The following is a 52,418-nucleotide window of genomic DNA, read 5'->3' as shown; positions in this document are numbered from 1 at the left end:
CCTCCTGAATATTGAATATCCCTGGATGTTCAGCTCCCAACCTTGGTCACCCTGGAGCCATGTCTCCGTAATCCCAACTATATCATATTCATTAATAACTATCTGCACATTCAACTCATCCACCTTATTACGAATGCTCCTTGCATTGAAACTCAAAGCCTTCAGGCTTGTTTTTACAACACTCTTACCCCTTATACAATTATGTTGAAAAGTGGCCCTTTTTGATTTTTGCCCTGGATTTGTCTGCCTGCCACTTTTACTTTTCACCTTGCTACCTATTGCTTCTACCCTCATTTTACACCCCTCTGTCTCTCTGCTCATGCTCCCAACCCCCTGCCACATGAGTTTAAATCCTCCTACTGGTGGGAGAGTCTAAGACCAGAGGTCATAGCCTCAGAATTAAAGGGTGCTCTTTTGGAAAGGAGGTGAGGAGGAACTTCTATAGTCACAGGATGTTGACTCATTGCCTCAGTATGTGGAGCTCATTGCCACAGAGGGCTGTGGAGGCCAAAGTGGATATCTCTAAGGAACAGCTAGACAAATTCTTGATAAGAATGGATGTGAAGGATCATGGGGAGAGGTCAGCAAAGTGGGTTTAGGAGCCATAGGTCAGCCAAGATTGAATAACAGAGTAGAATCAACAGGCCGAATGGCCTTATTTTACTCCTATATCATGGGGAAAAGGCGGGCACAGGTATTGATTGTGGACGATCAGCCATGATCACAATGAATGGCGGTGCTGGTTCGAAGGCACGAATGGCCTCCTCCTGCACCTATTTTCTATGTTTCTATAACTTGTGAACAATATAGTAACATGTAGATACTAAGGAATGGCGATGTTGATTTAATTTAAATGACACAAATTTCTGGAGTAACTCAGCACGACGGGCAGCATCTATGAAGGATATGGACAGATGATTTTTTTGGTCAGGGCTCTTCTTCAGACAGGGCCGGGATATGATAGATGGATACATGTGAGGGGGAACAGTCCTTTTTCGAACATACAGTGGTACCATCCCCCAGCTCGTTCTTTGCTACATCGCGACTGCATCGACGCTGACCCTGCACTCTTGAAAATCTTGCTGATTTAATTAACTTTACCACTAACTTTCACCCTGCACTCATATTCAAGTGGACTATTCTCCAACACACCTCTCCACTTTCTTCATCTCTCTGTCGCCATCACAGGGGACAGATTATTGACAGGCATTTATTACAAACCCACCAACTCCCAATGTATTGGTTCTGAATGTTTCTGGTGGCACCTCCTCCCACCCTTCATGTTGCAAATATTCTATTCCCTCATCTCAATGTCTCCATCTCTTCCACAATTCCCAGCAAGATATTTCCCAATTTAGGCCATCCAAGATATCCTCTTTCTTTAGTAAAAATGATTGCCCCCCGCTGTCACAGATGGATCCCTCACTCATGTCTCCATTGTGTCCCATGATTCTGTTCTAATGCAAGAAGAAACAAGGATAAAGTTCCCCTAGTTCTTACTTTTCACACCGCGGACTTTTGCATTCAACAAATCATTCTCTGAAATTTCTGCCAATTTCAAGCGATCCCACCACCATTCACATCTTCCATCCCTTCCCCTTGTCACCTTGGACATAAACCACTCCGTCTGCAACTCCTTTGCTCACTCCTTCCTTCCCACCCCCATCCCACATACTTTCCCCAGCATCTGCAGGATACGTAACACCTGCCCCTTATCTCCTCCCTCACATCCATCCATGCACATGGGCAGTCCATGCAGGTGAGACCAAGGTACACGTGCACCTACTCTAACCTCATCTACAGCATTTGGTGTTTTCCATGTGTCCTCCTTTACCCAAGATTCTGATTAGGCATGCTGGACCTCTCGGTTGCAGGTAACTTCAATTCGTCTTCCCATTCGCAGACTGAGCTTCCACTCCTGGGCCACCTCCATTGCCAGTGAGGCCACACTTAAACTGTAGGATCAGGCCTCGTATTCTGCTTGGGTAGATTACAGCCTAATGGTATGAACATTGAATTCTCCAATACTACAGTTAACTACAGTAACTGGCAAACCAAATGCCTACCTCCCCTTTCTGCCACTGTCTCGTCTCCTTCTACCTATTTTAATTCCTCTGGCTTTACGTTATGTCCTTTGTCTTTATCTCCTTATCTTGCACTTCCAGAAATGTCGCCTATCCATGTTCTCTGGAGATGCTGCCTGACCTGTTGAGTTACTCCAGCACTTGGTGTTTTTCTGCCTATGTTGTATGTTCACTTCAGGCACAAACATTCTTCATTCTTGTTCAGAATTTGAATGAAATCAAAGAATCAGAGGCAATTCACTTCACTATGAATGCACTTGCTTTTTCTGTGCACCTGAGATTACAGAGGAAGGAGTACGTATAGTGGAGGAGGTGCCTAAAATCTAGAGAATTTCCATTCAGCAGAAAGATCGGCATAAACAAATATAATGCTAAAAATATGTCCAATACCAAAAGCACTTTAGAATCACATCTCAATTAAAAGTATTTTTAATTTATAAAAAAATATTATCCATTGCTTATCTCTCAAAAACAATAAATTAACAAAGATATAGAACTATTCACATATGTTTAAAAAATATATATCACAGAAAATATTAATAAATTATTGTCTATATATATTCTGACCAGTGAGACAACAAGCTGATAATCATTACTTTGGGTGGGGTGGGAGCTGCTTTATGTCCTCATCGTCCACCCTGGGTAGTTCTACGGAACTGGCAAAATTTGCACCAAAGCGTCAACTACGGTAGTCTGAAGCACCAATTGCCACTTTTGATTGTTGTCGTTGACATACAAAAGAAAGATTACTTTGGGTGAAGGATGGTAGAGCAAACCCACCACGTTGAGGGCTTAGTGTAGGCGGGTGCACTTCCAATGCACAATCTCATTGCAGCAGTGATACATGGAGGACAATTTTTTATAAAAAGGGGCAAAAAGTTAAGTTCAAACCGTTTCCACAAAAACAAACTGGACGGACCTTGTAACAGCTCATATAGCTCAGATCATTCAATATGAAATGCCACCAGTTCACTTCAGAGTAGGAAGTGAAATAGTATCGACCATAACAGAGACATGCTGCAGCAAGGCATTGAGAATGGTCAGCTGACCACAGAGCACCTTATCCAGTCATGGAACTCTGCATTGCAGCAGCTGCCAGTCATTGAAAGAGAATTGTTCACCTGATTCACATTTCTTCACAGGATAATGATACAAAATAAATATCAATAAATTAAAATAACACTTAAATACAGAGAATACGCCAAATGTTCTTTGTTCTCCATCTCTCACAAGATGAAATTCACATCAGTATCAGAAAATAATGTATAGTAAAGTCTGCAAATGCTGAAACTCCATATTCTGACAACAGCAGAAGGTGTTCTTTAAATTAATAGACATCAATTTTAGTCTTTAAAAATCTTCAGTGTTCCTTGCTGATTGTTGCCATGATGAGAAGGAGCTGTTGTAAATGTGCCCTGGTCTCAGCGTAAGTTATTTCCCAGGCACAGTCACTGAATCCCTAAAATGGGAAAAAGTCAAGTAAATTTATCAGATAATGAAGAGGTTGGAATTGTCTGCAAATTTTGTTGGTAATTACAAAGTGTCATGTGTGGCAGCTCACCTTCTGTTTCAGAAACTTTGTCAGATACTTAAAATATTTAAGAATTGTGGCATTTTTCCTTGCCCTGGACCCTGTCCTTGCTTTCATGACACAGACTTCCAGCTCTCTCAGCTGCCGATCCAAGAGAAGTGTGAAGTGTTCCACTGTGGCCTGGACCCACGTTACTGAGCTCAGGTTCATGCTGTAGATCCTGCGGAGGTGATGCAGTGTTTGATGGACAATCGCGATCCTGTCCTGGGCCTGTGCAAAACACACATGGTGACATTAGACAGATCCTGGATCCAGTAGGTTTTAAAGCTAGAATAGAATGCTTATGAGTCTTAGTAGGGCAAGGTATCAGGTAATCAGGTATAGTTTCAAACAATCAATGCGTAAGTACTAGAGGGTATGGCTTTAATGTGAGAGGGACAGTTTAATGGAGATCTGTGAGGCAGTTTTTAATACAACTATTGGATCGGCACATGGATACACAGGGATTGGGGGGGATACGAGGTATTGGCAGGTAGATAAGTGATGGTCTTGGCATCAGGTTTGGCACAGACACGATGCGGTGAAGGGCCTGTTCTTGTGCTGTACGTTCTATGTTCAACTGGAGGTCTGCTAACCTTTCACAAATGAAAGAAGGTTAGAGCCAAGCGAAATTGCATATATATGTTTGAACAGTGCATGTGCATTTATCAAAAGGACACAATATGCTTGAGTAACTCACTGGGTCAGGCAGCATCTCTGGAGAAAATGGATAGGTAACATTTTATGTCAAGACACTTTGTCAGACAGATTGTAGGGGTTGGGGAGAAGAAATCTAAAAAGGGCAGAGGCTGGGCCAAAGCATGTCATGTAATAGATTAGCATAGGCGAATGGGGGTTTTGATAGGCCGATAGATGGAACAAAGGCCAGAGGTAAGAGAGAAAGGGGTGGAGTTTGGAAGATTTAACAATTAGTTTGGTCTCAGGTGCAGGACTGAGTATCATGGACTGTGGTAGAATGTCAAGTCAAGTCAAGTCAATTTTATTTGTATAGCACATTTAAAAACAACCCACGTTGACCAAAGTGCTGTACATCTGATTAGGTTCCAATGGAAAAAAAAAAGAAACATACAGTAGCACGCAAACAGTTCACAGCGCCTCCTCAATGAGCCTCAAACGCTAGGGAGTAGAAATAGGTTTTGAGCCTGGACTTAAAGGAGTCGATGGAGGGGGCAGTACTGATGGGGAGAGGGATGCTGTTCCACAGTCTAGGAGCTGCAACCGCAAAAGCGCGGTCACCCCTGAGCTTAAGCCTAGACCGCGGGATACTGAGTAGCCCCAAGTCGGCCGACCTGAGGGACCTGGAGTTAGAGAGGGGGGTTAGAAGATTTTTGATGTAGGGGGGAGGAGTGTCCATTTAGGGCTTTATATGTGAATAGGAGGACCTTGAAGTTGATTCTGTACCGTACAGGGAGCCAGTGGAGAGAGGCCAGAATCGGGGTGATGTGGTCCCTTTTACGGTTACCCGTCAGGAGTCTCGCTGCGGCGTTTTGGACCAGTTGCAGGCGGGACAAGGAAGATTGGCTGATCCCAGTGTATAGGGAGTTGCAGTAGTCTAGGCGGGAGGAAATGAAAGCGTGAATGATTTTTTCTGTGTCGTCGAATTGGAGGAAAGGTTTGATTTTAGCTATGGTTCGAAGTTGGAAGAAGCTGGCTTTTACCACATTGTTGACTTGCTTATCAAATTTTAATGCAGAGTCAAATATCATGCCGAGGTTTTTGACATGCGGTTTGACTAGGCAGGATAGACTTCCAAGACTGCCTGTTATCAATTTGATGGAGTTGGGGGGGCCGAATAGGATGACCTCAGACTTGCTCTCATTAAATTGGAGGAAGTTCTGTGCCATCCAACATTTTATGTCCTCAAGGCAGTGTGAGAAGCTGTTTAAATTTGACTGGTTGTTGGGTTTCAGGGGGAGGTAAAGCTGAGTGTCATCGGCATAGCAGTGGAAAGAAATGCCGTGCCTTTGAATGATTTGGCCAAGGGGGAGCATGTATAGAGAGAAGAGAATGGGGCCTAGGATGGAGCCTTGTGGAACTCCGCAGGAGAGGCTAGCTGGAGCAGAGGAATAACTGCCTATGTTGATGGCGAAACTCCTATCTTTGAGGTACGAAGCAAACCAGCTCAGGGCAGTGCCATCAATGCCAACCGCGTACCGGAGACGGTCAATAAGGATGGTGTGGTCCACTGTATCGAACGCTGCGCTGATGTCGAGAAGGAGCAGGATTGCACAGTCGCCGGTGTCGATGGCGAGAAGCAGGTCGTTGTGTACCTTCAACAAGGCAGACTCTGTGCTGTGGTGGGCTCTGAAACCTGACTGGAAACTTTCAAGGATGGTATTTTGGTGCAGGTAGGGCACTAATTGGTTTAGAATTGCCTTTTCAAGGACTTTTGACAGGAATGGCAGTTTGGAAATGGGTCTGTAGTTGCTAGGCAAGGTGGGGTCTAGGTTAGGTTTTTTCAGTAGGGGCTGGACCACCGCGTGCTTGAAACTGGTTGGAACAGTGCCAGTGGCCAGAGAACTGTTGATAATAGAGAGGATGCTGGGACCGGCTATTGCAATGACATCCTTCAGAAGGGCAGTGGGGGCAGGATCAAGGGGGCAGGTTGCAGGTTTCATAGCGGAGACAAGCTTTGCAAGGGAGGATAGAGTGACGGGTTGGAAGCAGTTCAATTTAGATGAACAGACTAGTGAGACAGCTAGGTCACGGGTGGGAGGGGAAATGTTCATTCTAATATTCTCAACTTTGTTGGTGAAAAATTTAGCGAATTCTTCGCACTTTGCAGGGGACCCAACTAAGCTGGTACTGGGGGCGGGACATATGACAGAGGTAATTGTTCTAAATAGGACCTTGGAGTTATGAGAGTTTTTGGAAATAAGGTCGGAGAAGTATTGTGCTCTAGCAGACTTTACTGCTTCCTGGTATTTGAGAAGATTGTTTCTCAGAATTTCGAAGGAAATTTGAAGCTTGTCACATTTCCACCTCCTTTCTGATTTTCTGCACTCCCTTCTTAGGGCTTTGGTGGAGTCATTGAGCCACGGCCGACCTTTGGGCTTAGGCTTTTTCATTTTAAGGGGAGCGATAGAATCCAGGATGGAAGAGCAAGTGATATTAAATAAAGAGGCGAGATCCTCAGTGCTGAGATGGGGGGAGAGGCCTCAATAGTGCAGATGTTGGGGGCAGCTGTGAGAGCCTCGGAGAATTTACTGGCAGTCAATGAATTTATGTCGCGGGAGTAGCGAACAGGGAGATGAGATTTTGCGGGATATAAAGACAGAGATGCGTCAAAAATGATAGCGCTGTGGTCCGATAGACAGGCTTCAGTAGTTTCAATGTTGTTGATTGGGAATCCGGACGATAACACTAGGTCGAGAGTATGGCCTAACTTGTGAGTGGGTCCCGTGGTGTGAAGAGTCAGATTGAAGGACTCAACCAGGTGCATAAATTCACTCACAAGAGGCTTAGTGGGACAGCAAACATAAATATTAAAGTCACCAAGAATCATGATCCGGTCAAATTTGGGCAAAATGCTAGAAATCAGATCAGCAAATTGGGTGATGAAGTCCTTATGCATTTTTGGTGGGCGATACACAAGAACAATTAAGAGGGGATAGGCTAGGCCTACTTTAATTAGTTGCACCTCGAAACTGGAGAAATTATCAGCGTTCAGGAGGCGGCAGTTGAAATGTTTCTTAAACACAGTGGCTAAGCCCCCACCGCGTCCGGAGAGCCTAGGCGAGGTGAAGAAGTTACAGTTATCAGGACAGAGTTCCACGAGTGGAGCAAGCTCACCAGGGTTAAGCCAGGATTCTGTGAGCTTATGTGAGAATGTGAATCAGTTTATATGACTGGTATGAATGGTGAAGGACCTTCGTTACAGAGAGGCGATGTGGCTGTTCTAATCAAGCCAGAGAATGTCAAGCTGTGGTGATAAAGAGATGTGCATTGTCATTAAAAGGATGGTGAAGAGGAAACAGTTATCTAAACGCATGCAGGCCCAGGAATAGACATATAGGTGGTAGGCATAAATAAAGATATTGAGCTTGGGAGAAGAAGTATTGCAATTTGTCTAAAAGTTCATTATATCTGTAAAGTTCAGTCTGAAGAAGGGTTTCGACCCGAAACGTCACACATTCCTGCTCTCCCGAGATGCTGCCTGACCTGCTGAGTTACTCCAGCATTTTGTGAATAAATCATCATATCTACACCTTGGGATAGCTGTTCGGCATTCGCCATTACATTTTTTTTTTAAATCAGCACAGGCATTTTCCACACCAAACTTGAATGGAGGCAAATCATCTGGTCAAACAATCAAAGTGCAACAAGGTGACTCAAATAGACCCATCATCCCTCCCTGCTCTCATCTCACATGAAGGATTTATTCATATGAACATCAGATCCTTCAATTCTTTGGAGGTTCAATATTTAGACCACTTGGAATCAAGAAAGGAAGTGGTCTAGATACCTCCTAAATGCTGTTAGAATTTCCGCCTCAAGGACCCTCTCAGTCAGTGAGCCCAACATCCAACTACACACTGGATGGAAAATATTTTTTCCCTCTATCCCATCCAAGCATTTAGTTCTCACCATAAAGCAAGACCTCTGGTTAGTGGTACCTCTATTATGGGGAAATGTTTACTGTAGTCCACCCTATCCACACGGATCATAATGTTGTACACTTCTATTGGGTCCCCTGTGCCCTCTCCTCCATGAACCCAATGGACTTGCTGGGTTATGTAAAGATTTAACCAAATCAGAGTGAACCTCACAATTGCTCATTGCACTCAATCATTTGGAGGGTAGAGTGGTGTCAAGATTTCATCGCCTATGCTGGACACAGCTTGTGAGATGATTTAAGAGGAGGGGATAGTGAAGATAGTTGTGAAAAAATTGCAGCAGGTTCTTGATCGATTGGCCAGTTGGGCTGAGGAATGATTGATCGAATACATAGAAATGTGACGTGTTGCATTTTGGGATGGCTAATATGGGCAGGACCTACACAGTGAAAGGCACGGCTCTGGGGAGTGTTGTAGAGCAGACAGATCTAGGAGTGCAGGTGCATGGTTCCTCGAAGGTCAAGTCGCAGGAAGAGAAGGTGTTCACAAAGGCTTTTGGCACATTGGCCTTCATCAGTCAGAATATTAAGTATAGAAGTTGGAAGGTCATGTTGCAGTTGTATAAGAGGGTGGTGAAACTGCATTTAGAATATTGTGTTCAGTTCTGAGCCCTATTTTGTAGGAAAGATGTTGTCAAGCTAGAAAGGGCACAGAGAAGATTTACGAGAATGTTGGCAGGACTAGACGGTCTGAACCAAAGGGAGAGATTGAGTAGGCTGGGACTCTATTCCCTGGAGTGCAGGAGGATGAGAGGTGATCTTATAGAGGTGTATAAAATAATGAGCGGAATAGATCGGGTGAATGCACAGAGTCTCTTGCCCAGAGTAGGTGAATTGAGGACCAGAGGACGTAGGTTTAAAATGAAGTGGAAAAGATTTACTGTGAATCTAAGGGGTAAACTTTTCACACTAACGGAGGTGGGTGTATGTAACAAGCTGCCAGAGGAGGTAGTTGAGGCTGGGACTAACCCAACGTTTAAGAAACAGTTAGACATGTACATGGTTAGGACAGGTCTGGATCATTTGGATAGGATAGCTGGGACATGTTGGCCAGTGTGGACAAGTTGGGCCGAAGGGCCTGTTTCCACACTGTATTGCTATGACTCTGTGAGAGGATTTCCAGGAGATTAACTGAAATAAACTCAATAGATGGACGAATGAACTAGATAAGGTGAAACCGGGAGAGAGGGTTGGGAGAGTGCACAACAGGGACCACAGGCGGTTGAACAAGGCCGCAGAACAGATGACATGATCAGAAGTTGTTGAATACAGACGTCACATTCTCTGGCAAAGGATCAGATGGGATTCGTTAACACTTTTAACCGAAGCAACTAGAATGAACCACATTGAAGTAAAATGCCGAGTTTACTCACATGAACCCCCATGGAAAGTTTCACCAGCTCAGTCCCACACTGTCGGGAGAGGTGGCCACCCTGAGACACAAGATGTCAACGTTACTCGGGTTAGGTTTATATTGGCACGTGTACCGAGCTACAGTCATTAACTTTGTTTTCTATGCTATCCATTCTAATCAGAAATACTGTAAATAAATGCAATCAAGTCAAACATGTCGAGTAGGTGGAGCGAAGGGGAAGATCCTGAGTGTACAATATAAACAACCCCAGACAGAGAAATACTGGAGAACAGACTCCGTGTAATCACTGACATTTTAACAACAAACAGCCCGGAGAGTGTCGGATCGGTCACTGGGAGCGGGAACAACTCACCATTTCATTCAGTTTGCCCAGAGTATCCGTGTTGAGAACTTGCAGTAACTGCAGCCTCTCACAGCCCAGGCTCAGGGTCCCGGACAACAACACCCACACAATGCAAACTCTGCAGAAACTGTTCAAAGCCATCTTCAACCCACACTAAGTAAAGCACCGATCCGAGACCAGAATCAGCTGCGTAAACGGTCCCTGATCGCTGACTGAAACTCTGGATATGGAAATGCAGCGGCTTGTGATCCTGGAGCGGCCGCCTGTGCTGCCGAGACCGATGTCTGTGGATTCTGTGAGCTGTCTCTGCCATGCTGCCCGCTTTAATATCTTACAATCCGAAAATAGGTGATGTTTGAAAAGTGAAATGATTGCCCTGGAAATTTGGAAGGTGTCGGGAGAGAGCGGTCTCCGTTCTGAAGTAAGGAATGTGAAAGTGGGAGAGTCCCGCAGCAGCGACGGGGAAATCCGCGATGGGAGAGAACAAGCGGCGCTGCGGCTCAGAGCTTCGCAGGTTCACATCAGGGGGTCGCAGGTGTTGTGGGGGAGGCTCAGTCTGGGCAGGGGATGGGGTGGGGAGGGGGACGTGACTGTGTCTGTGCATTGCTGGGGGCTGCATTTTATCCGGGTTATAGTAACACTGCGCCTTTCAGCGCTCACCCTCGGAGCCACGGACAGAGATTGTGTTAAAGCCACCCCTCCACTCACCCAACTGCGGTGAAGCCACATCTCACGGGGACAGTGCGGAGAGCCGGCTCACGACCGCTTGGTTGGTGGCGACTCTCTCAGCGCCGATACACCTGACCCACACTCTGCTCTCCGAGGGAAGGTGCTTTGGCCTCTCTGTTTTTTACATCAGACCGAGTGTGAAGTCGGTGCCGTTCCCTTTCCTCTTTTCTCGCCGCCGCGGGAAGTCTCCGGATCGGTCTGCCCGGGGGAAGAGGCTGCGCCGCGACTTCAGCCAAAGCGAAAGTGTCCCGGGGAAAAAGACGGGCTCGTCACATCCGAGAGTGGGCGTGTGTGTGAACCGCTCGGGTCCCGCTGAGAGGCTGAAGGGAAACGGGATCAACTGGTATTGGGTTATTATTGCACTGAAATATTGTGAAAGCCTTTGTTTTACCCAAAGATACTACTAAGAGACTCCACTCCACTCGCAACATGGACAGGATCCCCCTCGTTCTCACCTTCCACCCCACCAGCCAGCGGATCCAACATATCATCCACCAACATTTCCGTCACCTACAACAGGACCCCACCACTGGCCATATCTTCCCATCCCCTCCCCTCTCTGCATTCCGCAGAGACCGTTCCCTCCGCAACTCCCTGGTCCACTCCTCCCTTCCTACCCAAACCACCCTAACCCCGGGCACTTTCCCTTGCAACCGCACGAGATGCAACACCTGTCCCTTTACCTCCCCCCTCAACTCCATCAAAGGACCCAAACATTCTTTCCAGGTGAGACAGAGGTTCACCTGCACCTCCTCCAACCTCATCTATTGCATCCGCTGCTCTAGATGTCAACTCATCTATATCGGCGAAACCAAGCGCAGGCTCGGCGATCGCTTCGCTGAACACCTGCGCTCGGTCCGCATTAACGCCACTGATCTCCCGGTGGCCCAGCACTTCAACTCCCCCTCCCATTCCCAGTCTGACCTCTCTGTCATGGGCCTCCTCCAGTGCCATAGTGAGGCCCGCCGGAAATTGGAGGAGCAGCACCTCATATTTCGCCTGGGCAGTTGGCGGCCCGGTGGTATGAACGTCGACTTCTCCAACTTCAGATAGCTCCTCTGTCCCTCCCTTCCCCTCCTCCTTCCCAGATCTCCCTCTATCTTCCTGTCTCCACCTATATCCTTCCTTTGTCCCACCCCCGACATCAGTCTGAAGAAGGGTCTCGACCCGAAACGTCACCCATTCCTTCTCTCCCGAGATGCTGCCTGACCTGCTGAGTTACTCCAGCATTTTGTGAATAAATCGATTTGTACCAGCATCTGCAGTTATTTTCTTATACTAAGAGACTAGTATCTTTGGTTTTACCGTCAATCGGTTAAATCTAACCTTGCAGGAGCACAACTCGTTTAGTTCAGTTCAAAAGTATGTTCTCGACCCGAAACGACCCATTCCTTCTCTCCAGAGATGCTGCCCGACCCGCTGAGTTACTGCTGCATTTTGTGTCTACCTTAGTTTAGTTCAGACACAGAGCATCGAAACAGGCCAGTCGGCCACCGAATCCACGATGACAAACCATCACTCGTTCAAGGTACTTTTCTGTTCTCCCACTTTCTCATCCATTCCCTGCACACTCGGGACAATTTACAGAGGCGCTTCTTCAGGTTGGCTGCCCGTGAATAGTGGAGTTCCGCAAGGGTCGGTGCTGGGGCCGCTTGTTTTCACGTTGTATAATAATAATTTGGATAGGGGATTGAAGTCCTTGAGGCCAAGTTTGCAGATGATGCGAAGGAAGGTGGAGGGGCAGGAAGTGTCAGGCAGCATCTCAGGAGAGAAGGAATGGGTGACGTTTCGGGTCGAGACCCTTCTTCAGACAGATGTCAGGGGGGCGGGACAAAGGAAGGATATAGGTGGAGACAGGAAGATAGAGGGAGATCTGGGAAGGAGGAGGGGAAGAGAGGGACAGAGGAACTATCTAAAGTTGGAGAAGTCGATGTTCATATCTCTGGGCTGCAAGCTGCCCAGGCGAAATATGAGGTGCTGTTCCTCCAATTTCCGGTGGGCCTCACTATGGCACTGGAGGAGGCCCATGACAGAAAGGTCAGACTGGGAATGGGAGGGGGAGTTGAAGTGCTTGGCCACCGTGAGACCAGTTTGGCCAATGCGGACTGAGCGCAGGTGTTGAGCGAAGCGATCGCCGAGCCTGCGCTTGGTTTCGCCGATGTAAATAAGTTGACATCTAGAGGAGCGGATGCAATAGATGAGGTTGGAGGAGGTGCAGGTGAACCTCTGTCTCACCTGGAAAGACTGTTTGGGTCCTTGGATGGAGTTGAGGGGGGAGGTAAAGGGACAGGTGTTGCATCTCGCGCGGTTGCAGGGGAAGGTGCCCGGGAATGGGGTGGTTTGGGTAGGAAGGGACGAGTGGACCAGGGAGTTACAGAGGGAACGGTCTCTGCGGAACGCAGAGAGGGGAGGGGATGGGAAGATATGGCCAGTGGTGGGGTCCCATTGTCGGTGACGGAATTATTGGCGGATGATTTGTTGAATCCGCTGGCTGGTGGGGTGGAAGGTGAGAATGAGGGGGATTCTGTCCTTGTTGCGAATGGGGGGAGGGGGAGCAAGAACGGAGCTGCGGGATGTAGAAGAGACCCTAGTGAGAGCCTCATCTATAATGGAAGAGGGGAAGCCCCGTTTCCTGAAGAATGAGGACATCTCTGATGCCCTAGTGTGAAACACCTCACCCCGGGCGCAGATGGAGGAATTGGGAGTAGGGGATATACTTTTTGCAGGGGACCGGGTGGGAAGAAGTGTAGTCCAGATAGCTGTGCGAGGCTGTGGGTTTATAGTAAATGTCCGTCACTAGTCTATCTCCTGCGATGGAGGTGGTGAGGTCCAGAAACGTGAGGGAGATGTCGGAGATAGTCCAGGTATATTTAAGGGCAGGATGGAAATTGGAAGTGAAGTGTATGAAGTCAGTGAGTTCTGCATGGTTACAAGAGGTAGCACCAATGCAGTCGTCGATGTAGCGGAGATAGAGTTTGGGGATGGGGCCGGTGTACCCCCGGAACAGGGATTGTTCGATGTACCCGACAAAGAGGCAGGCGTAGCTAGGGCCCATAAGACAATAGACAATAGACAATAGGTGCAGGAGGAGGCCATTCGGCCCTTTGAGCCAGCACCGCCATTCAATGTGATCATGGCTGATCATTCTCAATCAGTACCCTGTTCCTGCCTTCTCCCCATACCCCCTGACTCTGATATCCTTAAGAGCTCTATCCAGCTCTCTCTTGAATGCATTCAGAGAATTGGCCTCCACTGCCTTCTGAGGCAGAGAATTCCACAGATTCACAACTCTCTGACTGAAAAAGTTTTTCCTCATCTCAGTTCTATATGGCCTACCCCTTATTCTTAAATTGTGGCCCCTTGTTCTGGACTCCCCCAACATTGGGAACATGTTTCCTGCCTCTAACGTGGCCAACCCCTTAATAATCTTATACGTTTCGATAAGCTCTCATCCTTCTAAATTCCAGTGTATACAAGCCTAAGTAAACAAATATAAGAGTGGCCATAGCTACGCCTCTGGTTTGGAGGAAGTGGGAGGAGTCAAAGGAGAAAAGCTATCTGGACTACACTTCTTCCCACCCGGTCCCCTGCAAAAAGTCTATCCCCTACTCCCAATTCCTCCGTCTATGCCGCATCTGCGCCCTGGATGAGGTCAAGTCAAGTCAAGTCAATTTTATTTGTATAGCACATTTAAAAACAACCCGCATTGACCAAAGTGCTGCACATCTGATTAGGAAAAAAGAAAGAAACATACAGTGGCGTTTCACACCAGGGCGTCAGAGATGTCCTAATTCTTCAGGAAACGGGGCTTCCCCTCTTCCATTATAGATGAGGCTCTCACTAGCGTCTCTTCTACATCCCGCCGCTCTGCTCTTGCTCCCCCTCCCCACACTCGCAACACCTGCGATTCGCTCAACACCTGCGCTCGGTCCGCATTGGCCAAACTGGTCTACCGGTGGCCGAGCACTTCAACTCCCCCTCCCATTCCCAGTCTGACCTTTCTGTCATGAGCCTCCTCCAGTGCCATAGTGAAGCCCACCGAAAATTGGAGGAACAGCACCTCATATTTCGCCTGGGCAGCTTGCAGGCCAGTGGTATGAATATCGACTTCTCCAACTTTAGATAGTTCCTCTGTCCCTCTCTCCCCTCCTCCTTCCCAGATCTCCCCATATCTTCCTGTCTCCACCTATATCCTTCCTTTGTCCCACCCCCTGACATCAGTCTGAAGAAAGGTCTCAACCTGAAATGTCACCCATTCCTTCTCTCCTGTTCCTTCTCTCAGTTCCTTCTCTCAGTTACTCCAGCATATTGTGAATAAATACCTTCGATTTGTACCAGCATCTGCAGTTATTGTCTTATACATCTTAGAATATATCGGAGGTGCAAAGTGACTTGGGAGTGCAGGTCTCCCAAAATGTTAATTTGCATGTCGGTAGTAAGGAAGGCAAGTTCAATGGCATTCATATCAAGAGAACTGGAATACAAGAACAGAGATGTAATGCTATAAGGCGCTGTTAAGGCTGCCTTTGGAGTACTGTGAGCAAATACAGGCCCCATATCTGAGGAAGGATGTGCTGGGTCTGGAGAAGGTCTATAGGAGGTTTACAAGAATGATTTCAGGAATGAGTGGGTTAGTATATGATGAGCATTTGACAGCACTGGGACTCTACTCGCTGGAATTTAGAAGGTTAAGGAGGGACTTCATTGAAACTTGCAGAATAATGAAAGGCATAAATTGAGTGGATGTGAAAAGGATGTTTCCACTGGTGGGAGAGTTTAAGACCAGAGGTCATAGCCTCAGAATTAAAGGGCGCTCTTTTGGAAAGGAGGTGAGGAGGAACTTCTATAGTCACAGGATAGTTAGTATGTGGAGCTCATTGCCACAGAGGGCTGTGGAGGCCAAAGTGGATATATCGAAGGAACAGCTAGACAAATTCTTGATAAAAATGGATGTGAAGGATCACTGGGAGAGGTCAGCAAAGTGGGTTTAGGAGCCATAGGTCAGCCAAAATTGAATGGCAGAGTAGAGTCAACAGGCCGAATGGCCTTATTTTACTCCTATATCATTGGGAAAAGGCAGGCACGGGTTATTGATTGTGGACGATCAGCCATTATCACAATGAATGGCGTTGCTGGCTCGAAGGCCCGAATGGCCTCCTCCTGCTCCTTATTTTCTATGTTTCTATGTTTCTATAACTTGTGAACTTGTGAACAATATAGTAACAGGTAGATACTAGGGGATGGCGATGTTGATTTAATTAAAATTACACAAATTCCTGGAGTAACTCAGCACGACGGGCAGCATCTATGGAGGATATGGACAGGTGATTTTTTTGGTCAGGGCCATTCTTCAGATGGAATGTTGAATGGAGAAGAAAATTGGAAAAGAGATAGGGCCGGGATATGATAGATGGATACATGTGAGGGGGAACAGTCCTTTTTCGAACATACAGTGGTACCATCCCCCAGCTCTTTCTTTGCTACATCACGACTGCATCGAGGCTGCCCCTGCACTCTTGAAAAATTTGCTGATTTAATTAACTTTACCACTAACTTTCACCCTGCACTCATATTCATGTGGACTATCTCCAACACACCTTTCCACTTTCTTCATCTCTCATATCTCTGTCGCCATCATGTTGGAAATATTCTATTCCCTCATCTCAATGTCTCCACCTCTTCCACATTTCCCACCGTTATTTTCCAAATTAAGCCATCCAAGATATCCTCCTTCTTTAGTAAAAATGTTTGCCCCTGCTGTCACAGATGGATCCCTCACTCATGTCTCCATTGTGTCCCATGATTCTGTTCTATTCCAAGAAGGAACAAGGATAAAGTTCCCCTAGTTCTTACTATTCACACCACGGGCTTTTGCATTCAACAAATCATTCTCTGAAATTTCGGCCAATTTCAAGCGATCCCACCACCATTCACAACTTCCATCCCTTCCCCTTGTCACCTTGGACATAAACCACTCCGTCTGCAACTCCATTGCTCACTCCTTCCTTCCCACCCCCATCCCACATACTTTCCCAGCAACTGCAGGATATGTAACACCTGCCCCTTATCTCCTCCCTCACATCCATCCATGCACATGGGCAGTCCATGCAGGTGAGACCAAGGTAGACGTGCACCTGCTCTAACCTCATCTACAACATTTGGTGTTTTCTATGTGTCCTCCTGTACCCAAGATTCTGATTAGGCCTGCTAGATCTCTCGGTTGCAGGTAACTTTAATTCCTCTTCCCATTCGCAGACTGAGCTTCCTCTCCTGGGCCTCCTCCATTGCCAGTGAGACCACACTTAAACTGTAGGATCAGGCCTCGTATTCTGCTTGGGTAGATGGCAGCCTAATGGTATGAACATTGAATTCTCCAATACTACAGTTAACTACAGTAACTGGCAAACCAAATGCCTACCTCCCCTTTCTGCCACTGTCTCGTCTCCTTCTACCTATTTTAATTCCTCCGGCTTTACGTTAAGTCCTTTGTCTTTATCTCCTTATCTTGCACTTCCGGAAATGTTGCCTATCCATGTTCTCTGGATATGCTGCCTGACCTGTTGAGTTACTCCAGCACTTGGTGTTTTTCTGCCTATGTTGTATGTTCACTTCAGGCACAAACATTCTTCATTCTTGTTCAGAATTTGAATGAAATCAAAGAATCAGAGGCAATTCACTTCACTATGAATGCACTTGCTTTTTCTGTGCACCTGAGATTACAGAGGAAGGAGTACGTATAGTGGAGGAGGTGCCTAAAATCTAGAGAATTTCCATTCAGCAGAAAGATCGGCATAAACAAATATAATGCTAAAAATATGTCCAATACCAAAAGCACTTTAGAATCACATCTCAATTAAAAGTTTTTTTAATTGATAAAAAAATATTATCCATTGCTTATCTCTCAAAAACAATAAATTAACAAAGATATTGAACTATTCACATATGTTTAAAATATATATATTACAGAATATATTAATAAATTATTGTCTATATATATTCTGACCAGTGAGACAACAAGCTGATAATCATTACTTTGGGTGGGGTGGGAGCTGCTTTATGTCCTCATCGTCCACCCTGGGTAGTTCTACGGAACTGGCAAAATTTGCACCAAAGCGTCAACTACGGTAGTCTGAAGCACCAAATGCCACTTTTGATTGTTGTCGTTGACATACAAAAGAAAGATTACTTTGGGTGAAGGATGAAGTTAAGCATAATGGTAGAGCAAACCCACCACGTGAGAGGGCTTAGTGTAGGCGGGTGCACTTCCAATGCACAATCTCTTTGCAGCAGTGATACATGGAGGACAATTTTTTATAAAAAGGGGCAAAAAGCTAAAGTTCAAACCGTTTCCACAAAAGCAAACTGGACGGACCTTGTAACAGCTCATATAGCTGATATCATTCAATATGAATTGCCACCAGTTCACTTCAGAGTAGGAAGTGAAATAGTATCGACCATAACAGAGACATGCGACAGCAAGGCATTGAGAATGGTCAGCTGACCACAGAGCACATTATCCAGTCATGGAACTCTGCATTGCAGCAGCTGCCAGTCTTTGAAAGAGAATTGTTCACCTGATTCACATTCCTTCACAGGATAATGATACAAAAATAAATATCAATAAATTAAAATAACACTTAAATACAGAGAATACGCCAAATGTTCTTTGTTCTCCATCTCTCGCAAGATGAAATTCACATCAGTATCAGAAAATAATGTATAGTAAAGTCTGCAAATGCTGAAACTCCATATTCTGACAACAGCAGAAGGTGTTCTTTAAATTAATAGACATCAATTTTAGTCTTTAAAAATCTTCAGTGTTCCCTGCTGATTGTTGCCATGATGAGAAGGAGCTGTTGTAAATATGCCCTGGTCTCAGCGTAAGTTATTTCCCAGGCACAGTCACTGAATCCCTGAAAAGGGCAAAAGTCAAGTAAATTTATTTGATAATGAAGAGGTTGGAATTGTCTGCAAATTCTGTTGGTAATTACAAAATGTCATGTGTGGCAGCTCACCTTCTGTTTCAGAAACTTTGTCAGATCCTTGAAATATTTAAGAATTGTGGCATTTTTCCTTGCCCTGGACCCTGTCCTTGCTTTCATGACACAGACTTCCAGCTCTCTCAGCTGCTGATCCAAGAGAAGTGTGAAGTGTTCCACTGTGGCCTGGACCCACGTTACTCAGCTCAAGTTCATGCTGTAGATCCTGCGGAGGTGATGCAGTGTTTGATGGACAATCACGATCCTGTCCTGGGCCTGTGCAAAACACACATGGTGACAATAGACAGATCCTGGATCCAGTAGGTTTTAAAGCTAGAATAGAACGTTTATGAGTCTTAGTAGGACAAGGTATCTGGTAATCAGGTATAGTTTCAAACAATCAATGCGTAAGTACTAGAGGGCATGGCTTTAATGTGAGAGGGACAGTTTAAAGGAGATCTGCGAGGCAGTTATTAATACAACTATTGGATCGGCACATGGATATACAGGGATTGGGGGGGATACTTGGTATTGCGCAGAAGGGCCTGTTCTTGTGCTGTACGTTCTATGTTCAACTGGAGGTCTGCTAACCTTTCACAAATGAAAGAAGGTTAGAGCCAAACGAAATTGCATATATATTTTTGAACAGTGCATGTGCATTTATCAAAAGGACACAATATGCTTGAGTAACTCAGTGGGTCAGGCAGCATCTCTGGAGAAAATGGATAGGTAACATTTTATGTCAAGACACTTTGTCAGACTGATTGTCGAGGTTGGGGAGAAGAAAGCTAAAAAGGGCAGAGGCTGGGCCAAAGCATGTCATGTAATAGATTAGCATATGCGAGTGGGGGTTTTGATAGGCCGATGGATGGAACAAAGGCCAGAGGTAAGAGAGGAAGGGGTGGAGTTTGGAAGATTTAACAATTAGTTTGGCCTCAGGCGCAGGACTGAGTATCATGGACTGTGGTAGAATGTGAATCGGTTTATATGACTGGTATGAATGGTGAAGGACCTTCATTACAGAGAGGCGAGAGAAGATGTGGCTGTTCTCCTCAAGCCGGAGAATGTCAAGCTGCGGTGATAAAGAGATGTGCATTGTCATTAAAAGGATGGTGAAGAGGAAACAGTTATCTAAACACATGCAGGTCCAGGAACAGGCATATAGGTGGTAGCCATAAATAAAGATATTGAGCGTGGGAGGAGAAGTCTTGCAATTTGTCTAAAGGTTCATTATATCTACACCTTGGGATAGCTGTTCGGCATTCGCCATTACTTTAAAAAAAAATTAGCACAGGCATTTTCCTCACCAAACTTGAATGGAGGCAAATCATCTGGTCAAACAATCAAAGTGCAACGCGGTCACTCAAATAGACCTATCATCCCTCCCTGCTCTCATCTCACATGAAGGATTTATTCATATGTACATCAGATCCTTCAATTCTTTGGAGGTTCAATATTTAGACCACTTGGATTCAAGAAAGGAAGTGGTCTAGATACCTCCTAAATGCTGTTAGAATTTCTGCCTCAAGGACCCTCTCAGTCAGTGAGCCCAACATCCAACTACACACTGGATGGAAAATATTTTTTCCCTCTATCCCATCCAAGCATTTAGTTCTCACAATAAAGCAAGACCTCTGGTTAGTGGTACCTCTATTATGGGGAAATGTTTACTATAGTCCACCCTATCCACACGGATCATAATGTTGTACACTTCTAATGTGTCCCCTGTGTCCTCTCCTCCATGAACCCAATGGACTTGCTGGGTTATGTAAGCATTTAACCAAACCAGAGGTGAACCTCACAATTGCTCATTGCACTCAATCATTTGGAGGGTAGAGTGGTATCAAGGTTTCATCGCCTATGCTGGATACAGCTTGTGAGATGATTTAAGAGGAGGGGATAGTGAAGATGGTTGTGAAAAAATTGCAGCAGGTTCTTGATCGATTGGCCAGGTGGGCTGAGGAATGATTGATCGAATACATAGAAATGTGAGCTGTTGCATTTTGGGAAGTCTAATAATGGGCAGGACCTACACAGTGAAAGGCAGGGCTCTGGGGAGTGTTGTAGAGCAGTCAGATCTAGGAGTGCAGGTGCATGGTTCCTCGAAGGTCAAGTCGCAGGAAGAGAAAGTGTTCACAAAGGCTTTTGGCACATTGGCCTTCATCAGTCAGAATATTAAGTATAGAAGTTGGGAGGTCATGTTGCAGTTGTATAAGAGGGTGGTGAAACTGCATTTAGAATATTGTGTTCAGTTCTGGGCCCCATTTTACAGGAAAGATGTTGTCAAGCTAGAAAGGGGACAGAGAAGATTTACGAGAATTTTGCCAGGACTAGACGGTCTGAACCATAGGGAGAGATTGAGTAGGCTGAGACTCTATTCCCTGGAGTGCAAGAGGATGAGAAGTGATCTTATAGAGGTGTATAAAATAATGAGCGGAATAGATCGGGTGAAAGCACAGATTCTCTTGCCCAGAGTAGGTGAATTGAGGACCAGAGGACATAGGTTTAAAATGAAGTGGAAAAGATTTAATGTGAATCTAAGGTGTAAACCTTTCACACAAAGGGTGGTGGGTATATGTAACAAGCTGCCAGAGGAGGTAGTTGAGACTGGGACTAACCCAACGTTTAAGAAACAGTTAGACATGTACATGGTTAGGACAGGTTTGGATCATTTGGATAGGATAGCTGGGACATGTTGTCCAGTGTGGACAAGTTGGGCCGAAGGGCCTTTTTCCACACTGTATTGCTATGACTCTGTGAGAGGATTTCCAGGAGATTAACTGAAATAAACTCAATAGATGGACGAATCAAGTAGATAAGGTGAAACCGGGAGAGAGGGTTGGGAGAGTGCACAACAGGGACCACAGGCGGTTGAACAAGGCCGCAGAACAGATGACATGATCAGAAGTAGTTGAATACTAACGTCACATTCTCTGGCAAAGGATCAGATGGGATTCGTTAAAACTTTTAACCGAAGCAACTGGAATGAACCACATTGATGTAAAATGCCTAGTTTACTCACATGAACCCCCATGGAAAGTTTCACCAGCTCCAAGGGTTTGGTTTCCAACGACCGTCGCTCAGTCCCACACTGTCGGGAGAGGTGGCCACCCTGAGACACAAGATGTCAACGTTACTCGGGTTAGGTTTATATTGGCACGTGTACCGAGCTACAGTCATTAACTTTGTTTTGCATGCTATCCATTCTAATCAGAAATACTGTAAATAAATGCAATCAAGTCAAACATGTCGAGTAGGTGGAGCGAAGGGGAAGATCCAGAGTGTAGAATATAAACAACCCCAGACAGAGAAATACTGGAGAACAGACTCCGTGTAATCACTGACACTTTAACAACAAACAGCCCGGAGAGTGTCGGATCGGTCACTGGGAGCGGGAACAACTCACCATTTCATTCAGTTTGCCCAGAGTATCCGTGTTGAGAACTTGCAGTAACTGCAGCCTCTCACATCCCAGGCTCAGGGTCCCGGACAACAACACCCACACAATGTAAACTCTGCAGACACTGCCCAAAGCCATCTTCAACCCACACTGAGTAAAGCACCGATCCGAGACCAGAATCAGCTCCGAAAACGGTCCCTGATCGCTGACTGAAACTCTGGATATGGAAATGCAGCGGCTTGTGATCCTGGAGCGGCCGCCTGTGCTGCCGAGACCGATGTCTGTGGATTCTGTGAGCTGTCTCTGCCATGCTGCCCGCTTTAATATCATACAATCCGAAAATAGGTGATGTTTGAAAAGTAAAATGATTGCGCTGGAAATTTGGAAGGTGTCGGGAGAGAGCGGTCTCCATTCTGAAGTAAGGAATGTGAAAGTGGGAGAGTCCCGCAGCAGCGACGGGGAAATCCGCGATGGGAGAGAACAAGCGGCGCTGCGGCTCAGAGCTTCGCAGGTTCACATCAGGGGGTCGCAGGTGTTGTGGGGGAGGCTCAATCTGGGCACGGGGTGGGGAGGGGGACGTGACTGTGTCTGTGCATTGCTGGGGGATGCATTTTATCCAGGTTATAGTAACACTGCGTCTTTCAGCGCTCACCCTCGGAGCCACGGACAGAGATTGTGTTAAAGCCGCCCCTCCACTCACCCAACTGCGGTGAAGCCACATCTCACGGGGACAGTGCGGAGAGCCGGCTCACGGCCGCTTGGTTGGTGGCGACTCTCTCAGCGCCGATACACCTGACCCACACTCTGCTCTCCGAGGGAAAATGCTTCTGGCCTCTCTGTTCTTTACATCAGACCGAGTGTGAAGTCGGTCCCGATCCCTTTCCTCTCTTCTCGCCGCCGCGGGAAGTCTCCGGCTCGGTCTGCCGGGGGGAAGCGGCCGCGCCGCGACTTCAGCCAAAGCGAAAGTGTCCCGGGGAAAGAGACGGGCTCGTCACATCCGAGAGTGGGCGTGTGTGTGAACCGCTCGGGTCCCGCTGAGAGGCTGAAGGGAAACGGGATCAACTGGTATTGGGTTAGTGTTGCACTGAAATATTGTGAAAACATTTGTTTTACCCGAAGATACTACTAAGAGACTAGTATCTTTGGTTTTACCGTCTTTCGGTTAAATCTAACCTTGCAGGAGCACAACTCGTTTAGTTCAGTTGAATATATGTTCTCGACCCGAAACGACCCATTCCTTCTCTCCAGAGATGCTGCCCGACCCGTTGAGTTACTGCTGCATTTTGTGTCTACCTTAGTTTAGTTCAGACACAGAGCATCGAAACAAGCCCGTCGGCCACCGAATCCACACTGACAAACCATCACTCGTTCAAGGTACTTTTCTGTTCTCCCACTTTCCCATCCATTCCATGCACACTCGGGACAATTTACAGAGGCGCTTCTTCAGGTTGGCTGCCCGTGAATAGTGGAGTTCCGCAAGGGTCGGTGCTGAGGCCGCTTGTTTTCACGTGGTATAATAATAATTTGGATAGGGGATTGAAGGCCTTGAGGCCAAGTTTGCAGATGATGCTAAGGAAGGTGGAGGGGCAGGAAGCAAGGACTCTGCTGAAGGACTTGGACAGGTTAGGAGAGTCGGCAGAGAAGTGACATACTAATTCAGCATAGCAAATTTTGGAATCATGCATTTTGGTAATTAGAATTAAGACGTAGATTATTTTCTAAGTGGAGAGAAAATCCTGACATCGGAGGTGCAAAGGGACTAGGGAGTGCAGGTGCAGGACTCCCAAAATGTTAATTTGCAAGTCGGTATTAAGGAAGGCAAGTTCAATGCTGGCATTCAGATCAAGAGAACTGGAATACAAGAACAGAGATGTAATGCTATAAGGCGCTGTTAAGGCCGTCTTTGGTGTACTCTGAGCAAATATAGGCCCCATATCTGAGGAAGGATGTGCTGTGTCTGGAGAAGGTCTAGAGGAGGTTTACAAGAATGATTTCAGGAATGAGTGGGTTAGTTTACGATGAGCATTTGACGGCACTGGGACTCTACTCGCTGGAATTTAGAAGGTTAAGGAGGGACCTCATTGAAACTTGCAGAATAATGAAAGGCATAAATTGAGTGGGTGTGGAAAGGATGTTTCCACTGGTGGGGGAGTCTAAGACCAGAGGTCATAGCCTCAGAATTAGAGGGCGCTCTTTTGGAAAGGAGGTGAGGAGGAACTTCTATAGTCACAGGATAGTTAGTATGTGGAGCTCATTGCCACAGAGGGCTGTGGAGGCCAAAGTGGATATCTCTAAGGAACAGCTAGACAAATTCCTGATAAGAATGGATGTGAAGGATCATGGGGCGAGGTCAGCAAAGTGGGTTTAGGAGCCATAGGTCAGCCAAGATTGAATGGCAGAGTAGTCAACAGGCCGAATTGCCTTATTTTACTCGTATATCAAGGGGAGAAGGCAGGCACGGGTTATTGATTGTGGACGATCAGCCATTATCACAATGAATGGTGGTGCTGGCTCGAAGGGTCGAATGGCCTCCTCCTGCACCTATTTTCTATGTTTCTATGTTTCTATAACTTGTGAACTTGTGAACAATATAGTAACATGTAGATACTAGGAAATGGCGACGTTGATTTAAATAAAATGACACTAATTTCTGGAGTAACTCAGCACGACGGGCAGCATCTATGGAGGATATGGACAGATGATTGTTTTGGTCAGGACCCTTCTTCAGACGGAATGTTGAATGGAGAAGAAAATTGGAAAAGAGATAGGGCCGGGATATGATAGATGGATACATGAGAGGGGAAACAGTCCTTTTTCGAATGTACAGTGGTACCATCCCTCAGCTCTTTCTTTGCTATCCATGTTCTCTGGAGATGCTGCCTGACCTGTTGAGTTACTCCAGCACTTGGTGTTTTTCTGCCTGTGTTGTATGTTCACTTCAGGCACAAACATTCTTCATTCTTATTCAGAATTTGAATGAAATCAAAGAACCAGAAGCAATTCATTTCACTATGAATGCACTTGCTTTTTCTATGCACCTGAGATTACAGAGGGAGGAGTACGTATAGTGGAGCAGGTGCCTAAAATCTAGAGAATTTCCATTCAGCAGAAACTTTGGCATGAACAAATATAATGCCAAATATATGTCCAATACCAAAAGCATTTTAGAATCACATCTCAATTAAAAGTTTTTTTAATTTATGAAAAAATATTATCCATTGCTTATCTCTCAAAAACAATAAATTAACAAAGATACTGAACTCTATTCACATATGTTTAAAATATATATATCACAGAAAATATTAATAAATTATGGTCAATAGATATTCTGACCAGTGAGACAATAAGCTGATAATCATTACTTTGGGTGTGGTGGGAGCTGCTTTACGTACTCGTCGTCCACCCTGGGTAGTTCTACGGAACTGGCAAAATTTGCACCAAAACGTCAACTACGTAGTCTGAAGCACCAATTGCCACTTTTGATTGTTGTAGTTGACATACAAAAGAAAGATTACTTTGTGTGAAGGATGAAGTTAAGCATAATGGTAGAGCAAACCCACTACGTGAGAGGGCTTAGTGTAGGCAGGTGCACTTCCAATCCGCAGTCTCATTGCAGCAGTGATACATGGAGGACAATTTTTTATAAAAAGGGGCAAAAAGCTACAATTCTAAAGTTCAAACCGTTTCCACAAAAGCAAACTGGATGGACATTGTAACAGCTCATATAGCTGAGATCATTCAATATGAAATGCCACCAGTTCACTTCAAAGTAGGAAGTGAAATAGTATCGACCATAACAGAGACATGCTACAGCAAGGCATTGAGAATGGTCAGCTGACCACAGAGCACCTTATCCAGTCATGGAACTCTGCATTGCAGCAGCTGCCAGTCATTGAAAGAGAATTGTTCACCTGATTCACATTTCATCACAGGATAATGATACAAAAATAAATATCAATAAATTAAAACATCACATAAATTCAGAGAATAAGCCAAATGTTCTTTGTTCTCCATCTCTCGCAAGATGAAATACACACCAGTATCAGAAAATAATGTATAGTAAAGTCAGCAAATGCTGAAACTCCATATTCTGACAACAGCAGAAGGTGTTCTTTAAATTAATAGACATCAATTTTAGTCTTTAAAAATCTTCAGTGTTCCTTGCTGATTGTTGCCATGATGAGAAGGAGCTGTTGTAAATGTGCCCTGGTCTCAGCGTAGGTTATTTCCCAGGCACAGTCACTGAATCCCTGAAAAGGGAAAAAGTCAAGTAAATGTATTAGATAATGAAGAGGTTGGAATTGTCTGCAAATTCTGTTGGTAATTACAAAGTGTCATGTGTGGCAGCTCACCTTCTGTTTCAGAAACGTTGTCAGATCCTTAAAATATTTAAGAATTGTGGCATTTTTCTTTGCCCTGGACCCTGTGCTTGCTTTCCTGACACAGACTTCCAGCTCTCTCAGCTGCCAATCCAAGAGAAGTGTGAATTCAGCGTATCCAACAAATCATCCTCCAACATTTCCGACACCTCCAATGGGACCCCACTACTGGCCACATCTTCCCATCCCCTCCCCTTTCTGAGTTCCACAGAGACCGTTCCCTCCGTAACTCCCTGGTCCACTCGTCCCTTCCTACCCAAACCATCCCATCCCCAGGCAGTTTTCCCTGCAACCCGCAGGAGATGCAACACCTGTCCCTTTGCCTCCCCCCACCAATCCAACCATGGACCCAAACAGTCTTTCCAGGTGAGGCAGAGGTTCACCTGCACCTCCTCCAACCTCATCTATTGTATCCGCTGCTATAGATGTCAACTTCTTTACATCGGCAAAACCAAACGCAGGCTCAGCGATCGTTTCGCTCAACACCTTCGCTCAGTCCACCTTAACCAACCTGATCTCCCGGTGGCTGGGCACTTCAACTCCCCCTCCCATTCCCAGTCTGACCTTTCTGTCATGGTCCTCCTCCATTGCCATAGTGAGGCCCACCGGAAATTGGAGGAACAGCACCTCATATTTCGCCTGGGCAGTTGGCAGTCCAGCGGTATGAACATTGACTTCCAACTTTAGATAGTTCCTCTGTCCCTCTCTTCCACTCCTCCTTCCCAGATCTCCCTCTATCTTCCTGTCCCCACCTATATCCTTCCTTTGTCCCGCCCCCTGACATCAGTCTGGAGGCATCGACCCGAAACGTCACTTATCTCTGCTCTCCTGACCTGCTGAGTTACTCCAACATTTTGTAATACTGAAGATCGACACAATAAGCTGCAGCAACTCAGCGGGACAGGCAGCATCTTTGGAGGGAAGTGGTGACGTTTCAGGTCGAGACCCTAAACATGAACACAGGCAGAAATACACAACAACAAGCGGTACAGTTGCTGCCTTACAGTGCGATCAAATCGGCTGTCTACCAGTTGGTCCAGTTTCCCTTCAGCCTCTCAGCGGGACCCGAGCGGTTCACACACACGCCCACTCCCGGATGTGACGAGCCCGTCTCTTTCCCCGGGACACTTTCGCTTTGGCTGAAGTCGCGGCGCGGCCGCTTCCTCCGGGCAGACGGAACCGGAGACTTCCCGCGGCGGCGAGAAGAGAGGAAAGGGATCGGGACCGACTTCACACTCGGTCTGATGTAAAGAACAGAGAGGCCAGAAGCACTTTCCCTCGGAGAGCAGAGTGTGGGTCAGGTGTATCGGCGCTGAGAGAGTCGCCACCAACCAAGCGGCCGTGAGCCGGCTCTCCGCACTGTCCCCGTGAGATGTGGCTTCACCGCAGTTGGGTGAGTGGAGGGGCGGCTTTAACACAATCTCTGTCCGTGGCTCCGAGGGTGAGCGCTGAAAGGCGCAGTGTTACTATAACCCGGATAAAATGCAGCCCCCAGCAATGCACAGACACAGTCACGTCCCCCTCCCCACCCCATCCCCTGCCCAGACTGAACCTCCCCCACAACACCTGCGACCCCCTGATGTGAACCTGCGAAACTCTGAGCCGCAGCGCCGCTTGTTCTCTCCCATCGCGGATTTCCCCGTCGCTGCTGCGGGACTCTCCCACTTTCACATTCCTTACTTCAGAACGGAGACCGCTCTCTCCCGACACCTTCCAAATATCCAGCGCAATCATTTTACTTTTCAAACATCACCTATTTTCGGATTGTATGATATTAAAGCGGGCAGCATGGCAGAGACAGCTCACAGAATCCACAGACATCGGTCTCGGCAGCACAGGCGGCCGCTCCAGGATCACAAGCCGCTGCATTTCCATATCCAGAGTTTCAGTCAGCGATCAGGGACCGTTTTCGGAGCTTATTCTGGTCTCGGATCGGTCCTTTACTCAGCGTGGGTTGAAGATGGCTTTGGGCAGTTTCTGCAGAGTTTGCATTGTGTGGGTGTTGTTGACCGGGACCCTGAGCCTGGGCTGTGAGAGGCTGCAGTTACTGCAAGTTCTCAACACGGATACTCTGGGCAAACTGAATGAAATGGTGAGTTGTTCCCGCTCCCAGTGACCGATCCGACACTCTCCGGGCTGTTTGTTGTTAAAATGTCAGTGATTACACGGAGTCTGTTCTCCAGTATTTCTCTGTCTGGGGTTGTTTATATTCTACACTCTGGATCTTCCCCTTCGCTCCACCTACTCGACATGTTTGACTTGATTGCATTTATTTACAGTATTTCTGATTAGAATGGATAGCATAGAAAACAAAGTTAATGACTGTAGCTCGGTACACGTGCCAATATAAATCTAACCCGAGTAACGATGACATCTTGTGTCTCAGGGTGGCCACCTCTCCCGACAGAGTGGGACTGAGCGACGGTCGTTGGAAACCAAACCCTTGGAGCTGGTGAAACTTTCCATGGGGGTTCATGTGAGTAAACTCGGCATTTTACATCTATGTGGTTCATTCCAGTTGCTTCGGTTAAACGTTTTAACGGATCCCATCTGATCCTTTGCCAGAGATTGTGGCGTTAGTATTCAACTACTTCTGATCATGTCATCTGTTCTGCGGCCTTGTTCAACCGCCTGTGGTTCCTGTTGTGCACTCTCCCAACCCTCTCTCCCGGTTTCACCTTATCTAGTTCATTCGTCCATCTATTGAGTTTATTTCAGTTAATCTCCTGGAAATCCTCTCAGAGTCACAACAATACAGTGTGGAAACAGGCCCTTCGGCCCAACTTGTCCACACTGGCCAACATGTCCCAGCTATCCTATCCAAATGATTCAAAACCTGTCCTAACCATGTACATGTCTAAGTGTTTCTTAAACGTTGGGTTAGTCCCAGTCTCAACTACCTCCTCTGGCAGCTTGTTGCATACACCCACCTCCCTTTGTGTGAAAAGTTTACCCGTTAGATTCACATTAAATCTTTTCCACTTCATTTTAAACCTATGTCCTCTGGTCCTCAATTCACCTACTCTGGGCAAGATACTCTGTGCTTTCACCCGATCTATTCCTGTGATGATTTTATACACGTCTATAAGATCACCTCTCATCCTCCTGCACTCCAGGGAATAGAGTCTCAGCCCACTCAATCTCTCCCGATGGTTCAGACCCTCTAGTCCTGGCAACATTCTCGTAAATCTTCTCTGTCCCCTTTCTAGCTTGACAACATCTTTCCTATAAAATGGTGCCAGAACGGAACACAAGACTCTAAATGCAGTTTCACCACCCTCTTATACAACTGCAACATGACCTCCCAACTTCTATACTTAATTCTCTGACTGATGAAGGCCAATGTGCCACAAGCCTTTGTGACCACCTTCTCTTCCTGCGACTTGACCTTCGAGGAACCATGCACCTGCACTCCTAGATCCATTGCTCTACAACACTCCCCAGAGCCCTGCCTTTCACTTTGTAGGTCATGCCCATATTAGACATCCCAAAATGCAACACCTCACATTTCTATGTATTCGATCAATCATTCCTCAGCCCACCTGGCCAATCGATCAAGAACCTGCTGCAATTTTTTCACAACTATCTTCACTATCCCCTCCTCTGAAATCATCTCACAAGCTGTGTCCAGCATAGGCGATGAAACCTTGACACCACTCTACCCTCCAAATGATTGAGTGCAATGAGCAATTGTGAGGTTCACCTCTGGTTTGGTTAAATCCTTACATCACCCAGCAAGTCCATTGGGTTCATGGAGGAGAGGGCACAGGGGACCCAATAGAAGTGTACAACATTATCATATCATATCATATCATATATATACAGCCGGAAACAGGCCTTTTCGGCCCTCCAAGTTCGTGCCGCCCAGCGATCCACGTACATTAACGCTATCCTACACTAGGGACAATTTTTACATTTACCCAGCCAATTAACCTACATACCTCTACGTCTTTGGAGTGTGGGAGCAAACCGAAGATCTCGGAGAAAACCCACGCAGGTCACGGGGAGAACGTACAAACTCCTTACAGTGCAGCACCCGTCGTCAGGATCGAACCTGAGTCTCCGGCGCTGCATTCGCTGTAAAGCAGCAACTCTACCGCTGCGCTACCGTGCCGCCCATATGCCGCCCATTATGATACATATGGATAGGGTGGACTACAGTAAACATTTCCCCATAAAAGAGGTACCACTAACCAGAGGTCTTGCTTTATTGTGAGAACTAAATGCTTGGATGGGATAGAGGGAAAAAATATTTTCCATCCAGTGTGTAGTTGGATGTTGGGCTCACTGACTGAGAGGGTACTTGAGGCAGAAATTCTAACAACATTTAGGAGGTATCGAGACCACTTCCTTTCTTGAATCCAAGTGGTCTAAGTATTGAACCTCCACAGAATTGAAGGATCTGATGTTCATATGAATAAATCCTTCATGTGAGATGAGAGCAGGGAGGGATGATGGGTCTATTTGAGTCACCGTGTTGCACTTTGATTGTTTGACCAGATGATTTGCCTCCATTCAATTTGGAGTGGAAAATGCCTGTGCTGATTTTTAAAAAAAGCAATGGCGAATGCCGAACAGCTATCCCAAGGTGTAGATATAATGAACCTTTAGACAAATAGCAAGAATTCTCCTCCCACGCTCAATATCTTTATTTATGCCTACCACCTGTCTGTTCCTGGGCCTGCATGCGTTTAGATAATTGTTTCCTCTTCACCATCTATAAATGACAATTCACATCTCTTTATCACCACAGCTTGACATTCTCCGGCTTCAGGAGAACAGCCACATCTTCTCTCGCATCTCTGTAACTAAGGTCCTTCACCATTCATACCAGCCATATAAACCGATTCACATTCTACCACAGTCCATGATACTCAGTCCTGCGCCTGAGGCCAAACTAATTGTTAAATCTTCCAAACTCCACCCCTTCCTCTCTTACCTCTGGCCTTTGTTCCATCCATCGGCCTATCAAAACCCCCACTCGCCTATGCTAATCTATTACATGACATGCTTTGGCCCAGCCTCTGCCCTTTTTAGCTTTCTTCTCCCCAACCCCTACAGTCTGACAATGTGTCTTGACATAAAATGTTACCTATCCATTTTCTCCAGAGATGCTGCCTGACCCACTGAGTTACTCAAGCATATTGTGTCCTTTTGATAAATGCACATGCACTGTTCAAAAATATATATGCAATTTCGCTTGGCCCTAACCTTCTTTCATTTGTGAAAGGTTAGCAGACCTCCAGTTGAACATAGAACGTACAGCACAAGAACAGGCCCTTCTGCGCACTGTGTCTGTGCCAAACCTGATGCCAAGACCATCACTTATCTACCTGCCAATACCTCGTATGCCCCCAATCCCTGTATATCCATGTGCCGATCCAATAGTTGTATTAAAAACTGCCTCACAGATCTCCTTTAAACTGTCCCTCTCACATTAAAGCCATGCCCTCTAGTACTTACGCATTGATTGTTTGAAACTATACCTGATTACCAGATACCTTGTCCTACTAAGACTCTTAAGCATTCTATTCTAGCTTTAAAACCTACTGGATCCAGGATCTGTCTAATGTCACCATGTGTGTTTTGCACAGGCTCAGGACAGGATCGCGATTGTCCATCAAACACTGCATCACCTCCGCAGGATCTACAGCATGAACCTGAGCTCAGTAACGTGGGTCCAGGCCACAGTGGAACACTTCACACTTCTCTTGGATCGGCAGCTGAGAGAGCTGGAAGTCTGTGTCATGAAAGCAAGGACAGGGTCCAGGGCAAGGAAAAATGCCACAATTCTTAAATATTTTAAGGATCTGACAAAGTTTCTGAAACAGAAGGTGAGCTGCCACACATGACACTTTGTAATTACCAACAAAATTTGGAGACAATTCCAACCTCTTCATTATCTGATAAATTTACTTGACTTTTTCCCATTTTAGGGATTCAGTGACTGTGCCTGGGAAATAACCTACGCTGAGACCAGGGCACATTTACAACAGCTCCTTCTCATCATGGCAACAATCAGCAAGGAACACTGAAGATTTTTAAAGACTAAAATTGATGTCTATTAATTTAAAGAACACCTTCTGCTGTTGTCAGAATATGGAGTTTCAGCATTTGCAGACTTTACTATACATTATTTTCTGATACTGATGTGAATTTCATCTTGCGAGAGATGGAAAACAAAGAACATTTGGCGTATTCTCTGTATTTAAGTGTTATTTTCATTTATTGATATTTATTTTTGTATCATTATCCTGTGAAGAAATGTGAATCAGGTAAACAATTCTCTTTCAATGACTGGCAGCTGCTGCAATGCAGAGTTCCATGACTGGATAAGGTGCTCTGTGGTCAGCTGATCATTCTCAATGCCTTACTGTAGCATGTCTCTGTTATGGTCGATACTATTTCACTTCCTACTCTGAAGTGAACTGGTGGCATTTCATATTGAATGATCTGAGCTATATGAGCTGTTACAAGGTCCGTCCAGTTTGCTTTTGTGGAAACGGTTTGAACTTTAGCTTTTTGCCCCTTTTTATAAAAAATTGTCCTCCATGTATCACTGCTGCAATGAGATTGTGCATTGGAAGTGCACCCGCCTACACTAAGCCCTCTCACGTGGTGGGTTTGCTCTACCATTATGCTTAACTTCATCCTTCACCCAAAGTAATCTTTCTTTTGTATGTCAACTACAACAATCAAAAGTGGCATTTGGTGCTTCAGACTACCGTAGTTGACGCTTTGGTGCAAATTTTGCCAGTTCCGTAGAACTACCCAGGGTGGACGATGAGGACATAAAGCAGCTCCCACCCCACCCAAAGTAATGATTATCAGCTTGTTGTCTCACTGGTCAGAATATATATAGACAATAATTTATTAATATTCTCTGTAATATATATATTTTAAACATATGTGAATAGTTCAATATCTTTGTTAATTTATTGTTTTTGAGAGATAAGCAATGGATAATATTTTTTTATAAATTAAAATAACTTTTAATTGAGATGTGATTCTAAAGTGCTTTTGGTATTGGACATATTTTTAGCATTATATTTGTTTATGCCGATCTTTCTGCTGAATGGAAATTCTCTAGATTTTAGGCACGTCCTCCACTATACGTACTCCTTCCTCTGTAATCTCAGGTGCACAGAAAAAGCAAGTGCATTCATAGTGAAGTGAATTGCCTCTGATTCTTTGATTTCATTCAAATTCTGAACAAGAATGAAGAATGTTTGTGCCTGAAGTGAACATACAACATAGGCAGAAAAACACCAAGTGCTGGAGTAACTCAACAGGCCAGGCAGCATCTCCAGAGAACATGGATAGGCAACATTTCTGGAAGTGCAAGATAAGCAGATAAAGACAAAGGACATAACGTAAAGCCAGAGGAATTAAAATAGGTAGAAGGAGACGAGACAGTGGCAGAAAGGGGAGGTAGGCATTTGGTTTGCCAGTTACTGTAGTTAACTGTAGTATTGGAGAATTCAATGTTCATACCATTAGGCTGTAATCTACCCAAGCAGAATACGAGGCCTGATCCTACAGTTTAAGTGTGGCCTCACTGGCAATGGAGGTGGCCCAGGAGAGGAAGCTCAGTCTGCGAATGGGAAGAGGATTTGAAGTTACCTGCAACCGAGAGGTCCAGCATGCCTAATCAGACTCTTGGGTACAGGAGGACACATAGAAAACACCAAATGCTGTAGATGAGGTTAGAGCTGGTGCACGTGTACCTTGGTCTCACCTGCATGGACTGCCCATGTGCATGGATGGATGTGAGGGAGGAGATAAGGGGCAGGTATTACGTATCCTGCAGTTGCTGGGGAAAGTATGTGGGATGGGGGTGGGAAGGAAGGAGTGAGCAAAGGAGTTGTAGACGGAGTGGTTTATGTCCAAGGTGACAAGGGGAAAGGATGGAAGATGTGAATGGTGGTGGGTTCACTTGAAATTTGCAGAAATTTCAGAGAATGATTTGTTGAATGCAAAAGCCCATGGTGTGAAATGTAAGAACTAGGGGAACTTTATCCTTGTTCCTTCTTGGAATAGAACAGAATCATGGGACACAATGGAGACATGAGTGAGGGATCCATCTGTGACAGCAGGGGGCAAACAATTTTACTAAAGGAGGAGGAAATCTTGGATGGCTTAAATTGGAAAATAACTTGGTGGGAAATGTGGAAGAGATGGAGACATTGAGATGAGGGAATAGAATACTTGCAACATGAAGGGTGGGAGGAGGTGGCACCAGAAACATTCAGAACCAATGCATTGGGAGTTGGTGGGTTTGTAATAAATGCCTGTCAATAATCTGTCCCCTGTGATGGCGACAGAGAGATGAAGAAAGTGTAGAGATGTGTTGGAGATAGTCCACGTGAATATGAGTGCAGGGTGAAAGTTAGTGGTAAAGTTAATTAAATCAGCAAGTTTTTCAAGAGTGCAGGGGCAGCCTCGATGTAGCAAAGAACGAGCTGGGGGATGGTACCACTGTACTTTCAAAAAAGGACTGTTCCCCCTCACATGTATCCATCTATCATATCCCGGCCCTATCTCTTTTCCAATTTTCTTCTCCATTCAACATTCCATCTGAAGAAGGGCCCTGACCAAAAAAATCATCTGTCCATATCCTCCATAGATGCTGCCCGTCGTGCTGAGTTACTCCAGGAATTTGCGTCATTTTTATTCAATCAACGTCGCCATTCCCTAGTATCTACATGTTACTATATTGTTCACAAGTTCACAAGTTATAGAAACATAGAAAATAAGGAGCAGGACATTCGGGCCTTCGAGCCAGCACCGCCATTCATTGTGATCATGGCTGATCGTCCACAATCAATAACCCGTGCCCGCATTTTCCCCATGATATAGGAGTAAAATAAGGCCATTCGGCCTGTTGACTCTACTCTGCCATTCAATCTTGGCTGACCTATGGCTCCTAAACCCACTTTGCTGACCTCTCCCCATGATCCTTCACATCCATTCTTATCAAGAATTTGTCTAGCTGTTCCTTAGATATATCCACTTTGGCCTCCACAGCCCTCTGTGGCAATGAGCTCCACATACTAATTATCCTGTGACTATAGAAGTTCCTCCTCACCTCCTTTCCAAAAGAGCGCCCTTTAATTCTGAGGCTATGACCTCTGGTCTTAGACTCTCCCACCAGTGGAAACATCCTTTTCACATCCACTCAATTTATGCCTTTCATTATTCTGCAAGTTTCAATGAGGTCCCTCCTTAACCTTCTAAATTCCAGCGAGTAGAGTCCCAGTGCTGTCAAATGCTCATCATATACTAACCCACTCATTCCTGAAATCATTCTTGTAAACCTCCTCTATACCTTCTCCAGACCCAGCACATCCTTCCTCAGATATGGGGCCTGTATTTGCCCACAGTACTCCAAAGGCGGCCTTAACAGCACCTTATAACATTACATCTCTGTTCTTGTATTCCAGTTCTCTTGATATGAATGCCATTGAACTTGCCTTCCTTACTAGCGACTTGCAAATGAACATTTTGGGAGACCTGCACTCCCAAGTCCCTTTGCACCTCCGATTTCAGGATTTTCTCTCCACTTAGAAAATAATCTACGTCTTTATTCTAAGATGTATAAGACAATAACTGCAGATGCTGGTACAAATCGAAGATATTTATTCACAAAATGCTGGAGTAACTGAGCAGGTCAGGCAGCATCTCAGGAGAGAAGGAATGGGTGACATTTCGGGTCGAGACCCTTCTTCAGACTGATGTCAGGGGGTGGGACAAAGGAAGGATATAGGTGGAGACAGGAAGATAGAGGGAGATCTGGGAAGGAGGAGGGGAGAGGGACAGAGGAACTATCTAAAGTTGGAGAAGTCGATATTCATACCACTGGCCTGCAAGCTGCCCAGGCGAAATATGAGGTGCTGTTCCTCCAATTTCTGGTGGGCTTCACTATGGCACTGGAGGAGGCCCATGACAGAAAGGTAAGACTGGGAATGGGAGGGGGAGTTCAAGTGCTCGGCCACCAGTAGACCAGTTTGGCCAATGCGGACCGAGCGCAGGTGTTGAGCGAATCGCAGGTGTTGCGAGTGGGGGGAGGGGGAGCAAGAGCGGAGCTGCGGGATGTAGAAGAGACCCTAGTGAGAGCCTCATCTAGAATGGAAGAGGGGAAGCCCCGTTTCCTGAAGAATGAGGACATCTCTGACGCCCTAGTGTGAAACACCTCATCCCGGGCGCAGATGCGGCGTAGACGGAGGAATTGGGAGTAGGGGATAGACTTTTTGCAGGGCACCGGGTGGGAAGAAGTGTAGTACAGATAGCTGTTCTCCTTTGACTCCTCCCACTTCCTCCAAACCAGAGGCGTAGCTATGGCCACTCTTATACTTGTTTACTTAGGCTTGTATACACTGGAATTTAGAAGGATGAGATGAGATCTTATCGAAACGTATAAGATTATTAAGGGGTTGGCCACGTTAGAGGCAGGAAACATGTTCCCAATGTTGGGGGAGTCCAGAACAAGGGGCCACAATTTAAGAATAAGGGGTAGGCCATATTGAATTGAGATGAGGAAAAACCTTTTCAGTCAGAGTTGTGAATCTGTGGAATTCTCTGCCTCAGAAGGCAGTGGAGGCCAATTCTCTGAATGCATTCAAGAGAGAGCTGGATAGAGCTCTTAAGGATAGCGGAGTCAGGGGGTATGGGGAGAAGGCAGGAACAGGGTACTGATTGAGAATGATCAGCCATGATCACATTGAATGGCAGTGCTGGCTCGAAGGGCCGAATGGCCTCCTCCTGCATCTATTGTCTATTGTCTTATGGGCCCTTGCTACGCCTGCCTCTTTGTCGGGTACATCGAACAATCCCTGTTCCGAGGGGAAAAACCGGCTCCATTCCCAAACTCTATCTCCGCTACATCGACGACTGCATTGGTGCTACTTCTTGTACCCATGCAGAACTCACTAACTTCATACACTTCACTTCCAATTTCCATCCTGCCCTTAAATATACCTGGACTATCTCCGACATCTCCCTCCCGTTTCTGGACCTCACCATCTCCATCGCAGGAGATAGACTAGTGACGGACATTTACTATAAACCCACAGCCTCGCACAGCTATCTGGACTACACTTCTTCCCACCCGATCCACTGCAAAAAGTCTATTCCCTACTCCCAATTCCTCCATCTATGCCGCATCTGCGCCCGGGATGAGGTGTTTCACACTCGGGCGTCAGAGATGTCCTCATTCTTCAGGAAACGGGGCTTCCCCTCTTCAATTATAGATGAAGCTCTCACTAGGGTCTCTTCTACATCCCGCAGCTCCGCTCTTACTCCTCCTCCCCCCACTCTCAACAAGGACAGAATCCCCCTCGTTCTCACCTTCCACCCCACCAGCCAGCGGATCCAACAAATCATCCGCCAATAATTCTGTCACCTACAATGGGACCCCACCACTGGCCATATCTTCCCATCCCCTCCCCTCTCTGCGTTCCGCAGAGACCGTTCCCTCCGTAACTCCCTGGTCCACTCATCCCTTCCTACCCAAACCACCCCATTCCCGGGCACTTTCCCTTGCAACCGCACGAGATGCAACACCTGTCCCTCTACCTCCCCCCTCAACTCCATCCAAGGACCCAAACAGTCTTTCCAGGTGAGACAGAGGTTCACCTGCAACGCCTCCAACCTCATTTATTGCATCCGCTGCTCTAGATGTCAACTTATTTACATCGGCGAAACCAAGTGCAGGCTCGGCGATCGCTTCGCTCAACACCTGCTCAACACCGCATTGGCCAAACTGGTCTCACGGTGGCCGAGCACTTCAACTCCCCCTCCCATTCCCAGTCTGACCTTTCTGTCATGGGCCTACTCCAGTGCCATAGTGAGGCCCACCGTGGAGGAACAGCACCTCATATTTCGCCGGGGCAGCTTGCAGCCCAGTGGTATGAACATCTTTCTCCAACTTTAGATAGTTCCTCTGTCCCTCTTTCCCCTCCTCCTTCCCAGATCTCCCTCTATCTTCCTGTCTCCACCTATATCCTTCCTTTGTCCCGCCCCCCTGACATCAGTCTGAAGAAGGGACTCGACCCGAAACGTCACCCATTTCTTCTCTCCTGAGATGCTGCCTGACCTGTTGAGTTACTCAAGCATTTTGTGAATAAATACGTCTTTATTCTAATTACCAAAATGCATGATTCCAAAATTTGCTATGCAGAATTATTATGCCACTTCTCTGCCCACTCCCCTAACCTGTTCAAGTCCTTCAGCAGAGATTCCTTGCTTCCTATACACTTCCTGCCCCTCCACCTTCCTTAGCATCATCTGCAAACTTGGCCTCAATGCCTTCAATCCCCTATCCAAATTATTATTATACAATGTGAAAACAAGCGGCCCCAGCACCGACCCTTGCGGAACTCCACTATTCACGGGCAGCCAACCTGAAGAAGCGCCTCTGTAAATTGTCCCGAGTGTGCAGGGAATGGATGAGAAAGTGGGAGAACAGAAAAGTACCGTGAGCGAGTGATCGTTTGTCAGCGTGGATTCGGTGGCCGACGGGCCTGTTTCGATGCTCTGTGTCTGAACTAAACTAAGGTAGACAAAAATGCAGCAGTAACTCAGAGGGTCGGGCAGCATCTCTGGAGAGAAGGAATGGGTCGTTTCGGGTCGAGGACATACTTTTGAACTGAACTAAACGAGTTGTGCTCCTGCAAGGTTAGATTTAACCGAATGACGGTAAAACCAAAGATACTAGTCTCTTAGTAGTATCTTTGGGTAAAACATATGTTTTCACAATATTTCAGTGCTGTGGCGAGTCTGGAAGCGGATGTGTGTTGCAGACGGAGGTTATTGCATGGGCAAACCTCCGTGACAATCGCAACACTCAAAACTGTAGACAACCAACAAAACGTCTTCATCAGACGGAGTTCAATACTAGACTGCTTGTCCCTCCCGCGCTGGCACGCCCCGTGACATCGCTAGCCAATCCAAGGGTTTGAACTCTCCCAGCCAATCCCTATGTCCCTACATGACCCCCCCCAGAACCCTCGGTACGGTACCGAACGGGCATCCGGACCGCCCGACCTGAACGAGTACGGAGAGGGGAGGCCGGTACCCCCGGCGACGAAGGAGGCGGGGAGGGCCCTGCAGGTGGAGGCGATGGGGGCGCAGCTGGAGGGGGAGGCAGGGAGGGCCCTGCAGGAGGAGGCGATGGGGGCGCAGCTGGAGGGGGCAGAGGAAACACGACCGGGGGCAGCGGAGGCCCGAGCGGTGGGAGAAGAGGCGCAGCTGGGAAACCAGGTGGACCGGCCAGAGGGCGACCCCGGTGAGGAGGTTGACCCACCAGAACGGGACGGTCCTGGTCCAAGTGGGCAGGTTTAAGCCGGGAGACAGAGACAAGCTCCTGTCGGGTGCCCACTTTCAAAGTGAAGGTGACCGACCCTCTTTTCAGCACCTGGAATGGGCCCTGGTAGACCGGCTGCAGAGGGGGGCGATGGGAATCCCACCGGAGGAAAACGAACTCGCAGTCATGCAAGTCCGCCGGTACGTGCGCTGCGGTACTCCCGTGACGGGAGGCCGGGACTGGGGCCAGGGAACCTACCCGGGCCCGGAGAGAAGCCAAAACTGACGGCACGGAAGGCGGCAGGGCGGAGGATGGAGGAAAAATGTCACCCGGCACCCGCAGGGGCGAGCCATAGACGAGTTCCGCCGAGGAAGTACCCAGATCGGACTTAAGGGCCGTGCGAATGCCGAGGAGGACCTAAGGCAGCTGGTCAGCCCAGTCAGGGCAGGTCAGGCGGGCGCAGAGGGACGCCTTCAGCTGTCGGTGGAAGCATTCTACCATCCCGTTAGCCTGGGGATGATAGGCGGTAGTCTGCTGCAAGCGAGACCCATACAGCTGCGAAAGCGCGACCCACAGGGACGAGGTGAACTGGGCGCCCCGGTCGGTAGTGATGATGGCCGGGACGCCAAAATGGGCAACCCAATGTAACGCCAGGGCCCGTGCACAGGAGGCCGCCGATGTGTCCGAAAACAGAAAAGCCTCCGGCCAACGAGTAAAACGGTCGACCACCGTCAGGAGATGAGTGTAGCCCCTAGAGGAAGGCAATAGACCAATCAAATCCACGTGAATGTGGAAAAAACGGACGGGTGGAACCACGAAATGCTGCAACGGAGGCTGGACGTGGCGGTGGACCTTGGAGGTCTGGCACGGGACACAGGCGCGGGCCCAGGTGGCCACCTGCTTCCGCAGGCCGTGCCAGACAAATCGGGCGGCCACCATAGCCGAGGTCGCCCGAATGGACGGGTGTGCCAGGCCATGAATGGCCTCAAAAACCTTACGCCGCAGGGCGGTCGGTACAACAGGGCAGGGGCGGGGAAGGGAAACGTCACACCAAAGTGTGGTACCTGTGGGGCCGCACGCCACCTGGGCCAACCGCAACCCTGAGGCGGTGGAGGCCTACGCTGAGGCAATGTCTTCCAGGCGCTGAGCCTCCGCTAGCTCCCGAAAATCCACCTCAGCCCCCACCGCAGCAACAGAGGAACTGGCCGGCCGGGACAGGGCGTCAGCAACGGCGTAAAGCCTACCCGCGATGTGGCGAACATCCGTGGTGAACTCCGAAATGATGGTGAGGTGCCGTTGCTGGCGGGCCGACCACGGATCAGAAACCTTAGAAAAAGCAAACGTGAGGGGCTTGTGATCCGTATAGGCAACAAAAGAGTGGCCCTCCAAAAAATAGCGAAAATGACGAACAGCTAAATAGAGGGCCAGGAGCTCCCTGTCGAAGGCACTGTAGTTCAGCTCAGGTTGAGTAAGCTGCCGGCTGAAAAATGCCAGAGGCTGCCAGTGTGGGTATGGGGAGAAGGCAGGAACGGGGTACTGATTGAGAGTGATCAGCCATGATCGCATTGAATGGCGGTGCTGGCTCGAAGGGCTGAATGGCCTACTCCTGCACCTATTGTCCATTGTCTATTGACCATTGACCTGTTACTCTAAGACCCCACCCACTGCCGCGTCTGAGGCATCCACCGTCAGGGCTGTGGGGGCAGAGGAGCGGGGGTGCACGAGCATGGTGGCGTTGGTGAGGGCCAGCTTGACCGCATCAAAGGCCGCCTCGGCAGCTGTGGACCAGACCAACTCAGCGGGATTACCCGCGAGGCATTGAAAAAGGGGGCGCATGATCCGAGCTGCCGCAGGCACGAACCGGTGATAAAAATTCACCATGCCCACGAATTCCTGCAAGCCCTTGATGGTGGTAGGGCGGGGAAAAGAGCTGACAGCGTCCACCTTAGCGGGCAAGGGAGTGGCACCGGCCGGTGTGACCCGGTGACCCAGGAAATCCACCGAGGACAGGCCGAACTGGCATTTGGACGGGTGGAGGATCAGGCCGTGGTCCTGCAGCCTCTGGAACACAGTGCGAAGGTGGACCAGGTGCTCTGGGACCGAACGACTAGCAACCAGGATGTCGTCGAGATAAATAAACACAAAAGACAATCCGCGACCCACATGATCCATGAGACGTTGGAATGCCTGAGCCGCGTTTTTGAGACCAAACGGCATGCGTAACCACTCAAATAAACCAAACGGAGTAATCGTAGCCGTCTTGGGAATGTCCGGTGGGTGGACGGGGATTTGATGATATCCCCGCACCAAATCGATCTTCGAAAAAACGGTAGCGCCCTCGAGGCTGGCTGAGAAGTCCTGTATGTGAGGGATCGGATAGCGGGCAGCCGTGGTGGCAGCGTTAAGACGCCGGTAATCCCCACATGGTCTCCACCCCCCAGATGCTTTGGAGACCATATGCACGGGCTGTCTGAAGGACGAACAATCCCCAGCCATTCCAAATTCAGGAACTCCTCCCGAGCCATGGCCAGCTTGTCGGGAGGCAGGCGCCGAGCCCAGGCGAATACAGGCGACCCCTCGGTAGGGATGAAGTGGACGACACCGTGCTTAGCGGAAGGGGCATCGAACCGCTGTATGAGGAACTCCGGGAAGTCGGCGAGGACCGCAGCTAACTGATCGGGAGCCGTGGTGATGGCCCGGATCAACGGGTAGGGTGGCAGGTGGAGGAGTAGCAGGCTCCACGCTGCTAGCCGAGGGTTGCAGGCCCTTCCCGCGGACGTCTGCGACAAAAACAAAAAAGCTCAGAGGAAATCGGCGCCCAGGATGGCCTGGCCCACGTCGGCAACGATGAAATCCCAATGGTAGGTCTCGGACCCGAAGGACAGGGACATGGCCCTCTTGCTGTAGGTGCGGATGGGACTGCCGTTGACCGCAATGAGGGACGGACCTTTCCTACCTGCTCGAACTTCACAGCCGTAGGGAGGCACGATGCTAACGACAGCTTCCGTATCGACCTGGAAAACGGTGCCAGTACCTCGATCCGTGATGTAGAGGCGGCGATTGCGGCCGATCGAGACTGCCTCTATATTCGATCGGCCGAGGCATTTCCCGAAAAGGTACACGGGGCTCTGCAATTTCGGGCTTCACCGCCCCACCGCTTGTGGAAAAAACACCAGCCACGCCTGTGCGGCTCTGTTGCGTGGGCCCGCTGCAAAATGGCGGGCGCTGCAGCTCCGTCTTGGCGGGCTTTTTGAAAAATAGCAGCCGATGCGCCGCCATCTTGGCCGCGCGGCCGGTCGCTCCTAGGCCTTGAAACCCGATTTACCGAGTCATCTCCAGTCGAGTCCTCCGTTACGAGCGCGTCAGCCTTCTCCGCGAACGCCACCGGGTCTTCGAAGGAGACGTCCGCCAAAACTAACCTGACGTCCCGGAGCAATTTCTCCCGGAATGCCGCTTCGAACATCATGCAGGGTTGGTGCTCACCGATCAAGGTTAACATTTCGGTCATCAGGACAGACGGTAGCCGATCCCCTAGCTCCTGTAAATGCAGGAGCTTCAGAGCCCGCTGGTTTTGGCTAAAACCAAAAGTCCTCAGCAGGAGCTTTTTGAGCCCCTCGTATTTCTCGGGTTGGGGGGGGGGGGGCTGGTCAGGTACCGTCCCACCCGCGCGGCCACCTCGGGCTGTAGGCCGCTTACCAAGTGGTAGAACTTCTCTTGGTCCTCCGGAACTTTCTTGAGGTGAAACTGGGCCTCTGCTTGCACGAACCACAGGTGCGGTTGGTGGGCCCAGAACGGGGGGGGGGGGGGGGGGGGGGGGGGGGGGCAGGTGAACGCCGACCGCGTTCGGCTGCCCACTGCTCGCTCCTTCTTGCGACATGTTCTTGTGGTCGTTGATCACGTCGGGGTCACCAATGTGGCGAGTCTGGAAGCGGATGTGTGTTGCAGACGGAGTTTATTGCATGGGCAAATCTCCGTGACAATCGCAACACTCAAAACTGTAGACAACCAACAAAACGTCTTCATCAGACAGAGTTCAATACTAGACTGCTTGTCCCTCCCGCGCTGGCGCACCCCGTGACATCGCTAGGCAATCCGAGGGTTCGAACTCTCCCAGCCAATCCCTATGTCTCTACAGTGCAATAATAATCCAATACCAGGTGATCCAGTTTCCCTTCAGCCTCTCAGCGGGACCCGAGCGGTTCACACACACGCCCACTCTCGGATGTGACGAGCCCGTCTCTTTCCCCGGGACACTTTCGCTTTGGCTGAAGTCGCGGCGCGGCCGCTTCCCCCCGGGCAGACCGATCCGGAGACTTCCCGCGGCGGCGAGAAGAGAGGAAAGGGATCGGGACCGACTTCACACTCGGTCTGATGTAAAGAACAGAGAGGCGAGAAGCACTTTCCCTCGGAGAGCAGAGTGTGGGTCAGGTGTATCGGCGCTGCGAGAGTCGCCAACAACCAAGCGGCCGTGAGCCGGCTCTCCGCACTGTCCCCGTGAGATGTGGCTTCACCGCAGTTGGGTGAGTGGAGGGGCGGCTTTAACACAATCTCTGTCCGTGGCTCCGAGGGTGAGCGCTGAAAGGCGCAGTGTTACTATAACCCGGATAAAATGCAGCCCCCAGCAATGCACAGACACAGTCACGTCCCCCTCCCCACCCCATCCCCTGCCCAGACTGAACCTCCCCCACAACACCTGTGACCCCCTGATGTGAACCTGCGAAGCTCTGAGCCGCAGCGCCGCTTGTTCTCTCCCATCGCGGATTTCCCCGTCGCTGCTGCGGGACTCTCCCACTTTCACATTCTTTACATCACAACGGAGACCGCTCTCTCCCAACACCTTCCAAATTTCCAGCGCAATCATTTTACTTTTCAAACATCACCTATTTTCGGATTGTATGATATTAAAGCGGGCAGCATGGCAGAGACAGCTCACAGAATCCACAGACATCGGTCTCGGCAGCACAGTCGGCCGCTCCAGGATCACAAGCCGCTACATTTCCATATCCAGAGTTTCAGTCAGCGATCAGGGACCGTTTTCGGAGCTGATTCTGGTCTCGGATCGGTGCTTTACTCAGTGTGGGTTGAAGATGGCTTTGGGCAGTGTCTGCAGAGTTTGCATTGTGTGGGTGTTGTTGTCCGGGACCCTGAGCCTGGGCTGTGAGAGGCTGCAGTTACTGCAAGTTCTCAACACGGATACTCTGGGCAAACTGAATGAAATGGTGAGTTGTTCCCGCTCCCAGTGACCGATCCGACACTCTCCGGGCTGTTTGTTGTTAAAGTGTCTGTTCTCCAGTATTTGTCTGTCTGGGGTTGTTTATATTCTACACTCTGGATCTTCCCCTTCGCTCCACCTACTCGACATGTTTGACTTGATTGCATTTATTTACAGTATTTCTGATTAGAATGGATAACATGCAAAACAAAGTTAATGACTGTAGCTCGGTACACGTGCCAATATAAACCTAACCCGAGTAACGTTGACATCTTGTGTCTCAGGTTGGCCACCTCTCCCGACAGTGTGGGACTGAGCGACGGTCGTTGGAAACCAAACCCTTGGAGCTGGTGAAACTTTCCATGGGGGTTCATGTGAGTAAACTCGGCATTTTACATCTATGTGGTTCATTCCAGTTGCTTCGGTTAAACGTTTTAACGAATCCCATCTGATCCTTTGCCAGAGAATGTGACGTCTGTATTCAACTACTTCTGATCATGTCATCTGTTCTGCGGCCTTGTTCAACTGCCTGTGGTCCCTGCAGTGCGCTCCCACCCAATCTCTCCCGGTTTCACCTTATCTAGTTCATTCGTCCATCTATTGAGTTTATTTCAGTTAACCTCCTGGAAATCCTCTCACAGAGTCACAGCAATAGAGTGCGGAAACAGGCCCTTCGGCCCAACTTGTCCACACTGGCCAACATGTCCCAGCTATCCTATCCAAATGATTCAAACCTGTCCTTACCATGTACATGTATAAGTGTTTCTTAAACGTTGGGTTAGTCCCAGTCTCAACTACCTCCTCTGGCAGCTTGTTACATACACCCACCTCCCTTTGTGTGAAAAGTTTACCCGTTAGATTCACATTAAATCTTTTCCACTTCATTTTAAACCTATGTCCTCTGGTCCTCAATTCACCTACTCTGGGCAAGATACTCTGTGCTTTCACCCGATCTATTCCTGTGATGATTTTATACACGTCTATAAGATCACCTCTCATCCTCCTGCACTCCAGGGAATAGAGTCTCAGCCTACTCAATCTCTCCCGATGGTTCAGACCCTCTAGTCCTGGCAACATTCTCTTAAATCTTCTCTGTGCCCTTTCTAACTTGACAACATCTTTCCTATAAAATGGTGCCAGAACGGAACACAAGACTCTAAATGCAGTTTCACCACCCTCTTATACAACTGCAACATGACCTCCCAACTTCTATACTTAATTCTCTGACTGATGAAGGCCAATGTTCCAAAAGCCTTTGTGACCACCTTCTCTTCCTGCGACTTGACCTTCGAGGAACCATTCACCTGCACTCCTAGATCTGTCTGCTCTACAACACTCCCCAGAGCCCTGCCTTTCACTGTGTAGGTCCTGCCCATATTAGACATCACAAAATGCAACACCTCACATTTTTATGTATTCGATCAATCATTCCTCAGCCCACCTGGCCAATCGATCAAGAACCTGCTGCAATTTTTTCACAACTATCTTCACTATCCCCTCCTCTTAAATCATCTCACAAGATGTGTCCAGCATAGGCGATGAAACCTTGACACCACTCTACCCTCCAAATGATTGAGTGCAATGAGCAATTGTGAGGTTCACCTCTGGTTTGGTTAAATCCTTACATCACCCAGCAAGTCGATTGGGTTCATGGAGGAGAGGGCACAGGGGACCCAATAGAAGTGTACAACATTATGATCCATATGGATAGGGTAGACTACAGTAAACATTTCCCCATAAAAGAGGTACCACTAACCAGAGGTCTTGCTTTATTGTGAGAACTAAATGCTTGGATGGGATAGAGGGAAAAAATATTTTCCATCCAGTGTGTAGTTGGATGTTGGGCTCACTGACTGAGAGGGTCCTTGAGGCAGAAATTCTAACAGCATTTAGGAGGTATCGAGACCACTTCCTTTCTTGAATCCAAGTGGTCTAAATATTGAACCTCCAAAGAATTGAAGGATCTGATGTTCATATGAATAAATCCTTCATGTGAGATGAGAGCAGGGAGGGATGATGGGTCTATTTGAGTGACCGTGTTGCACTTTGATTGTTTGACCAGATGATTTCCCTCCATTCAAGTTTGGTGAGGAAAATGCCTGTGCTGATTTTAAAAAAAAGTAATGGCGAATGCCGAACAGCTATCCCAAGGTGTAGATATAATGAACCTTCAGACAAATTGCAAGACTTCTCCTCCCACGCTCAATATCTTTATTTATGCCTACCACCTATATGTCTGTTCCTGGCCCTGCATGTGTTTATATAAATGTTTCCTCTTCACCATCCTTTTAATGACAATGCACATCTCTTTATCACCGCAGCTTGACATTCTCCGGCTTGAGGAGAACAGGCACATCTTCCCTCGCCTCTCTGTAATGAAGGTCCTTCACCATACATACCAGTCATATAAACCGATTCACATTCTACCACAGTCCATGATACTCAGTCCTGCGCCTGAGGCCAAACTAATTGTTAAATCTTCCAAACTCCACCCCTTTCTCTCTTACCTCTAGCCTTTGTTCCATCCATCGGCCTATCAAAACCCCCACTCGCCCATGCTAATCTATTACATGACATGCTTTGGCCCAGCCTCTGCCCTTTTTAGCTTTCTTCTCCCCAACCCCTACAATCAGTCTGACAAAGTGTCTTGACATAAAATGTTACCCATCCATTTTCTCCAGAGATGCTGCCTGACCCACTGAGTTACTCACTGTGTCCTTTTGATAAATACACATGCACTGTTCAAAAATATATATGTAATTTCACTTGGCTCTAACCTTCTTTCATTTGTGAAAGGTTAGCAGACCTCCAGTTGAACATAGAACGTACAGCACAAGAACAGGCCCTTCTGCGCAATGTGTCTGTGCCAAACCTGATGCCAAGACCATCACTTATCTACCTGCCAATACCTCGTATCCCCCCCAATCCCTGTGTATCCATGTGCCGATCCAATAGTTGTATTAAAAACTGCCTCACAGATCTCCTTTAAACTGTCCCTCTCACATTAAAGCCATGCCCTCTAGTACTTACGCATTGATTGTTTGAAACTATACCTGATTACCTGATACCTTGCCCTACTAAGACTCATAAGCATTCTATTCTAGCTTTAAAACCTACTGGATCCAGGATCTGTCTAATGTCACCGTGTGTGTTTTGCACAGGCCCAGGACAGGATCGCGATTGTCCATCAAACACTGCATCACCTCCGCAGGATCTACAGCATGAAGCTGAGCTCAGTAACGTGGGTCCAGGCCACAGTGGAACACTTCACACTTCTCTTGGATCGGCAGCTGAGAGAGCTGGAAGTCTGTGTCATGAAAGCAAGGACAGGGTCCAGGGCAAGGAAAAATGCCACAATTCTTAAATATTTTAAGGATCTGACAATGTTTCTGAAACAGAAGGTGAGCTGCCACACATGACACTTTGTAATTACCAACAGAATTTGCAGACAATTCCAACCTCTTCATTATCTAATAAATTTACTTGACTTTTTCCCTTTTCAGGGATTCAGTGACTGTGCCTGGGAAATAACCTACGCTGAGACCAGGGCACATTTACAACAGCTCCTTCTCATCATGGCAACAATCAGCAGGGAACACTGAAGATTTTTAAAGACTAAAATTGATGTCTATTAATTTAAAGAACACCTTCTGCTGTTGTCAGAATATGGAGTTTGAGCATTTGCTGACTTTACTATACATTATTTTCTGATACTAATGTGAATTTCATCTTGCGAGAGATGGAGAACAAAGAACATTTGGCTTATTCTCTGTATTTAAGTGTTATTTTAATTTATTGATATTTATTTTTGTATCATTATCCTGTGATGAAATGTGAATCAGGTGAACAATTCTCTTTCAAAGACTGGCAGCTGCTGCAATGCAGAGTTCCATGATGGATAAGGTGCTCTGTGGTCAGCTGACCATTCTCAATGCCTTGCTGTAGCAAGTCTCTGTTATGGTCGATACTATTTCATTTCCTACTCTGAAGTGAACTGGTCGCAATTCATATTGAATGATCGCAGCTATATGAGCTGTTACAAGGTCCGTCCAGTTTGCTTTTGTGGAAACGGTTTGAACTTTAGAATTGTAGCTTTTTGCCCCTTTTTATAAAAAATTGTCCTCCATGTATCACTGCTGCAATGAGATTGTGCATTGGAAGTGCACCCGCCTACACTAAGCCCTCTCACGTGGTGGGTTTGCTCTACCATTATGCTTAACTTCATCCTTCATCCAAAGTAGTCTTTCTTTTGTATGTCAACTACAACAATCAAAAGTGGCAATTTGTGCTTCAGACTACCGTAGTTGACGCTTTGGTGCAAATGTTGCCAGTTCCGTAGAACTACCCAGGGTGGACGACGAGGACGTAAAGCAGCTCCCACCCCACCCAAAGTAATGATTATCAGCTTGTTGTCTCACTGGTCAGAATATATATTGAACATAATTTATTAATATTTTCTGTGATGTATATATTTTAAACATATGTGAATAGAGTTCAATATCTTTGTTAATTTATTGTTTTTGAGAAATAAGCAATGGATAATATTTTTTCATAAATAAAAAAAACTTTAAATTGAGATGTGATTCTAAAATGCTTTTGGTATTGGACATATTTTTAGCATTATATTTGTTTATGCCAAAGTTTCTGCTGAATGGAAATTCTCTAGATTTTAGGCACCTCCTCCACTATACGTACTCCTTCCTCTGTAATCTCAGGTGCACAGAAAAAGCAAGTGCATTCATAGTGAAGTGAATTGCCTCTGATCCTTTGATTGCATTCAAATTCTGAACAAGAATGAAGAATGTTTGTGCCTGAAGTGAACATACAACATAGGCAGAAAAACACCAAGTGCTGGAGTAACTCAACAGGTCAGGCAGCATCTCCAGAGAACATGGATAGGCGACATTTCTGGAAGTGCAAGATAAGGCGATAATGTAAGGCCGGAGCAATTAAAATAGGTAGAAGGAGACGAGACAGTGGCAGAAAGGGAAGGTAGGCATTTGGTTTGCCAGTTACTGTAGTTAACTGTAGTATTGGAGAATTCAATGTTCATACCATTAGGCTGTAATCTACCCAAGCAGAATACGAGGCCTGATCCTACAGTTTAAGTGTGGCCTCACTGGCAATGGAGGAGGCCCAGGTGAGGAAGCTCAGTCTGTGAATGGGAAGAGGAATTGAAGTTACCTGCAACCGAGAGGTCTAGCAGGCCTAATCAGACTCTTGGGTACAGGAGGACACATGGAAAACACCAAATGCTGTAGATGAGGTTAGAGCAGGTGCACGTGTACCTTGGTCTCACCTGCATGGACTGCCCATGTGCATGGATGGATGTGAGGGAGGAGATAAGGGGCAGGTGTTACGTATCTTGTAGTTGCTGGGGAAAGTATGTGGGATGGGGGTGGGAAGGAAGGCTTGAGCAAAGGAGTTGCACACGGAGTGGTTTATATCCAAGGTGACAAGGGGAAGGGATGGAAGATGTGAATGGTGGTGGGATCGCTTGAAATTGGCAGAAATTTCAGAGAATGATTTGTTGAATGCAAAAGCCCGTGGTGTGAAAAATAAGAACTAGGGGAACTTTATCCTTGTTCCTTCTTGGAATAGAACAGAATCATGGGACACAATGAAGACATGAGTGAGGGAGGGATCCTTCTGTGACAGCAGGGGGCAAACATTTTTACTAAAGAAACATTCAGAACCAATGCATTGGGAGTTGGTGGGTTTGTAATAAATGCCTGTCAATAATCTGTCCCCTGTGATGGCGACAGGGAGATGAAGAAAGTGGAGAGGTGTGTTGGAGATAGTCCACGTGAATATGAGTGCAGGGTGAAAGTTAGTGGCAAAGTTAATTGCAGTCGTGATGTAGCAAAGAAAGAGCTGCGGGATGGTACCACTGTACGTTCAAAAAAGGACTGTTCCCCCTCACATGTATCCATCTCTCATATCCCGGCCCTATCTCTTTTCCAATTTTCTTCTCCATTCAACATTCTGTCTGAAGAAGGGCCATATCCTCCTTAGATGCTACCCGTCGTGCTGAGTTACTCCAGAAATTTGCGTAATTTTAATTAAATCAACATCACCATTCCCTAGTATCTACATGTTACTATATTGTTCACAAGTTCACAAGTTATAGAAACATAGAAACATAGAAAATAGGTGCAGGAGGAGGCCATTCGGGCCTTCGAGCCAGCACCGCCATTCATTGTGATCATGGCTGATCGTCCACAATCAATAACCCGTGCCTGCCTTTTCCCCATGATATTGGAGTAAAATAAGGCCTTTCGGCCTCTTGACTCTACTCTGCCATTCAATCTTGGCTGACCTATGGCTCCTAAACCCACTTTGCTGACCTCTCCCCATGATCCTTCACATCCATTCTTATCAGGAATTTGTCTAGCTGTTCCTTAGAGATATCCACTTTGGCCTCCAAATCCCGGGCGCAGATGCGACGTAGACGGAGGAATTGGGAGTAGAGGATAGACGTTTTGCAGGGCACCGGGTGGGAAGAAGTGTAGTCCAGATAGCTGTTCTCCTTTGACTCCTCCCACTTCCTCCAAACCAGAGGCGTAGCTCTGGCCACTCTTATACTTGTTTGCTTAGGCTTGTATACACTGGAATTTAGAAGGATGAGAGGAGATTTTATCGAAACGTATAAGATTATTAAGGGATTGGCCATGTTAGAGGCAGGAAACATGTCTCCAATGTTGGGGGAGTCCAGAACAAGGGGCCACAATTTAAGAATAAGGGGTAGGCCATTTAGAACTGAGATAAGGAAAAACTTTTTCAGTCAGAGAGTTGTGAATCTGTGTAATTCTCTGCCTCAGAAGGCAGTGGAGGCCAATTCTCTGAATGCATTCAAGAGAGAGCTGGATAGAGCTCTTAAGGATAGCGGAGTCAGGGGGTATGGGGAGAAGGCAGGAACAGGGTACTGATTGAGAATGATCAGCCTTGATCTCATTGAATGGCGGTGCTGGCTCGAAGGACCTAATGGCCTCCTCCTGCACCTATTGTCTATTGTCTTATGGGCCCTAGCTACGCCTGCCTCTTTGTCGGGTACGTCGAACAATCCCTGTTCCGGGCGTACACCGGCCCCATCCCCGAACTCTACCTCCGCTACATCGACGACTGCATTGGTGCTACCTCTTGTACCCATGCAGAACACTCTGACTTCATACACTTCACTTCCAATTTCCATCCTGCCCTTAAATATACCTGGACTATCTCCGACATCTCCCTCCCGTTTCTGGACCTCACCATTTCCATCGCAGGAGACAGACTAGTGACGGTCATTTACTATAAACCCACTGACTCGCACAGCTGTCTGGAGTACACTTCTTCCCACCCAGTCCCCTGCAAAAAGTCTATCCCCTACTCCCAATTCCTCCGTCTACGCCGCATCTGCGCCCGGGAT

The 52,418-nt window shown here is 47.3% G+C and overlaps 3 protein-coding genes and 1 pseudogene across 3 annotated transcripts; 2 read left to right on the top strand and 2 right to left on the bottom strand.

Moving 5' to 3' along the window:
- Positions 1-3,364: 3,364 nt before the first annotated feature.
- LOC144607792 (interferon a3-like) lies at positions 3,365-10,737 on the bottom strand. The gene is made up of 4 exons (XM_078424868.1): positions 10,717-10,737; positions 9,664-9,723; positions 3,646-3,885; positions 3,365-3,543 (listed from the first exon to the last, which is right to left on the bottom strand). Exons 1-4 carry the CDS (start codon positions 10,735-10,737, stop codon positions 3,445-3,447), a joined length of 420 nt encoding a protein of 139 aa, XP_078280994.1. The 3' UTR covers positions 3,365-3,444.
- Positions 10,738-18,551: 7,814 nt separating this feature from the next.
- LOC144607795 (interferon alpha-1-like) lies at positions 18,552-22,883 on the bottom strand (annotated as a pseudogene).
- A 4,984-nt stretch (positions 22,884-27,867) lies between these two features.
- On the top strand, positions 27,868-33,335 carry LOC144607756 (interferon a3-like). Its single transcript, XM_078424802.1, has 4 exons — positions 27,868-27,888; positions 28,882-28,971; positions 32,090-32,329; positions 32,432-33,335. The coding sequence occupies exons 1-4, from the start codon at positions 27,868-27,870 to the stop codon at positions 32,528-32,530; spliced, it is 450 nt and encodes a 149-aa protein (XP_078280928.1). The 3' UTR covers positions 32,531-33,335.
- A 10,890-nt stretch (positions 33,336-44,225) lies between these two features.
- Positions 44,226-48,612, top strand: LOC144607794 (interferon alpha-1-like). Its single transcript, XM_078424877.1, has 4 exons — positions 44,226-44,318; positions 45,295-45,384; positions 48,172-48,411; positions 48,514-48,612. Exons 1-4 carry the CDS (start codon positions 44,298-44,300, stop codon positions 48,610-48,612), a joined length of 450 nt encoding a protein of 149 aa, XP_078281003.1. The 5' UTR covers positions 44,226-44,297.
- The last annotated feature ends 3,806 nt before the right edge of the window (positions 48,613-52,418 follow it).

Source organism: Rhinoraja longicauda, chromosome 29 (genome assembly GCF_053455715.1).
Source record: "Rhinoraja longicauda isolate Sanriku21f chromosome 29, sRhiLon1.1, whole genome shotgun sequence".
Taxonomy (NCBI): domain Eukaryota; kingdom Metazoa; phylum Chordata; class Chondrichthyes; order Rajiformes; family Arhynchobatidae; genus Rhinoraja; species Rhinoraja longicauda.
This window is presented reverse-complemented; position numbering and strand designations above follow the sequence as displayed.

Bases quoted from the DNA above. Each gene is read 5' to 3' on its own strand.
- LOC144607792 (XM_078424868.1), bottom strand. From the start codon at position 10,737: ATGTGGCTTCACCGCAGTTGG. The intron at 3,886-9,663 runs GTGAGTAAACTC...TGTTTTGCACAG, and splicing joins AACTTTCCATGGGGGTTCAT to GCCCAGGACAGGATCGCGAT. The intron at 3,544-3,645 runs GTGAGCTGCCAC...TTCCCATTTTAG, and splicing joins CAAAGTTTCTGAAACAGAAG to GGATTCAGTGACTGTGCCTG.
- LOC144607756 (XM_078424802.1), top strand. From the start codon at position 27,868: ATGTGGCTTCACCGCAGTTGG. The intron at 27,889-28,881 runs GTGAGTGGAGGG...CTTGTGTCTCAG, and splicing joins TGTGGCTTCACCGCAGTTGG to GGTGGCCACCTCTCCCGACA. The intron at 32,330-32,431 runs GTGAGCTGCCAC...TTCCCATTTTAG, and splicing joins CAAAGTTTCTGAAACAGAAG to GGATTCAGTGACTGTGCCTG.
- LOC144607794 (XM_078424877.1), top strand. From the start codon at position 44,298: ATGTGGCTTCACCGCAGTTGG. The intron at 44,319-45,294 runs GTGAGTGGAGGG...CTTGTGTCTCAG, and splicing joins TGTGGCTTCACCGCAGTTGG to GTTGGCCACCTCTCCCGACA. The intron at 45,385-48,171 runs GTGAGTAAACTC...TGTTTTGCACAG, and splicing joins AACTTTCCATGGGGGTTCAT to GCCCAGGACAGGATCGCGAT.